At 42.0% G+C, this 72,089-nt stretch overlaps 2 protein-coding genes across 3 annotated transcripts; one reads left to right on the top strand and one right to left on the bottom strand.

Annotated features, from left to right (window-relative positions):
* The first annotated feature begins 48,949 nt into the window (after nucleotides 1–48,949).
* On the top strand, nucleotides 48,950–57,051 carry LOC123097663 (phytochrome B). 2 transcript variants are annotated; one of them, XM_044519470.1, is made up of 4 exons: nucleotides 48,950–51,319; nucleotides 51,645–52,452; nucleotides 52,548–52,657; nucleotides 53,458–53,736. In XM_044519470.1, the coding sequence occupies exons 1-3, from the start codon at nucleotides 49,150–49,152 to the stop codon at nucleotides 52,612–52,614; spliced, it is 3,045 nt and encodes a 1,014-aa protein (XP_044375405.1). In that variant the 5' UTR covers nucleotides 48,950–49,149; the 3' UTR covers nucleotides 52,615–52,657; nucleotides 53,458–53,736. The 2 variants fall into 2 exon arrangements, with proteins under 2 accessions (XP_044375405.1, XP_044375404.1); XM_044519469.1 differs by lacking the exon at nucleotides 52,548–52,657 and adding an exon at nucleotides 56,393–57,051 and having other exon boundaries at nucleotides 48,954–51,319; nucleotides 53,458–53,751.
* A 1,660-nt stretch (nucleotides 57,052–58,711) lies between these two features.
* On the bottom strand, nucleotides 58,712–64,266 carry LOC123096939 (uncharacterized). The gene is made up of 7 exons (XM_044518734.1): nucleotides 63,825–64,266; nucleotides 63,477–63,543; nucleotides 62,001–62,039; nucleotides 61,763–61,842; nucleotides 59,925–60,065; nucleotides 59,757–59,812; nucleotides 58,712–59,395 (listed from the first exon to the last, which is right to left on the bottom strand). The coding sequence occupies exons 1-5, from the start codon at nucleotides 64,264–64,266 to the stop codon at nucleotides 60,010–60,012; spliced, it is 684 nt and encodes a 227-aa protein (XP_044374669.1). The 3' UTR covers nucleotides 58,712–59,395; nucleotides 59,757–59,812; nucleotides 59,925–60,009.
* Nucleotides 64,267–72,089: the final 7,823 nt, after the last annotated feature.

Below are 72,089 nucleotides of genomic sequence, written 5' to 3'. Positions count from 1 at the left end.
GAGAGTCTCCCCCTTGTGCTTCCTCCTCGATGGCCTCCCCCTAGATGGGGAGGGGTTCTCCCCCTGGTCCTTGGCCTCCATGGCGATCATGGCCCCCTCCGAGATCCTCCTCCACGGCCTCTGGTGATGATGGCCCCCTCCGGCAGGGTGCTAGAGAGGGCCTAGATTGGTTTTTCATGGCTACAGAGGCTTAAGGCGGCGGAACTCCCGATCTATGTTTATTTCTGAGGTTTTTGGGATTTATAGGAGGTGTTGGCATCAAGGACAAGTCAAGGGGGCCCATGAGGCAATGACAAGGTAGAGGGGGGGCGCCCTAGGGGTGTGAGGGCGCCCCCACCCTTGTGGTTACCCCGGGACTCCTCTCTGGTATCTTTTTGATGTTGGCTTGAACTATGTCGGTGTTTCCCCAAAGAGGAAGGGATGATGCAGCACAAGAATGGTAGGTATTTCCCTCAGTGATGAGACCAAGGTTATCGAACCAGTTGGAGAATCACGCAACACTACGTGAACAGCACCTGCACACAAATGACAAATATTCGCAACCCGACGTGTTAAAGGGGTTGTCAATCCCTTTCGGGCAATGGCGTCAGAATTGGCAAACAGACATGAGAGAGTTGTAAATATTGATAGATCGAATGCCAAACAAAATAAAGTGCAGCAAGTTATTTTTGTATTTTTGGTGTAATAGATCTGAAAATAAAAGGAAAGGAAAATAGATCGCAAAGGCAAATATAATAAAGAAGAGAACCGTGGGCCGTAGATTTCACTAGTGGCTTCTCTCGAGAAAAATAGCAAACAGTGGGTGAACAAATTACAGTTGGGCAATTGATAGAACTTCAAATAATCATGACGATATCCAGGCAATGATCATTATATAGGCGTCACGTCCAATATTAGTGGACCGACTCCTGCCTGCATCTACTACTATTACTCCACACATCAACCGCTATCCAGCATGCATCTAGTGTATTAAGTTCATGGAGAAACGGAGTAATGCAATAAGAACGATGACATGATGTAGACAAGATCTATTTATGTAGAAATAGACCGCATCTTGTTATCCTTACTAGCAATGATACATACGTGTCGGTCCACCTTCTGTCACTGGGATCAAGCACTGTAAGATTGAACCCATCACAAAGCACCTCTTCCCATTGCAAGATAAATAGATCAAGTTGGCCAAACAAAACCCAAATATCGGAGAAGAAATACGAGGCTATAAGAAATCATGCATATAAGAGATCAAAGAAGACTCAAATAACTTTCATGGATAAATAGATAGATCTGATCACAAACTCAAAGTTCATCGGATCCGAACAAACACACCGCAAGTTACATCATATGGATCTCCAAGAGACCATTGTATTGAGAATCAAACGAGAGAGAGGAAGCCATATAGCTACTAACTACGGACCCGTAGGTCTACAAAGAACTACTCACGCATCATCGGAGAGGCACCAATGGACATGATGCACCCCTCCGTGATGGTGTCTAGATTGTATCTGGTGTTTCTGGAACTTGCGGCGGCTGGGATTGATTTTCGTCGACTCCCCTAGGGTTTCTGGAATATTGGGGTATTTATAGAGCAAAGAGGCGGTTCAGGGGCACCCGAGGTGGGCACAACCCACCAGGGCACGCCTGGCCCACAGGATGTCTTCTGGTCCCAAAAAATCGACAAAAAGTTTCGCTGTGTTTGGACTTTGTTCGGTATTGATTTCCTGCTATGTAAAAAACATGCAAAACAGCAACTGGCACTTGGCACTATGTCAATAGGTTAGTACCAAAAAATGATATAAAATGATTATAAAACATCCAAGAATGATAATATAACAGCATGGAACAATCAAAAGTTATAGATACGTTGGAGACGTATCAGCATCCCCAAGCTTAATTCCTGCTCTTCCTTGAGTAGGTAATGATAAAAATAGAATTTTTTATGCGGAATGCTGCCTAACATGTCATCTCATATTCTTTTCTTTATAGCATGGACATTTGGACTTTTATATGGTTCAAAGCAATAGTCTAGTTTTGACATGATACCTTAAATACTCAAGCATATCAACAAGCAACCATGTCTTTCAAAATATCAACGCTAAAATAAGCTCTCCCTAGCCCATCATGCTCAATCATTGATCCATTCATGAAACACACTCGCATATTAGCTACACCCAATGCTCAAGTACGATCGAAGTGCCTCCTAGTTGGCGCTTTATAAGAGAAGATGGAGACTCAAATTAAAAATAAAAATTGCATAAAGTAAAAGAAAGGCCCTTCGCAGAGGGAAGTAGGGATTTGTAGAGGTGCCAGAGCTCAAAGCGAAAAACTTACAGATAAAAACATTTTGGGAGGCATACTTTTCCCACCAACGAAAACGACTTAGAGTTCCCCACACTTTCCATGATAGATATATCATAGGCGGTTGATGACCCACAAGTATATGGGATCAATTGTAGCTCTTTTCGATAAGTGAGAGTGTCGAACCCAACGAGGAGCAGAAGGAAATGACAAGTGGTTTTCAGTAAGTTAATGTCTGCAAGTGCTGAAATTGTAAGTAACAGATTAGTTTGATAGCAAAATAATTTGTAATGAGCAAGTAACGATAATAGTAGCAAAACTGCAGCAAGGTAGCCCAATCCTTTTGAGGCAAAGGACAGGCCAAAACGGTCTCTTATAATAGGCAAAGCGTTCTTGAGGGTACACGGGAATTTCATCTAGTTACTTTCACCATGTTGGTTCGATTTGTGTTCGCTACTTTGATAATTTGGTATGTGGGTGGACCGGTGCTTAGGTTCTGTTCTTACTTGAAAAAACCTCCTACTTATGGTTAACCCTCCCGCAAGCATCCGCAACTACGAGAAAAGTATTAAGAATAAATTCTAACCGTAGCATTAAACTTTTGGATCCAATCGGTCCCTTACGGAATAGCGCATAAACTGGGGTTTAAGCTTCTGTCACTCTCGCAACCCATCATCTAATTATTACTCCAAAATGCATTCACTTAGGCCCAAATATGGTGAAGTGTCATGTAGTCGACGTTCACATGACACCACTAAGGGAATCACAACATACATACTATCAAAATATCGAACACATATCAAGTTCACATGATTACTTGCAACATGATTTATCCCGTTACCTCAAGAACAAAAGTAACTACTCACAAATGATAAGCATGCTCAAGATCAGAGGGGTATTAAATAGCATATTGGATCTGAACATATAATCTTCCACCAAATAAAACATATAGTAATCAACTACAAGATGTAATCAACACTACTAGTCACCCATAAGCACCAATCTATAGTTCCGGTAACAAGATTGAACACAAGAGATGAACTAGGGTTTGAGATGAGACGGTGTTGTTGAAAATGTTGATGGAGATTACCCTATCCAAGATGGGAGAGTTGTTGGTGATGATGATGACGATGATTTCCCCCTCCGGGAGGGAAGTTCCCCCGGTGGAATCGCTCCGTCGGAGGGCAAAAGTGCTCCTGCCCAAGTGCCGCCTCGAGACGGCGGCGCTCCATCCCGAAAGTCCTCTCCTTATTTTTTCTAGGTCAAAATGACCTATATACCAGAAGATGGACACCGGAGGTGGGCCTGGGTGAGCACAACCGACCAGGGCGCGCCTGGGCTCCCTGGCGCGCCCAGGTGGGTTGTGCCCACCTGGTGGGCCCCCTCGGGTACTTATTTGCTCCAATATTCATCATATATTCCATAAAAAATTCTCCGTGAAGTTTCAGCTTGTTTGGAGTTGTGCAGAATAGGTAGCCTGATGTAGCTTTTTCAGGTCCAGATTTCCAGCTGCCGGAATTCTCCCTCTTTGTGTGTACCTTGCATATTATGAGAGAAAAGGCATTAGTATTACCCCAAAAAGCATTATTATGGATAAAAACATCATAAATAACAGTAGGGAAACATGATGCAAAATGGACGTATCAATTCCCCCAAGCTTAGACCTTGCTTGTCCTCAAGCAAAAACCAAAATCAAGAAACATGTCCAAATGCTTAGAGAGAGAGGGGTGTCGATAAAAACAAAATATGGGCATAGAAGCATCATGTTCATTATTATAACAGCAACAAACTTAAACACAAGACTCTTATCATAGAACTTTTATCATAGACTTCTCATGAATAAGTGACAATTCATCACACAATCGAAGTATAAAGCAAAAACTCTATTAGAAACCAAGAAACTATGTTCTCAGTCAACTTTTGCAACTACAATTCATCATCTTTTCAGGAAGGGTCACGTATCGGAGCCTTTAGGCAAGTCCACATACTCAGCCATCATATAGTCTTCTATGATTGCTAACACTCACCGCATGCACATGAGCAAAACGTTTCAACCGGACACATAGAAAGATAGGGTTTTATAGTTTCGCCTCCCAACGTATTCACCTCAAGGGTGATGTCAACAATAATAACTTATGCCACCCATATTCAACTGGACATATGTGCCTAGATCTTTCCGCACCACATGATGCTTGCCAAATGAGAAAATAAAAAGGAATAGAGAGAAAACTTTGACTCTTTGCATAAATGTAAATACATAAAAGTAAAAGATAGGCCCTTCGCAGAGGGAAGCAGAGGTTGCCATGCGCTTATTTGTTTGTATTCTCAACCCCTTAGTGCAAAAGAACCTGACGTTGCATTGCCCCTTATGATAGCGACCTTTATTATGCAGTCTGTCGCTTTTATTCTTCACCATCACAAGTTCGTGCAACGCTCAATATTCTCTTACACTAAATGATCTCACACTTTTAGAAGAAATTTTTATTGCCTTATTGCACCGATGACAACTTACTTGAGGGATCTTGCTCAATCCCTAGGTAGGTATGGTGGACACTTGAAAATAAGATTTGGGTTTAAGGGTTTTTGGATGCACAAGTAGTATCTCTACTTAGTGCGGAATTTTTGGTTAGCAAAGATAGGGTGCAAGCACCACATGTTAAAGGATCTATGACAATATGACTTCTATGTGAATATGAACAAACATAAATCATTAAGTTGTCTTCCTTGTCCAACGTCAACAATTTTGGCATATAATATTTTGATGGGGGCTCACAATCACAAAAGAATTCTAGGATAGTATATTTATATGTGAATGTTCTCTTCCCTTATTAATTTTCCTTATGTGGTGTCATCACCTACCATAAGATTAGCATATTATCTTTTTCATTTATTTCCTTTCTTCTTATTTATTTCCTTTCTTTTTATTGCAACATGAAAGTAAAGAAAGCAAAAAACTCAAACTAAACTTTATTGTATATCTCACACACGATTACAAGGATAGATCACTAAGCAAACTCTTGAAAACAAATGATAGAACTAAACTTTTATTCATCTAAAGCAAAAGATCGAACTAAAATAGGTAAAGGCAAAAGATAGTGGGGATGATACGATACCGGGGCACCTCCCCCAAGCTTGGTGGAAGCCAAGGGGAGTGCCCATAACCGATACTCAATTTTCTTTTGGTGATGAAGAAGAAGGTGGTGGTGATGAAGAAGAGGGTTTGTCCTTCTTCTTTAGCTTACGCTTGAGGATGGAATTTTCCTCCTTCAATTCACTGACCTCCTGCTCAAGCTCTAGTACCTTTTTGCATAGATCTTGCTTATTTTCCTGCAAAACGCGGAAGGGTATGAACTGAATCTTAGGCCTTTTTGTTTATTTGGGAGACTTGACTTCTTGAATTCCACATGCATGTCCCCAGGTTGAGGCAACGGAGGTCCGTCCTCATCTGAGCTCGTTTCATCATTCTCCCTAGGATAATAGTCTTCCTCTTCCTCCGTGGTCCAGCCATAGTGCTCCACATCCCCATAAGACTTAGGGTTTGCGATGAAATCAACAACATAACTCTCACCCTCGGAGTCTTGGGACGACATATTTTCAGATCTAACAGGAAAATAGCAAGAAAAGAAACAAAGGATTTCTCCGCGATATGGTGGTCAACAGTTCGGGGGTATATAAAGATTTTTTATCTTGGGAGACAAGCAAACTGTAGAAAAACAGAGTCCGGAAGGTGTCGTAGGTAGGCACAACCCACCTGCCAGGCACGCCCTGGTGTCTTGTGCCCACCAGGGTACACTTCATGGAAGTTTCTTATTTTCCTAATTTTCTAAATATTCCAAAACTGACAAAAATATTTTTGCGGATTTTTTGGAGTCCGTTTACTTACCGTATCACGTACCTCCTTATTTTAACGATTCTGGAGTGTTCCGGAAGGACTCTTTTATGTGTTCTTCCGGCGTCAAAGTTTGGATAATGTTACTTTCAACATTAATGGGCGTACCTGAGATATAATGTTTTATTCGTTACCCACTAACAACCTTCGGGTTAGTACCTTCGGCATTATTTATTTTGATGGCTCCAGACCGATAAACCTCCTCGATAACATAGGGTCCTTCCCATTTTGAGAGGAGTTTTCCTGCAAAGAATCTGAAATGAGAGTTGTACAAAAGAACATATTCTCCGACTTTAAACTCACGCTTTTGGATTCTTATATCATGCCATCTTTTAACTTTTTCTTCAAATAACTTGGCATTTTCATAAGCTTGGGTTCTCCATTCATCTAAAGAGCTAATATCAAATAACCTCTTTTCACCGGCAAGTTTGAAATCATAGTTGAGTTCTTCGATTGCCCAATATGCTCTATGTTCTAACTCAAGAGGCAAATAACAAGCTTTTCCATAATCCATTTTATAAGGAGACATACCATAGGATTTTTATATGCTATTCTATAAGCCCAAAGTGCATCATCTAATTTCTTAGACCAATTCTTTCGGGACCTATTGACAGTCTTTTGCAAGATTAATTTTATTTCTCTATTGCTAAGTTCAACTTGACCACTAGACTGAGGATGATAAGGTGATGCAATTCTATGGTTAACATCATCCTTGGCAAGCATTACGGAAAGCACCATGAATAAAGTGTGAACCACCATCTGTCATTAAATATCTAGGGACTCCAAACCTCGGGAAAATATCTTCCTTAAGCATTTTAATAGAGGTGTTGTGATCAGCACTACTGGTTGGAATAGCTTCTACCCATTTAGTAACATAATCAACAACAACCAAAATATGTGTATACCCATTAGAGGAAGGAAAAGGTCCCATGTAATCAAATCCCCAAACATCAAATGGTTCAACAGCAAGTGAATAATTCATAGTCATTTCTTGACGCTTACCGATATTACCTATTCTTTGGCATTAATCACAAGATAAGACAAACTTACAGGCATCCTTGAAGAGAGTAGGCCAATAAAATCCAGATTGCAATACCTTGTGAGCAGTTCTATCTCTAGCATGATGTCCTCCATATGCTTCGGAGTGACATTTCCGTAGGATTTGTCCCTGCTCATACTCAGGTACACAACGCCTAATAATACCATCTACTCCTTCTTTATAAAGATGTGGGTCATCCCAAAAGTAATGTCTTAAATCATAAAAGATTTTTTCTTTTGTTGGTATGTAGAGCTAGGTGGGAAATATTTAGCAACAATGTAATTAGCATAATCAGCATACCAAGGAGTATTATGATCAACATTTATTGCAGCTAACTGCTCATCAGGAAAACTATCATCAATAGGTAGTGGGTCATCAAGCACATTTTCAAGCCTAGACAAGTTATCAGCTACGGGGTTCTCAACTCCTTTTCTATCAGTGATATGTAAATCAAATTCTTGTAGCAAGAGAACCCATCGAATAAGTCTAGGTTTAGCATCTTTCTTTTCCATAAGATATTTAATAGCAACATGATCGGTGTGAACAATTACTTTTGAATCAACAATATAAGATCAAAATTTATCACAAGCAAACACCAATGCTAAGAATTCTTTTTCAATAGTTGCATAATTTTGTTGAGCACTATCTAGAGTTTTACTAGCATAATGAATAACATTCAGTTTCTCAATTGCATCAAAACAATCATCATCAAAACAAAAGGAACATCCTTTTGCAAAAGATCCGTAAGAGGCCTAGAAATTTTAGAGAAGTCTTTGATAAATCTCCTATAGAAACCAGCATGACCTAGGAAACTACGAATACCTTTGATATCTTTAGGACATGGCATTTTCTCAATTGCATCAACCTTAGCTTTGTCCACTTCAATACCTCTTTCAGAAATTTTATGACCCAAGACAATGCCTTCATTAACCATAAAGTGGCACTTCTCCCAATTCAAGACAAGCTTTGTTTGTTAACATCTCGGCAAAACTCAATCAAGATTGCTTAAAAAATCATCAAAAGACTTCCCATAAACAGAGAAGTCATCCATGAAAACCTCAACAATCTTTTCACAAAAGTCAGAGAATATAGCAGTGATACATCTTTGAAAAGTAGCAGGTGCATTGCATAAACCGAAAGGCATATGTCTATAGGCATAAGTTCCAAAGGGGAAAGTAAAAGTGGTCTTTTCTTGATCAGGTTGGGAAACAAGTATTTGTGAAAAACCAGAATATCCATCAAGGAAGCAAAAATGTGTGTGCTTAGATAATCTTTCTAGCATTTGATCAATAAAAGGTAGAGGGTAATGATCTTTTCTAGTTGCTTTATTTAATTTTCTAAAATCAATTACCATTCTATAACCTGTAACAATTCTTTGTGGAATGAGTTCATTCTTATCATTAGGAACAACATCAATACCTCCCTTCCTAGGGACACAATGAACAAGACTTACCCATCTACTATCAGCTATAGGATAGATTATATCTTCTTCGAGAAGTTTTAATGTTACCGTTCTTACCACTTCCTTCATTTTTGGATTTTAACCGACGTTGGTGATCAACAACGGGTTTAGCATCAGGTTCCATATTAATTTTGTGCTGACATAGAGTGGGACTAATGCCCTTTAAATCATCAAGAGTATATCCAATAGCATCTCGGTGCTTCCTTAGAACTTTCAATAATCTTTCTTCTTCATGTTCTGAAAGGTTAGCACTAATAATAATAGGATATATCTTCTTTCATCAAGATAAGCATATTTCAAAGTGTCTGGCAATTGTTTTAATTCAAACACAGGATCACCTTTAGGTGGAGGGGGACCTCCTAGAGTTTCAATAGGCAGATTGTGTTCAAGCAGAGGACGTTGTTCAAAGAAAATCTTATCTATTTATTTTCTTTCATGCATATGTAAATCATTTTCATGGTCTAGCAAATATTGTTCTAAAGGATCAGTAGGTGGTAGAGCAATAGAAGCAAGACCAATTATTTCATCCTCGCTAGGCAATTCTTTTTCATGAAGCTTTCTACTAAACTTGGAAAATTTAAACTCATGAGATTCATCACCGAAACTAACACCGACAGTTTGTTTCTCACAATCTATCTTAGCATTAACGATGTTTAAGAAAGGTCTACCAAAGATAATGGGACAAAAGTCATCTTGTGGGGAAGGAAGAACAAGAAAATCAGTAGGGTATTTTATTTTCCCACACAAGACTTCAACATCTCTAACAATCCCGAGTGGTGTGATGGTATCTTTATTAGCAAGTTTAATAGTGGCATCTATTTCTTCTATTTCAGCAGGTGCTATGTCATCCATAATTTCTTGATAAAGGGTAAAGGGGATGGCACTTACGCTATGTAGCGACCAGACCTCAAACAGTCTGATCTCTGTGCATCAGTGTCATCCGAGGATCGGTAATGCTGACACGCACAATACTTGAAGGATTTATAACAGAGTAGCAATCACACACTTATTACATCGAATGTCTCAAAAGAGAACTTATTACAATAAATATGGCTTAAGGCCATCTAATACGATAACAGCGGAAAGCTTGGAAGATAAAGTGAGTCCATCAACTCCAACAGCATCACTGAGTGAAAGACCACGACCTAAAGCTCCTTACTCGTCGTCTAAAAGTCTGCAACACCTACAATCCCCTACATTTGCTAGCCCATCATGGAAAGGTTTCCCACAACTTACTCAACTATGCCAGAGCCCATAATGGCATGTGGCTGCACACAGAAGTTTCTAGCATGAATAATCTTATGATCCCTTTGAGCCTGGGTGGCAGTCCATAGGAGAATCACACGGAACCCCGGGTTTTCCAAAAAAATACAGGCAACACTGGGTTCCCCAGGTGCCTCAATCCACCCAGATGTGTATTAAAGTTGCCACCTTAAGTTAACCATTAAATATCAATTCTCACATCTGTCATGGATACACTCACCCAATCCACGTCTACAAGCATAGCATAGCAATATAAGCAACGTAGAAGTAACTTCCATAGGTTTGATAATAAACAGGTGAATAGGTACTACCTCATCTACTTCCCAAACCCACAATTTAAGCTGATCCTAACCATGCAATTGTTTGAGGATTGATCTAATGCAATAAAACTGGGTAGTAAAGAGGTATGATCAAAGTGTTACTTGCCTTGCTGATGATCCGCGAAACCTAGAGACTCGTAGTAGCACGCTTCGCACTCCGGGTACTCTATCGCAAACAAACAAGCATATAATAAGCAATCAAGCAAGATGCATGGGAAAACTCAAATAAGATCTAACCAGAAAGTTCAACTTAAGAACTCCGGTTTGCAAAAAGAATCAATTCAAACGAAGCAACGAAACTCAAACTACGAAAGAAACAAGCTTCGTTTACTAATCTGGACTAAAGTCAAATTTTACAGTAGCAAAAACTTGTTTAGGTTGATTAAACAGAAAGAGGGCTTCGAGACGAAACTCTAGGCGCTTGAATCGCCTGATTCTGATAAACGAGCGAAAAGTTAAACTAAAACGAAAATCGGATCAGAAATCGCGATCCAAAATAATCGCGAAAAATCCGAGAAAAAGAAAAACTGATGAACAGACTAACGAACGAACGTTCGCTATCTGCGGTTAACGGGCGAAAACAGTTCGTTAAAACGAACGTACGGACGAACGTCCGCTATAACTAAACCGGAAAAAAACCGATCTAATTAAAAACGCATCTAGGTTTTTACCAAAAAACCGAACCGGTCAAAGAAAACCGGCGGCGGCGGCGGTGAACTCCGGCGGCTCCGGCTAACTCCGGCGACGGCGGCGGCGCGGCTCCGGCGGGTCGGCGGCGGAGCGGCGGCGGCGGCGGGCTGGCGCGGCTAGGGTTTCGGCGGGGCGGCTGGTGGGCTGCGGGGCTGCGGCCTCAGCGGCTTATAAAGCCCCCCCCCCCCGGCGGAGTCCCGGGCGGGTACGGCCCAAAGTCAGTTTCTTTTAAAAAAAATATTCTGGCGTGCAGAAAAAGAAATAAAAGAAATTCTAAACGGACTCCAAAAATCCCGAAATAAATTTTCCCCGTCCTCTAAAAATATGCCGGACAAGGTGAACATTTATTTGGGCCTCTAATGCAATTTTGAAAAACGCATAATTTTCCTAATTCAAATAAAATAGCGATAAAAATCCGAATAAAACTCTTATTTGATTTTGACATTAAATCTCCAATATTTCTTTATTTTGAGGAAGTCATTTTATCCTCTCTCTTTTATTTTTATAAAAGATATATTCGAAGAGAAAATAATTAAAATCAAACGATCCTCTTTTCAAAATTTGAGAAAAACTCAAATATGAAAATAACGAAATTCCCAACTCTCTCCGTGGGTCCTTGAGTTGCGTAGAATCTCTAGGATCAAACCAAAATGCAATAAAATATGATATGCAATGATGATCTAATGTATAACATTCCAAATTGAAAATTTGGGATGTTACAAACCTACCCCCCTTAAGATGAATCTCGCCCTCGAGATTCGGGTTAGCTAGAAAATAGGTGAGGGTGATCCTTCCGTAGGTCTTCCTCGCGTTCCCAGGTGGCTTCATCTTCGGTATGGTGGCTCCACTGAACCTTGCAAAACTTGATAACCTTGCTGCGTGTAACTCGGCTGGCAAACTCAAGAATCTTGACTGGCTTTTCCTCGTAGGTCAAATCGCTATCCAACTGTATCGCTTCCAGTGGCATTGTATCTCTCAGAGGAATATCAGCCATCTCTGCGTGGCACTTCTTCAACTGAGAAACGTGGAACACATCGTGAACTCCTGACAATCCTTCGGGCAATTCCAACTTGTAAGCAACTTCTCCCATCGTTCCAAAACTTTGTATGGTCCCACAAAACGTGGTGCTAACTTTCCCTTAACTCCAAAACGCTTCACTCCTCGAAGTGGGGATACACGAAGATACACTCTGTCTCCAACTTCGTAAACTGTCTCCTTGCGTTTAGAATCCGCATAGCTCTTCTGTCTGGATTGGGCTACCTTGAGTCTATCGCGAATCAGCTTAACCTTCTCTTCAGACTCTTTAATCAAATCTGGTCCAAACAACTGTCGGTCTCCAACTTCATCCCACAACAACGGTGTTCTGCACCTCCTTCCGTACAATGCTTCGAAAGGGGCCATCTTCAAACTGGCTTGATAGCTGTTGTTGTAAGAGAACTCTGCGTAAGGCAAATTATCGTCCCAACTAGATCCATAATCTAGTGCACAAGCTCTCAACATGTCCTCCAGAATCTAATTGACTCTCTCAGTCTATCCATCTGTCTGTGGGTGAAAAGCTGTACTGAACTCTAGCCTGGTTCCCAAAGTTTCATGCAACTGATTCCAAAACTTTGAGGTAAACTGGGTTCCTCTATCTGATACAATGGTCCTCAGAACTCCATGCAAACATATGATCCCGGTCATGTATATCTTTGCCAATTTAGCACTAGTGTAAGTGGTCTTCACTGGGATGAAATGAGCTACTTTCGTCAAACGATCGACTACAACCCATATCGAGTCATAGCCTGAACGAGTCCTGGGTAATCCTGTGATAAAATCCATGCCTAGCATGTCCCACTTCCATTCGGGTATCGGCAATGGTTGTAGCAATCCTGCTGGCTTCTGATGCTCTGCCTTCACTCTCTGACATACATCATATCCTTCTTCATTCCGGTCCACCAAAAACTATCCTTCAAATCCAGATACATCTTGGTATTTCCTGGGTGAATCGAATATGGCGAATCATGGGCCTCTTGCAGAATCAACTTCCTGATCTCCGAATCATTTGGCACATATATGCGGTCCTCAAACCATAAGGTATCGTGCTCATCCTCATGAAATCCTTTAGCCTTTCCTTTGCTCATCCTTTCCTTTATCTCGGCTATCTCCTTGTCCGTCTTCTGAGCTTCTCTGATCTTATCCATCAGAGTAGACTGAATTTCCAATGCTGCTACGTAGCCTCTCGGAACTATTTCGAAACGTAGCTCGCGAAGGTCCTCTGCTAACTCCTTGGGTAATTCTCCGGTCATGAGTGTATTGACATGACTCTTGCGGCTCAACCCATCGGCTACTACGTTAGCCTTTCCGGGATGATAATGCAATCTCATATCATAATCCTTAATGAGTTCCAACCATCTCCTCTGCGTGAAGATATACTTCAAACTCTTGTGATCCGTGTATACCTCACAATGGTTTCCGATGAGAAAATGTCTCCAAGTCTTCAATGCATGCAGTACGGCTGCTAACTCCAAATCATGGGTAGCGTAATTCAACTCATGGGGTTTAAGCTGTCGTGAAGCATATGAAACAACTCTTCCCTCCTGCATAAGTACGGCTCCAAGTCCTCGACGAGAAGCGTCGCAATACACTTCATAATCCTTGCGTTGATCTGGCAGAATCAACACTGGTGATGTAACCAAGCGTTTCTTCAACTCCTGAAAACTGGCCTCACATTCCTTAGTCCATTTGAACTTGGTGTCCTTCTTCAACAACTCCGTCATAGGCTTTGCAATCTTCGAGAAATTTTCAATGAACCTCCGGTAGTATCCTGCGAGTCCAAGAAAACTCCGAATCTCTCCAACTGACGTGGGTGCCTCCCAATTTGTCACAGTGACAACTTTGGTGGGGTCTACCGCTATTCCTTCTCCGGATATAACATGTCCAAGGAATCCCACTTCCTTCAGCCAAAACTCACACTTGCTGAACTTGGCATATAGCTGATGTTCTCTGAGCTTCCCAAGTACTAAACGCAAATGCTCTTTATGTTCCTCTTCATTCTTCGAGTAGACCAGAATATCATCAATGAACACCATGACGAACTTATCCAAAAAATCCATAAACACCTTGTTCATCATGTTCATAAAATAGGCAGGTGCATTAGTCAGGCCAAATGACATAACGGTATACTCATATAGCCCGTACCTTGTGGTAAAAGCTGTCTTAGGTATATCCTGCTCTCGAATCTTCAGCTGGTGGTACCCTGATCGCAGATCGATCTTGGAAAACACCTTAGCTCCTTGCAGCTGGTCAAACAAATCATTGATCATCGGCAGTGGGTACTTGTTCTTGATCTTTACCTCATTCAATCCTCGATAATCAACAACCATCCTTAAAGATCCATCCTTCTTCTCCACTAGAAGCACTGGTGAACCCCAAGGTGACGAACTTGGGCGTATATAACCTTTATCCAGTAGCTCCTTAATCTGCTTCTTAATTTCCTCCAAATCCTTTGCGGGCATTATGTACGGTCTCTTAGATATTGGCCCTGTGCCTGGCAAAAGCTCAATCAAAAACTCAATGTCTCTATCCGGTGGCATGCCTGGCAACTCTTCTAGAAATACATCCGGGAAATCCTTCACCACTGGTACTTCCTCCTGTACAACTCCTGATAAGGAATTTATTTGAGTCCTACTCGGCACATGCCGGGATACATACTTGATCCTTCTTCCTTCTGGGGTGGTGAGCAAAATCGACTTATTGGCGCAATCGATGTTTCCTCCATACATCGATAGCCAATCCATACCCAGAATCACATCCAAACCTTGCGACTCCAAAATTATTAGATATGAGGGGAAAACATGCCTACATATGGTCAATGGCATCTGAAAACATCCTTGGCTTACCATATACTCTACTCCTGGCGAGCTCACTAACATCGGTGTACTAAGAACTTTGGTGGGCAGTTTATACTTATCCACAAATCCCCTTTATATGTATGAATGAGATGCACCAGTATCGAAAAGTACGAATGCAGTAAATGACTTAACCAAAAACTTACCTATTACTGCATCTGGCTGGGCTTCAACCTCCTCCACGTTAACGTGGTTCACTTGTCCCCTGTTGAAAGGGTTGGGCTTCTTCCCAGAGCTTCCATTGCCGTTTCCATTCTTAGCTTCAGGACATTCATTGGCATAGTGTCCAGTCTTCTGGCACTTGTAGAAAGTAACGTGGCTTAGATCTTTCTTGGCAGGCGTTGCCGAGTTGGAACGGTTCTGTCCGTTGCTTCCTCCATTACCATTCCCGTTCTTGGAGCCACTATGGTTGTGCGAACTCCCTCCAGTGTGATTGTGACCTCCATGGTTATGCTGAAGGGGTCCTCCCGAGTTTGGGGTAAAACGGAGTCTCTGCTGAGCTCCAGAATTATACTTCCCTTGTCCATACTTCCTCTTGCGATTGTCAATCTGCTGCTGCTTCCCTTCAATCAAGTGAGCTCTATCTACCAACTCCTGGTAGTTACTGAAATTTGCCACCATCAACTGCATGCTCAGCTCATCATTCAGTCCTTCTAGAAACTTCTCCTGCTTAGCTGCATCTGTAGCGACGTCATCTGGGGCATAACGTGCTAGCTTACTAAAATCATCAACATACTGGCCAACTGTGCGTCCTCCTTGGCGTAAGTTGCGAAACTCGCGCTTCTTCATGGCCATAGCTCCTGTTGATACATGGGCAGTACGAAAAGTCTGCTGGAACTGGTCCCATGTAACAGTGTCGATGGGGTAAGTGACTGTGAAATTCTCCCACCATGATGCTGCGGGTCCATCAAGCTGATGTGCGAAAAAACGCACTCTCTCCGCATCTGTGCATCCTGCAGTGGTCAACTCCCTTCCAATCTTGCGGAGCCAATCATCTGCAACTATCGGCTCGGTGCTACTGGAGAACACCGGCGGATTCAGCCTTAGAAAATGGGCTAAGTGATCAACAGGTGGTGGTGGTGGCGGGTTGTTGTTGTTGTTGTTCCCCTGATTCTGGTTCTGGACTAGTATCTGCATCAATGCATTCTGCTGCTGGATCAACTGAGTGAGCTCCGGTGGGAAAGCAAATCCATTATCGCGTCTCGGAGGCATCTGCTGGGTTTAGAAAAGGTGAGAAAACAGAGTAGAATGAGGTCTAGGGGAAAACACTACCCATATGCACATGATACAAACACAAACATATCACTCAATTAATCAAGCAAGGGCATACAATCGGTTTAGAACTATCGTTACAAAAGTGCTCGGACTATACTATATACATGGTGGAATACTACTACTGTTATGGTGGTCGACTAGAAAAATTGATCGGTCGAAGACTCCATGATATCTGCTCCAGCTTCATCAACATAGCCATCATCGCTATCATCGGGGTCCGAGTCGGTGTCGTCGATGATGATGTAGTTCTCCAGGAAAGTGGAATCGTCATCTTCTCCTCCTGGCGCGGGGTCTCCCATGAATACTCCGATCTTCTTTATTAGGTCGTCATTCTTCTCCACTAGTATGATGATTTCCTCCTCATAATCTTCTCGAGTAGCCTTGAGTTCTTCCTACAGCTCCGCGATCCTTGTCATCGCCTTCTTCAAATCTGTCATGCCTGCGCACATCTGGTTCTCCTGGCGTCGAATGTGCTGGTTTAACTCTTGGATGAAAGCTGCAATCGATCTATCCTTCCTGGTGTTGATCATCTCCCATTGCTCATCTCGGCGCCCACAAATCTGGTAGATAGTATCCTTGAGATCATTGTGGTAAACTTCTCCGATGCGTCCCATGGTAATGTGGGCTGCCATACTCTTTCCTAGACTCCAGGTTGGTGCATCAAAAGAAAACTCTATGGGTTCAGTGACTGGCGTAAATGTCCTTCCTGGAACTTGAACTTGAATCATCCAGCGCTCCTCTTCTGGTAAAGTGGCGTTGTAAGTCCCGGTGAAGCTTGGTATTCCGATGTTCGGGTATCTAGTGACTTCCTTCAAGTGTCGTGCAAAGGGGGTGTCTTCATCCGGTTGTGCAAACTTGTTCCTTGCATCCTCCATCCTAAAGAGTAGAAAAATGGAGAGGAGTCGGAAATGAGAAGAGAGTAGTGATCTAGGTCTTTAGCTTAGTGGTCGTGTCCTACAGTCAGCATGTGCTCTGATACCATCTTGTAGCGACCAGACCTCAAACAGTCTGATCTCTGTGCATCAGTGTCATCCCTGGATCGGTAATGCTGACACGCACAGTACTTGAAGGATTTATAACAGAGTAGCAATCACACACTTATTACATCGAATGTCTCAAAAGAGAACTTATTACAATAAATATGGCTTAAGGCCATCTAATACGATAACAGCGGAAGGCTTGGAAGATAAAGTGAGTCCATCAACTCCAACGACATCACTAAGTGAAAGACCACGACCTAAAGCTCCTTACTCGTCGTCTGAAAAGTCTGCAACATGATACGTTGTAGCCCGAATACGGGTCAGCACATGGAATATGCTGGCAAAGCAACACAAAAGAGTAATGCACAGAATAAAGTTATCACTACATGCATATATGGCTGGTGGAGGCTGTATGGTTAATATGTTTTGCGGAAAGCCAAATTTCCCTACTGCAGAGGAATATATTTTATTTAACTACAAAGTTTGTTGAACAACATTGAGAATGGTAAACCCCATCTCAATCCCAATTAAAAGTAATTAATAACCCAACCAACATTATATTAAGAGTGATGAGATCCACATGATAATCCAAGAACTAGATACTGAAGATGTCCATAACCGGGGACACGGCTAACCATGATTAGTTTGTATACTCTGCAGAGGTTTGTGCACTTTTCCCCACAAGACCCGATCTTCTCCGTTGGATTTCTTGCACTACATAATGTTTGAGAAACGGATGAGCGAGACACAGTCTTTCCGAAGAGGTCCCCTTAACCGATAGATAGGCCTGTACACCTACAATCCCCTACATCTGCTAGCCCATCATGGAAAGGTTTCCCACAACTTACTCAACTATGCCAGAGCCCATAATGGCATGTGGCTGCACACGGAAGTCTAGCATGAATAATCTTATGATCCCTTTGAGCCTGGGTGGCAGTCCATAGGAGAATCGCACAGAACCCTGGGATTTCCAAAAAAATACAGGCAACACTGGGTTCCCCAGGTGCCTTAATCCACCCAGATGTGTATTAAAGTTGCCACCTTAAGTTAACCATTAAATATCAATTCTCACATCTGTCATGGATACACTCACCCAATCCACGTCTACAAACATAGCATAGCAATATAAGCAACGTAGAAGTAACTCCCATAGGTTTGATAATAAACAGGTGAATAGGTACTACCTCATCTACTTCCCAAACCCACAACTTAATCTGATTCTAACCATGCAATTGTTTGAGCATTGATCTAATGCAATAAAATTGGGTAGTAAAGAGGTATGATCAAAGTGTTACTTGCCTTGCTGATGATCCGCGAAACCTAGAGACTCGTAGTAGCACGCTTCGCACTCCGGGTACTCTATCGCAAACAAACAAGCATACAATAAGCAATCAAGCAAGATGCATGGGTAAAACTCAAATAAGAAGACCTAACCAGAAAGTTCAACTTGAGAACTCCGGTTTGCAAAAAGAATCAATTCAAACGAAGCAACGAAACTCAAAATGCGAAAGAAACAAGCTTCGTTTACTAATCTGGACTAAAGTCAATTTTTACAGTAGCAAAAACTTGTTTAAGTTCATTAAACAGAAAGAGGGCTTTGAGACGAAACTCTAGGCGCTTGAATCGCCTGATTCCGATAAACGAGTGAAAAGTTAAACTAAAACGAAAATCGGATCAGAAATCACGATCGAAAATAATCGCGAAAAATCCGAGAAAAAGAAAAATTGATGAACAGACTAACGAACGAACGTTCGCCATCTGCGGTTAACGGGCAAAAACCATTCGTTAAAACGAACATACGGATGAACGTCCGCTATATAACTAAACCGAAAAAACCGATCTAATAAAAAAACGCATCTAGGTTTTTACCAAAAACCGAACCGGTCAAAGAAAACCGGCGGCGGCGGTGAACTCCGGCGACTCCGGCAAACTCCGGCGACGGCGGCGGGGTGGCGAGGCGGCGGCGCGGCTCCGGCGGGTCGGCGGCGGGGCGGCGTCGGCGGCGCGCGGCGGGCTGGCGCGGCTAGGGTTTCGGCGGGCCGGCGGCCTCGGCGGCTTATAAAGCCCCCCCCGGCGGAGTCCCGGGCGGGTACCACCGAAAGTTGGTTTCTTTTAAAAATAATATTCTGACGTGCAAAAAAAATAAATAAAAGAAATACTAAACGGACTCCAAAAATCCCGAAATAAATTTTTCCCGTCCTCTAAAAATATGCCGGACAAGGTGAACATTTATTTGGGCCTCTAATGCAATTTTGAAAAAGGAATATTTTTCCTAATTCAAATAAAATAGCGATAAAAATCCGAATAAAACTCTTATTTGATTTTAACATTAAATCTCCAATATTACTTTATTTTGAGGAAGTCATTTTATCCTCTCTCTCTCTCTTAATTTTATAAAAGAAATATTCGAAGAGAAAATAATTAAAATCAAACGATCCTCTTTTCAAAATTCGAGAAAAACTCAAATATGAAAATAACGAAATTCCCAACTCTCTCCGTGGGTCCTTGAGTTGCGTAGAATCTCTAGGATCAAACCAAAATGCAATAAAATATGATATGCAATGATGATCTAATGTATAACATTTCAAATTGAAAATTTGGGATGTTACACGCTAGCACCTATGTCACATAAAAACCATGATAACAGTGATCTCCTATTTTAACTGAGACAATAGGCATGCCAACAACGGGTCTATGTTTATCCTCTTTATCAGGTTTAGCAACTCTAGTAGCTTCATTACAGAACTAAATAACATGCCCATCTATCTTCTTCCAAGAGATCTTTAACCATAGCAACGCTAGGTTCTACTTTAATTTGTTCATCAGGTTTAGTTGTTCTAATATAGCTTTTGTTAACCACAGTTGAAACTTTACCATGTTCAAGATCAGAGGGGTATTAAATAGCATATTGGATTTGAACATATAATCTTCCACCAAGTAAACCATATAGTAATCAACTACAAGATGTAATCAACACTACTAGTCACCCACAAGCACCAATCTATAGTTCCGGCAATAAGATTGAACACAATAGATGAACTAGGGTTTGAGATGACATGGTGCTGTTCAAGATGTTGATAGAGATTGCCCTCCCCAAGATGGGAGAGTTGTTGGTGATGATGATGACGACGATTTCCCCCTCCGAGAGGGAAGTTCCCCTGGCGGAATCGCTCTGCCGGAGGGCAAAAGTGCTCCTGCCCAAGTTCCGCCTCGAGATGGTGATGTCTACTACACAACCTTCTTCTTGTAGACGTTGTTGGGACTCCAAGTGCAGAGGTTTGTAGGACAGTAGCAAATTTCCCTGACGTGGATGACCTAAGGTTTATCAATCCGTGGGAGGCGTAGGATAAAGATGGTCTCTCTCAAACAACCCTGCAACCAAATAACAAAGAGTCTCTTGTGTCCCCAACACACCCAATACAATGGTAAATTGTATAGTTGCAGTAGTACGGCGAAGAGATGGTGATACAAGTGCAATATGGATGGTAGATATAGGTTTTTGTAATCTGAAATTATAAAAACAGCAAGGTAACAAGCGATAAAAGTGAGCGTAAACGGTATTGCAATGCTAGGAAACAAGGCCTAGGGTTCATACTTTCACTATTGCAAGTTCTTTTAACAAGAATAACATAATTGGATCATATAAATATCCCTCAACATGCAACAAAGATTCACTCCAAAGTCACTAATAGCAGAGAACAAACGAAGAGATTATGGTAGGGTACGAAACCACCTCAAAGTTATCCTTTCTGATCGATCTATTCAAGAGTCCGTAGTAAAATAACACGAAGCTATTCTTTCCATTCGATCTATCATAGAGTTCGTACTAGAATAACACCTTAAGACACAAATCAACCAAAACCCTAATGTCACCTAGATACTCCAATGTCACCTCAAGTATCCGTGGGTATGATTATACGATATGCATCACACATTCTCAGATTCATCTATTCAACCAACACAAAGTACTTCAAAGAGTTCCCCAAAGTTTCTACCGGAGAGTCAAGACGAAAATGTGTGCCAACCCCTATGCATAAGTTCACAAGGTCACTGAACCCGCAACTTGATCACCAAAACATACATCAAGTGAATCAATAGAATACCCCATTGTCACCACGGGTATCCCATGCAAGACATACATCAAGTGTTCTCAAATCCTTAAAGACTCAATCCGATAAGATAACTTCAAAGGGAAAACTCAACCCATTACAAAAGAGTAGAGGGGGAGAAACATCATAAGATCTAACTATAATAGCAAAGCTCACGATACATCAAGATCGTGCCAAATCAAGAACACGAGAGAGAGAGAGAGAGAGATCAAACACATAGCTACTGGTACATACCCTCAGCCCCGAGGGTGAACTACTCCCTCCTCGTCATGGAGAGCGCTGGGATGATGAAGATGGCCACCGGTGAGGGATCCCCCCTCCGACAGGGTGCCGGAACAGGGTCCCGATTGGTTTTTGGTGGCTACAGAGGCTTGCAGTGGCGGAACTCCCGATCTAGGTTTCTTTCTGGAAGTTTGGGTATATATAAGAGGTGTTGGAGTTGGGAACAAGTCAGGGGGGTCTCCGAGGTGGCCACGAGGTAGGGGGCGCGCCCAGGGGGTAGGGCGCGCCCCCACCCTCATGGGTGCCTCGGGACTCTTCTGGCCCATCTCTGATACTCCATGGGCTTCTTCTGGTCCAAAAATAATCTCCATCAATTTTCAGGTCAATTGGACTCCGTTTGGTTTTCCTTTTCTGCGATACTCAAAAACAAGGAAAAAATAGAAACTGGCACTGGGCTCTAGGTTAATAGGTTAGTCCCAAAAATCATGTAAAATAGCATATAAATGCATATAAAACATCCTAGATGGATAATATAATAGCATGGAACAATAAAAAATTATAGATACATTGGAGACGTATCAAGCATCCCAAGCTTAATTCATGCCCATCCTCGAGTAGGTAAATGATAAAAACAGAATTTTTGATGTGGAATGGTACCTAACATATTTATCAATGTAATCTTCTTTATTGTGTCAAGAATATTCAGATCCATAAGATTCAAAACAAAAGTTTAATATTGACATGAAAACAATAATACTTCAAGCATACTAACAAAGCAATCATGTCTTCTCAAAATAACATGGCCAAAGCAAGCTATCCCTACAAAATCATATAGTCTGGCTATGCTCCATCTTCATCACACAAAATATTTAAATCATGCACTACCCCGATGACAAGCCAAGCAATTGTTTCATACTTTTGATGTTCTCAAACTTTTTCAATCTTCGCGCAATACATGAGCGTGAGCCATGGACATAGCACTATAGGTGGAATAGAATGGTGGTTGTGGAGAAGACAAAAAGGAGAAGATAGTCTCACATCAACTAGGCGTATCAATGGGCTATGAAGTTGCCCATCAATATATATCAATGTGAGTGAGTAGGGATTGCCATGCAACGGATGCACTAGAGCTATAAGTGTATGAAAGCTCAAAAAGAAACTAAGTGGGTGTGCATCCAACTCGCTTGCTCACGAAGACCTAGGGCATTTTGAGGAAGCCCATCATTGGAATATACAAGCCAAGTTCTATAATGAAAGATTCCCACTAGTATATGAAAGTGGCAACATAGGAGACTCTCTATCATGAAGATCATGGTGCTACTTTGAAGCACAAGTGTGGTAAAAGGATAGTAGCATTGCCCCTTCTCTCTTTTTCTCTCATTTTTTTGTTTTTTGGGCCTTCTCTTTTTTATGGCCTCTTTTTTTCCTCCCTTTTTATTATTTTTTGTCCGGAGTCTCTTCTCGACTTATGGGGGAATCATAGTCTCCATCATCCTTTCCTCACTGGGACAATGCTCTAATAATGATGATCATCACACTTTTATTTACTTACAACTCAAGAATTACAACTCAATACTTAGAACAAAATATGACTCTATGTGAATGCCTCCGGCGGTGTACCGGGAGGTGCAATGAATCAAGAGTGACATGTATGAAAGAATTATGAAGGTGGCTTTGCCACAATACGATGTCAACTACATGATCATGCAAAGCAATATGACAACGATGGAGCGTGTCATAATAAACGGACGGTGGAAAGTTGCATGGCAATATATCTTGGAATGGCTATGGAAATGCCATAATAGGTAGGTATGGTGGCTGTTTTTAGGAAGGTATATGGTAGGTGTATGATACCAGTGAAAGGTGCGCGGTATTAGAGAGGCTAGCAATGGTGGAAGGGTGAGAGTGTGTATAATCCATGGACTCAACTTTAGTCATAAAGAACTCACATACTTATTGCAAAAATCTATTAGTTATTGAAACGAAGTACTACGCGCATGCTCCTAGGGGGATAGATTGGTAGGAAAAGACCATCGCTCGTCCCCGACCGCCACTCATAAGGAAGACAATCAAAAAATAAATCATGCTCCGACTTCATCACATAACGGCTCACCATACGTGCATGCTACGGGAATCACAAACTTTAACACAAGTATCTCTCAAATTCGCAACTACTCCACTAGCATGACTCTAATACCACCATCTTCATATCTCAAAACAATCATAAAGAATCAAACTTCTCATAGTATTCAATGCACTTTATATGAAAGTTTTTATTATATCTCTCTTGGATGTCTATCATATTAGGACTAAATTTATAACCAAAGCAAATTACCATGCTGTTATAAAAGACTCTCAAAATAATATAAGTTAAGCATGAGAGTTCATTAATTTCTTCAAAATAAAACCACCGCCGTGCTCTAAAAGGATATAAGTGAAGCACTAGAGCAAATGACAAACTACTCCGAAAGATATAAGTGAAGATCAATGAGTAGTCGAATAATTATGCAACTATGTGAAGACTCTCTAACATTAATAATTTCAGATCTTCGGATTTTATTCAAACAGCAAGCAAAACAAAAGAAAATAAAATGACGCTCCAAGCAAAACACATATCATGTGGTGAGTAAAAATATAGCTCCAAGTAAAGTTACCGATGAACGAAGACGAAAGAGAGGATGCCATCCGGGGCATCCCCAAGCTTAGGCTCTTGGTTGTCCCTGAATATTACCTTGGGGTGCCTTGGGCATCCCCAAGCTTAGGCTCTTGCCACTCCTTATTCCATAGTCCATCGAATCTTTACCCAAAACTTGAAAACTTCACAACACAAAACTTAACAGAAAACTCATAAGCTCCGTTAGTATAAGAAAATAAATCACCACTTAGGTACTGTTGTGAACTCATTCTAAATTTATATTGGTGTAATATCTACTGTATTCCAACTTCTCTATGGTTAATACCCTCCGATACTACTCATAGATTCATGAAAATAAGCAAACAACACAATGAAAACAGAATCTGTCAAAAACAGAACAGTCTGTAGTAATCTGTATCATTAGAATAATTATGTAACTCCAAAAATTCTGAAATAAATTGGTGGACCTGAGGAATTTGTCTATTAATAATCTTCAAAAAGAATCAACCTAAAAGCACTCTCCAGTAAAAAATGGCAGCTAATCTTGTGAGCGTAGAAGTTTCTGTTTTTTTACAGCAAGATCGCATAGAATTCGCCCAAGTGTTCCCAAAGGTTCTACATGGCACAAACAGTAATTAAAACATAAAACCATATCTAAATATAGGCTAGATGAATTATTTATTACTAAACAGGAGCAAAAACAAAGAACAAAAATAAAATTGGGTTGCCTCCCAACAAGCGCTAACGTTTAACGCCCCTAGCTAGGCATGATGATTTCAATGATGCTCACATAAAAGATAAGAATTGAAACATAAAGAGAGTATCATGAAGAATATGACTAGCACATTTAAGTATAACCCACTTACTATGAATAGGGATTTTGTGGGCAAACAACTTATGGGAACAATTAGCAACTAGCATAGGAAGGCAAAACAAGCATAACTTTAAAACTTTAAGCACATAGAGAGGGAACTTGATATTATTGCAATTCCTACAAGCATATGTTCCTCCCTCATAATAATTTTCAGTAGCATCATGAATGAATTCAACAATAGAACCATCACATGAAGCATTCTTTTCATGATCTACAAGCATAGAATTTTTATTACTATCCACATAAGCAAAATTCTTCTCATTCAAAATAGTGGGAGTATCATAAGAAACTCGAATACTATAAATTGTTTCCACATTAAAAGAGTAATGTTTAGAAAAGGGGTAATAATAATCATGACAATTTTTGATATAATCATCACTACTTTTTATAGCATAAGTGTCATCACAATAATCATCATAAGTAGCAACTTTGTTCTCATCATAATCAATTGAAACCTCTTCCAAGATAGTGGAATCATTACTAAATAAAGTCATGACCTCTCCAAATCCACTTTCATAATTGTCACGATAAGATTCAACACCCTCAAAAATAGTGGGATCATTACTTCCTAAAGTTGACACTCTTCCAAACCCACTTTCATCAATATAACCATCATAATAGGAGGCATGCTATCATCATAATAAATTTGCATATCAAAACTTGGGAGGTTAAACATATCATCTTCATAAAACATAGCATCGCCAAGCTTGGGACAATCATTAATTGCAGCAAATAAATTCTCAAACTTGTCATTCTCATCAAACATGGCATCCCCAAGCTTGGGCCTTTTCATATCATAAGCATAATCACTCTCATCATTAATAGTATGGATAGCACCAATAGTATAGCAATTATCATCATCACAATGTGTAGCGACCAGACCTCAAATGGTCTGTGCTGCTGTGCACCAGTGTCATCCCTGGATCAGTAATGCTGACACGCACAGTACAAATGGAGGATTTATAACAGAGTAGCAATCACACACTTATTACATCGAATATCTCCAAAGAGAATAAGCATGATAAACATGGCTTAAGGCCATCTAAAAACGATAACAGCGGAAGACTTGGAAGATAAGTGAGTCCATCAACTCCAGCGGCATCACTGAGTATAAGACCACGACCTAAGGCACCTTAATCGTCGTCTGAAAAGTCTGCAACATGAAACGTTGCAGCCCGAAAACGGGTCAGCACATGGAATATGCTGGCAAAGTAGCACATAGAGAATATTGAACAATAATAATACTATACTACATGCATATATGGCTGGTGGAAAGCTCTATGGTTACAGTTTTTGCGAAAAGCCAATTTCTCCCTACTGCAAAGGAATAAATTTATTTAACTATCATGGTGGTTGTTAAACATTGAGATGGTTGACATCATCTCAATCCCAATTAAGTGTCATCAATAACCCAACAAAATTAATTAAAAGTAACATGGTGATGAGATTCACATGATAATCCAAGTACTAGATACTCAAGTTGTCCATAACCGGGGACACGGCTAACCATGATTAGTTTGTACACTCTGCAGAGGTTTGTGCACTTTTCCCCACAAGACTCGATCGCCTCCGCTTGATTCTCGCACTACATGATGTTTGAGAAACGGATGACCAAGACACAGTCTTTCAGAAGTGTTTGCACCTTACGTATGGGTAGACAGTTACATCTACTTTCCCCTACATCTGCTAGTCTACCACTGTAAGAGTTCACACAACTTAGTCAACTATGCTAGAGCCCATAATAGCTTGCGGCTGCACACGGAAGTTTCTAGCATGAATAATCTCATGATCCCTTTGAGCCTGGGTGGCGGTCCAAAAGAAAAACAGGCAATCCTGGAATACCCAGGTAACTCAATCCACCCAGATGTGAGTTTTAGTTGCCACCTTAAGTAAACCATTATTAACAATCTCACATCTGTCATGAATATCACTCAAACCCAATCCACGTCTACGAGCATAGCATGGCAATATAATAGCAACGTAGAAGTAACTCCCAAGGTTTGAATGCAGGGTAATAGGTTCCTACCTCATCAACTACTTCCCAATACCCACATGTTATCAATCCTACTCATGCAATGTTTGAGGATTGAAATCTAATGCATAAAAACTGGGTATAAAAGGGATATGATCAAAGTGTTACTTGCCTTGCTGATGATCCGCGAAACCTAGCGATTCGAAGTAACAAGCGACACACTCCGGGTACTCTATCGCAAACAAACAAGCAAACAATAAGTACTCATCTAATGCACAGGTAAAACTCGAATGAAAGATCTAACCAGAAAGTTCAACGTAAGAACTCCGGTTTGCAAAAAGAATCAACTCGAACGAAGCAACGAAAGTCAAACTGCGAAAGAAACAAGCTTCGTTTACTAATCTGGATCTAGGTCAAATTTTACAGTAGCAAAAACTTGTTTGAGTAGGTTAAACGGAAAGAGAATTTCGAGACGAAACTCTAGGCGCTTGAATCGCCTGATTTCGATAAACGAGCGAAAAGTTAAACAGAAACGAAGATTCGATCAGAAATCGAATCTGAGATAATCGCGGAAAAATCCGACGAAAAAGAAAAAACGGACGAACGGTTAAAGAACGGACATTCGTTAACAGAGAAAAACCGACGAACGCGTTCGTTAAAACGAACGAGTCGGTGAACGCTCACAAAATAACAAAACCGAAAAAAACCGATCTAGGTTTTTTTTTAAACGAACGGTTTTTTTAAACAAAAACCGGCAACGAACGGCGGCGAGGTACCTCGTCGGGGGCGGGGCTCCGGCGGGCTCCGGCTGCTCCGGCGAGGGTGGCGGGGTGCGGCGGGGGTGCGGGGTGCTCGGGGGTGGCGAGGGGGCGGCGTGCAGCGACGAACGGCGGCGGCCTTCGGGCGTCGGGGCTCCGGCTCCGGCGGCTCGGGGCGGGGCAAGTGCGGGCGGCGGCGGGGTGAGAAGAGGGGGGGGCGGCGGTATATATATGGGAGGGGGGCGGTGGCTTGGAGGAGGGGCAGAGGCGGCGGGGTCCCGTGCGGGTGCCGGACTCGGCGTGGCGGCGGCTTCGTGCTGGGGAAGGAGACGGGGCGCGGTGTGGGCCGGCGCTCGGCTGGGCCTCGGCCCGGTCGGGCGGCGCGCAGTTTTTTTTTAAATACGTTCCACGAAAAAAAATCACAGAAAAATAAATAAAAGTCCAAAAAAGATAAAATAAATTTTCCCCGTCTAGTTAGAAAATCTAGAATAGGGTGAACATTTGTTTGACTCAAAAATAATTTTTTGAAAACATGCAATATTTTTAATGCAATTAAAATTGCAAATAAAATCCAAATAAATTCCAATAAATGATTTTAGCAATTTTCCTCCAATATTTCAATTGTTTTGGAGAAGTCACATTTTCTCCTCTCGTTTATTTTTAAAATGAAATATTTTTCCGAAGAGAAAATAATTAAAACCAAAATCCTCGTTTTATTATTTGATGGAAATCAAATATGAAAATTCAAGAAAATCCCCAACTCTCTCCGAGGGTCCTTGAGTTGCTTAGGATTTATCGAGGATTTGACAAAATGCAATAAAATATGATCTGCAATGATGATCTATGTATAACATACCAAATTGAAAATTTGGGATGTTACACAATGAGTAATAGGAGCAACATCATTTGGGAGGGATACCTTTTTACCTTTGCTTCTCCGTCTTTTCTTTTTCTTCTTCACATCATGTGTGGGTTTAATCCTCTTTTTGGAGTTCCTTATTAATGAGATTGGTTGAATAGAAGGCTCCTCCTCGTTACCTGATTCATCATAAGAAAGAATAGGAGGATATTGGGAAATCTCTTCCCTTTCATTAGTATTCTCTTCATCTTCTATTTGTTTTCTTGTCTTTATGTAATTGGCAATATCACGATTTTCAATGCAATTCACCGCACAATACATATAAATTTCCTCTAGATCAAAATCAAGAACTTTATCAAGGACAAATTCTGGCATATCCTTATTTATACGTTTCATTTCTTCATAACCCACAAGCAAACTAAGTTAATTATGATGCGCAAGGGAAATGAAGTCATCACAATTTTTGGACACGATACGATCATGAAACAATTTGCATTGGATATTTAAATGACCACGTTCATTGCAAAGTTCACAAGGATGACTAAGAAAATTTAAATTTTCAACACAAACATCTAGCCTTTCTTGCAACCATTTGGTTTCTAAATACTTATGCCTCTTGCAAAATCTATCTTCCCTATTTGGTGTGTACTTGCAAACTCTATGCACTCCACAAAAATTGACATGCTTATAAGAGACATTTTCATCATGACTAGTGAAATCATCATTAGTACTATGGATATTCAAACAGTTCGTACTAACAACATTGCAATCATGCTCATCATTCAAAGATTTAGTGCCAAACATTTTAATGCATTCTTCTTCTAATATTTTGGCACAATTATCGGAATCCTTATTTTCACGAAACATATTAAAAAGATGAAGCATATGAGGCACCCTCAATTCCATTTTTTTGTAGTTTTCTTTTATAGACTAAACTAGTGATAAAACAAGAAACAAAAAGATTTGATTGCAAGATCTGAAGATATACCTTCAAGAACTCACCTCCCAGCAACGGCGCCAGAAACTGCTTGATGTCTACTACACAACCTTCTTCTTATAGACGTTGTTGGGCCTCCAAGTGCAGAGGTTTGTAGGACAGTAGCAAATTTCCCTCAAGTGGATGACCTAAGGTTTATCAATCCGTGGGAGGCGTAGGATGAAGATGGTCTCTCTCAAACAACCCTGCAACCAAATAACAAAGAGTCTCTTGTGTCCGCAACACACCCAATACAATGGTAAATTGTATAGGTGCACTAGTTCGGCGAAGAGATGGTGATACAAGTGCAATATGGTGGTAGATATAATCTGAAATTATAAAAATAGCAAGGTAACAAGCGATAAAAGTGAGCGTAAACGGTATTGCAATGCTAGGAAACAAGGCCTAGGGTTCATACTTTCACTAGTGCAAGTTCTCTCAGCAATAATAACATAATTGGATCATATAAATATCCCTCAACATGCAACAAAGATTCACTCCAAAGTCAGTAATAGCAGAGAACAAACGAAGAGATTATGGTAGGGTATGAAACCACCTCAAAGTTATCCTTTCTGATCGATCTATTCAAGAGTCCGTAGTAAAATAACATGAAGCTATTCTTTCCGTTCGATCTATCATAGAGTTCGTACTAGAATAACACCTTAAGACACAAATCAACCAAAACCCTAATGTCACCTAGATACTCCAATGTCACCTCAAGTATCCGTGGGTATGATTATACGATATGCATCACACATTCTCAGATTCATCTATTCAACCAACACAAAGTACTTCAAAGAGTTCCCCAAAGTTTCTACCGAAGAGTCAAGACGAAAATGTGTGTCAACCCCTATGCATAAGTTCACAAGGTCAATGAACCCGCAAGTTGATCACCAAAACATACATCAAGTGAATCAATAGAATACCCCATTGTCACCATGGGTATCCCACGCAAGACATACATCAAGTGTTCTCAAATCCTTAAAGACTCAATCCGATAAGATAACTTCAAGGGGAAAACTCAATCCATTACAAGAGAGTAGAGGGGGAGAAAAATCATAAGATCCAACTATAATAGAAAAGCTCGCGATACATCAAGATCGTGCCAAATCAAGAACACGAGAGAGAGAGATCAAACACATAGCTACTGGTACATACCCTCAGCCCCGAGGGTGAACTACTCCCTCCTCGTCATGGAGAGCGCCGGGATGATGAAGATGGCCACCGGTGAGGGATCCTCCCTCCGGCAGGGTGCCAGAACAGGGTCCCGATTGGTTTTTGGTGGCTACAGAGGCTTGCGGCGGCGGAACTCCCGATCTAGGTTTCTTTCTAGAAGTTTGGGTATATATAAAAGGTGTTGGAGTCGGGAACAAGTCAGGGGGGTCTCCGAGGCGGCCACGAGGTAGGGGGCGCGCCTAGGGGGGTAGGGCGCGCCCCCACCCTCGTGGGTGCCTCGGGACTCTTCTGGCCCATCATCGATACTCCGTGGGCTTCTTCTGGTCCAAAAATAATCTCCGTCAATTTTCAGGTCAATTGGACTCCGTTTGGTTTTCCTTTTCTGCGATACTCATAAACAAGGAAAAAACAGAAACTGGCAGTGGGCTCTAGGTTAATAGATTAGTCCCAAATCATATAAAATAGCATATAAATGCATATAAAACATCCTAGATGGATAGTATAATAGCATGGAACAATAAAAAATTATAGATACGTTGGAGACGTATCAGACGGCGGCGCTCCGTCCCGAAAGTCCTCTCCTTATTTTTCTAGGTCAAAATGACCTATATACCAGAAGATGGGCACCGGAGGTGGGCCTGGGTGAGCACAACCCACCAGGGCGCGCCTGGGCTCCCTGGCTCGCCCAAGTGGGTTGTGCCCACCTGGTGGGCCCCCTCTGGTACTTATTTGCTCCAATATTCACCATATATTCCATAAAAATTCTCTGTGAAGTTTCAGCTTGTTTGGAGTTGTGTAGAATAGGTAGCCTGATGTAGCTTTTTCACGTCCATATTTCCAGGTGCCGGAATTCTCCCTCTTTGTGTGTACCTTGCATATTATGAGAGAAAAGGCATTAGAATTACTCCAAAAAGCATTATTATGGATAAAAACATCATAAATAACAGTGGGAAAACATGATGCAAAATGGACGTATCAGCGGTTCCCAAACAGAAAATAAAGTTTATTCCTTTTCCCACTAAAATTTCACTTTCCATGGCTAACCGTATCCACGGGTGCCTTCCATACCAACACTTTCTGAGGAATTTATTATTTGACAACATAAAGTAAATTCATTTTTCATTTTAGGACTGGGCATCCCTAATACCTTTGTCTTACTCTCGTGCAATGACAAGTGAATAAACACTCATCGTGAGAATAACACATCTAGCATGGAAAATATCGGCCACCCCTCACCTCCTCATGAGAGGTACGAGCACACAAAAGAGAAATTTATTTTGAAAATTAGAGATGGCACATACAAATTTGCTTAGAACGGCAAAAGAATACCGCATATAGGCAGATATAGTGGACTCATGTGGCAAAACTGGTTTAAAGGTTTTTAGATGCACAAGTAGTGATCATACTTAGTGCAAAATGAAGGCTAGCAAAAGATTGAGAAGCGACCAACCAAGAAACGTATAGTCTCATAAGCGAGCATTAAGCATAATTAACATCGAATAATGCACCGCAAGTAGGATATAATTTCATTGCATGACTATTGACTTTCATGCTTGCATAGGGAATCACAAACCTTAACACCAATATTCTTACTAAAGCATAATTACTCATCAACATGACTGACATATCACATCATCATATCTCAAAACTATTACAATGAATCAAGTTTATTTTGTCCAATGATCTTCATGGAAGTTTTTATTATATCCTTCTTGGATATCTATCACTTTGGAACTAATTTTCATATGTTGCTTTTGATAAGCTCAAACTAATATAAGTGAAGATCATGAGCATAATATTTCTTTCCCTCAGATTTATTTAAGTGAAGCAAGAGAGAATTTCTTGAAAATTTTACTAACTCTCAAACAAATCTAAGTGAAGCAAGAGAGCATTTCTTCAAAAATACTAAAGCACACCGTGCTCAAAAAATATAAGTGAAGCACTAGAGCAATTCCATAGCTCATAAAAATTTAAGTGAAGCGTAGAGAGCAATTCTAACAAGTAATGGCATAATTTTGGCTCTCTCAAATAGGTGTGTCCAGCAATAATTCAAGACTTAAAATGAAAAGCAAAACAAGCAAAGACTCATATCATACAAGACGCTCCAAGCAAAACTCATGATATGTGACGAATAAAAATATAGCTCCAAGTAAAATAGCGATGGTCATTAGAAGAAAGAGGGGATGCCACTCGGGGCATCCCCAAGCTTAGTGATAACCCACAAGTATAGGGGATCAATTGTAGCCTCTTTCGATAAGTAAGAGTGTCAAACCCAACGAGGAGCTAAAGGTAGAACAAATATTCCCTCAAGTTCTATCGACCACCGATACAACTCTACGCACGCTTAACGTTCGCTTTACCTAGAACAAGTATGAAACTAGAAGTACTTTGTAGGTGTTTTTGGATAGGTTTGCAAGAATATAAAGAGTACATAAATAAAAACTAGGGGCTGTTTAGATAAATACACAATAAAGTTAGTATAGCGAGTGAAAAGTGATGGTAGGCGTTGCGAAATTGTCCCTAAGCAATTGACTACTTTACTAGACCGACAGCAAGTTTTATGTGGGAGAGGCCACTGCTAGCATGTCATCCCTGGCTTGGAATTCTATGCACTTATGATTGGAACTATTAGCAAGCATCCGCAACTACTAACGTTCATTAAGGTAAAACCCAACCATAGCATTAAGATATATTGGTCCCCCTTCAATCCCGTATGCATCAATTTCTATGCTAGGTTGAAGCTTCTGTCACTCTTGCCCTCCAATACATAGTCCTATCAACATACAACTAACCCTATGGTGTGATCCACGCGCGCGCTCATATGATGGGCACCAAAGGACAACAACGTAACCACAAGCAAATTAAACCAATCATAGCAATTCACCAATTACCGATAGGACAACGAAAATCTACTCAAACATCATAGGATGGCAACACATCATTGGATAATAATATGAAGCATAAAGCACCATGTTCAAGTAGAGGGTACAGCGGGTTGCGGGAGAGTGGACCGCTGTAGATAGATGGGGGAAGGTGATGAAGATGTTGGTGAAGATGATGGAGGTGTTGCTGTAGATTGCAGTGATGATGATGGCCCCGGCGGCGTTCCGGCGCCACCGGAAGCGAGGGGGAGAGAGCCCCCCTCCTTCTTCTTCTTCCTTGGCCTTCTACCTAGGTGGGAGAAGGGTTTCCCCTCTGGTCCATGGTCTCCATGGCGTGAGCCCCTCCGAGATTGGATCTGTCTCTCTGTCTCTCTCTGTTTTTGTGCTCTGGATTCTACCCTTTCACCATTTCTTTTATAATCAGAGATCCGTACTCCGATTGGGCTGAATTTTGGACACGATCTCTATCCGGAAATTAGCTTTCTTGCGGCGAAAGAAGGGCTCCAACCGCCTTACGGGGTGGCCACGAGAGTCCAGGGCGCGCCCCCTGCCTCGTGGCCCCCTCGGGCATCGTATCGCGTTGATTCTTCTTCCCAAAAATCACAAATATTCCAAAAAAATCTCCGTCAGTTTTTATTCCGTTTGGACTCCGTTTGGACTCCGTTTGATATGAGTTTTCTGCGAAACAAAAAACATGCAACAAACAGGAACTGGCACTGGGCACTGGATCAATATGTTAGTCCCAAAAGTAGTATAAAAAGTTGCCAAAAGTATGTAAAAGTTGTAGAATATTGGCATGGAACAATAAAAAATTATAGATACGACGGAGACGTATCACTTAGTTGCTTGCTTCTCCTTGGATAATAGCTTGGTATGCCATGGGCATCCCCAAGCTTAGGCTCTTCTTACTCCTTATTCCTTCATCCATCATAACATCACCCAAAACTTGAAAACTTCAATCACACAAAACTCAACAAAACCTTCGTGAGATCCGTTAGTATAAGAAAGCAAATCACTACTATAAGTACTTTAGCAAACCAATTCATATTTTATTCTTGCATTATATCTACTGTATTCCAACTTTTCTATGGCAAAAACTCATCAAAGAAAACCATAGAATCATCAAAACAAGCACACAACGCAAAGAACGCAGAATCTGTCAAAAACAGAACAGTCTATAGCAATCTGAATATTTCGAATAGTTCTGTAGCTCCAAAAATTCTGAAACATTAGGAAATCCTGAGAAATTTGTATATCAATTTACTGTAAACAAATCAGAATTTTTCATTGCTTCTGTGATTTTTAACAATTGTAACTCTGGACGCAAAAGTTTCTGTTTTTCAGCAAGATCAAACAACTATCACCCAAGAAGATCCTAAAGGCTTTACTTGGAATAAACACTAATTAAAACACAAACAACACAATCATAATAGTAGCTTAATTGTGCAAACACTTAAGAACAGAAATCAAAAGGCAAAAAAAAATTTATTCATTGGGTTGCCTCCCAACAAGCGCTATCGTTTTATGCCCCTAGCTAGGCATAAGATTTCAATGATGCTCACATGAAAGATAGTAATTGAAACACGAAGAGAGCATCATGTAGCATGTGAAAACACATTTAAGTCTAACATACTTACTATGCATAGGCATTTTATAAGAAAACAAGTTATCAAAACAAGCAAAGACTAGCATATGCAAGGAAGAAGAATAACACATAGACAATCTCAACATGAAGAGAGGTAATTTAGTAGCATGAAAATATCTACAACCGTATTTCCCTCTCTCATAATAATTATATGTGTGATCATATTCAAATTCAACCATATAGCTATCACATAACATATTCTCTATATGATCCACATGCATGCAACGTTGACACTCTCCCAAAATAGTGGGATTATCATCAAATAAAGTCATGACCTCTCCAAGTCCACTTTCATAAAAATATTCATAAGATTGAACACTCTCCAAATATGTGGGATTATTTTTACCTAAATTTGACTCTCTTCCAAACCCACTTTTAATATTATCGCAAGCATATTCATCATAAGGTTTAAATAAATTTTTAAGATCATAAGAATCATTATCACCCCAATCATGATCATTGCAATAAGTAGCGGACATAGCAATATTAGCACCCCAAGCTTGGGGTTTTGCATATTATTAGCACAACTGTATTAATGGAATTTGTAATAACATCATTGCAATCATGCTTTTCATCTAAGGAGCTATCATGAATCACTTTATAAATTCCTTCTTTTAACACTTCATCACAATTTTCAGATTCATGAATCTCAAGCAAAACTTCATAAAGATAATCTAGTGAACTCAATTCACTTGCAATGGGTTCATCACAATTGGATCTCTTAACAAGATTAGCAAGTGGATGCGGATCCATATCAATTGATTTTTAGCAAGCGAAGATGCAAGCAAATAGAACACACATAGCAACACAAGCAAACATGAGATCTGACAAGAAAATGGCGAAAGAATAGGAGGGCGAATAAAACGGCAATTTTTTGTGAAGTGGGGGAGATGAAAACGAGAGGCAAATGGCAAATCATGTAAATTGCAAGGGTAGATTTTGGTGATGTCTTCCCAGCAACGGCGCCAGAAATTCCTTTTGATGTTGGCTTGAACTACGTCGGCATTTCCCCAAAGAGGAAGGGATGATGCAGCACAACAACGGTAGGTATTTCCCTCAGTGATGAGACCAAGGTTATCGAACCAGTAGGAGAATCACGGAACACTACATGAACAACACCTGCACACAAATAACAAATACTTGCAACCCGATGTGTTAAAGGGGTTGTCAATCCCTTTCGGGCAACGGCGCCAGTAATTGGCAAACGGACGTGAGAGAGTTGTAAATATTGATAGATCGAACGCCAAATAAAATAAAGTGCAGCAAGGTATTTTTGTATTTTTGGTTTAATAGATATGAAAATAAAAGCAAAGGAAAATAGATCGCAAAGGCAAATATAATAAAGAAGAGACCCGGGGGCCGTAGATTTCACTAGTGGCTTCTCTCGAGAAAAATAGCAAACGGTGGGCGAACAAATTACTGTTGAGCAATTGATAGAACTTCAAATAATCATGATGATATCCAAGCAATGATCATTATATAGGCATCACGTCCAAGATTAGTAGACCGACTCCTGCCTGCATCTACTACTATTACTCCACACATCGACCGCTATCCAACATGCATCTAGTGTATTAAGTTCATGGAGAAACGCAGTAATGCAATGAGAACGATGACATGATGTAGACAAGATCTATTTATGTAGAAATAGACCCCATCTTGTTACCCCTAATAGCAATGATACATACGTGTCGGTTCCCCTTCTGTCACTGGGATCAAGCACCGTAAGATCGAACCCATCACAAAGCACCTCTTCCCATTGCAAGATAAATAGATCAAGTTGGCCAAACAAAACCCAAATATCGGAGAAGAAATATGAGGCTATAAGCAATCATGCATATAAGAGATCAAAGAAGATTCAAATAACTTTCATGGTTAAAAAGATAGATCTGATCATAAACTCAAAGTTCATCGGATCCCAACAAACACACCGCAAAAATATTTACATCATATGGATCTCTAAGAGACCGTTGCATTGAGAATAAAATGAGAGAGAGGAAGCCATCTAGCTACTAACTACGGACCCGTATCTCTACAAAGAACTACTCACGCATCATCGAAGAGGCACCAATGGACATGATGCACCCCTCCGTGATGGTGTCTAGATTGGATCTGGTGTTTCTGGAACTTGCGGCGCCTGGAATTGATTTTTCGTCGACTCCCCTAGGGTTTCTAGAATATTAGGGTATTTATAGAGCAAAGAGGCGGTTCAGGGGGCACCCGAGGTGGGCACAACCCACCATTGCGCGCCTGGCCCACTAGATGTCTTCTGGTCAAAAAAATCCACAAACAGTTTCGTTGCGTTTGGACTCCGTTTGGTATTGACTTCCTACGATGTAAAAACATGCAAAAAATAGCAACTGGCACTCGGCACTATGTCAATAGGTTAGTACCAAAAAATGATATAAAATGATTATAAAACATTCAAGAATGATAATATAACAGCATGGAACAATAAAAAATTATAGATACGCTGGAGACATATCACTTTTCACTCCAGTATTTTTTGTATTTTCCAACAATATTCTCCGTAAATTTTCAACCCATTCTGAGAACTTCTATTTCTGCACAAAAAATGACACCACAGTAGTTCTGCTGAAAACAGCGTCAGTCCGAGTTAGTTCTAATCAAATCATACCAAAACCATATAAAATTGTTATAAACATGGCATGAACACTCCATAAATTGTAGATACGTCGGAGACGTATCACACATCGACCGCTATCCAGCATGCATCTAAATTCATGGAGAAACGGAGTAATGCAATAAGAACGATGACATGATGTAGACAAGATCTATTTATGTAGAAATAGACCTCATCTTGTTTTCCTTAATAGCAATGATACATACATGTCGGTTCCGCTTCTGTCACTGGGATCAAGCACCATAAGATCGAACCCATCACAAAGCACCTCTTCCAACGACAAGAAAAACCGATCTAGTTGGCCTAACTAAACCAAAGATTCGAAGAAGAAATACGAGGGTATAAGTAATCATGAATATAAGAGATCAAAAGACTCATATAACTTTCATGGATAAAAACATAGATCTGATCATAAACTCAAAGTTCATCGGATCCCAACAAACACACCGCAAAAAGAGTTACATCAAATAGATCTCCAAGGGACCATTGTATTGAGAATCAAAAGAGAGAGAGGAAGCCATCAAGCTACTAACTACGGACCCGTAGGTCTACAATGAACTACTCACGCATCATCGAAGAGGCACCAATGAGGATGATGAGCCCTCCGTGATGGTGTCTAGATTGGATCTGGTGGTTCTGGAACTTGCGGCGGCTGGAATTGATTTTCGTCGACTCCCCTAGGGTTTCTGGAATATTGGGTATTTATAGAGCAAAGAGGCGGTGCGGGGGACCACCGAGGTGGGCACAACCCACCAGGGCGTGCCTGGGCCGCCAGGCGCGCCCAGGTGGGTTGTGCCCCCCTCGGGGCACCCCTCTGGTACTTCTTCGGCCCATCTTGTGTCTTCTGGTCTAGAAAAATTCTCCAAAAAGTTTCACTGCGTTTGGACTCCATTTGGTATTGATTTTCTGCGAAGTAAAAAACAAGCAAAAAGAACAACTGGCAGTGGGCACTATGTCAATATGTTAGTCCCAAAAAATGATATAAAGTTGCTATAAAATGATTGTAAAACATCCAAGAATGATAACATACAGCATGGAACAATAAAAAATTATAGATATGTTGGAGACATATCAGCAACCCCAAGCTTAATTCATGCTCGTCCTCGAGTAGGTAAATGATAAAAACAGAATTTTTGATGTGGAATGTTGCCTAACATGTTCATCACATATTCTTTTCTTTGTAGCATGGACATTTGACTTTTATATGATTCAAAGCAATAGTCTAGTTTTGACATGAAGATTTCAATACTCAGGCATATCAACAAGCAACAAAGTCTTTCAAAATATCAATACTAAAGCAAGTTATCCCTAGCCCATTATGCTCAATCATTGATCCATTCATGAAACACACTCGCGTATTAGCTACACCCAATGCTCAAGTACGATCATAGTGCCCCTTAGTTGGTGATTTATAAGAGAAGATGGATACTTAAAATAAAAACTGCATAAAGTAAATAGAAAGGCCCTTGGCGGAGGGAAGTAGGGATTTGTAGAGGTGCCAGAGCCCAAAGCGAAAAAGGTAGAGATAAAAACATTTTGGGTGGCATGCTCTTCCTGTCAAGGAAAACGATCGATTAGTTCCCAATACTTTCCATGCTAGATACATCATAGGCGTTTCCCAAACAGAAAATAAAGTTTATTCCTTTTTCAACCATACTTTCACTTTCCATGCTAGCCGTATTCATGGGTGTCTTCCATACCAACACTTTCCAAGGAATTTATTATTTGACAACATAAAGTAAATTCATTTTTCATTTCGGGACTAGGCATCCCTAATACCTTTGTCATACTCTCGTGCAATGACAAGTGAATAAACACTCATCTTGAGAATAACACATCTAGCATGGAAAAATATCAGCCACCCCCTACCATTTCATGGGCGGTACGAGCACACAAAAGAGAAATTTATTTTGAAAATTAGAGATGGCACATACAAATTTGCTTAGAACGGCAAAAGAATACCACATATAGGTAGGTATAGTGGACTCATATGGCAAAACTGGTTTAAGGATTTTGGATGCACAAGTCGTGATCATACTTAGTGCAAATGAAGGCTAGCAAAAGATTGAGAAGCATCCAACCAAGAAACAAAAAATCTCATAAGCGAGCATTAAGCATAAATAACGCCGAATAATGCACCACAAGTAGGATGTAATTTCATTGCATAACTATTGACTTCCGTGCTTGCATAGGGAATCACAAACCTTAACACCAATATTCTTACTAAAGCATAATTACTCATCAACATGACTCACATATTATATCATCATATCGCAAAACTATTACAAGGAATCAAGTTTATTTTGTCCAATGATCTTCATGAAAGTTTTTATTATATCCCTCTTGAATATCTGTCACTTTGGGACTAGTTTCATATGTTGCTTTTGATAGCTCAAACAAATCTAAGTGAAGAACATGAGCATAAAAAATTTCTTCTCTCAAAATAATATAAGTGAAGCATGAGAGAATTTCTTAAAAAATTTAATAACTCTCAAAAAAATCTTAGTGAAGCAAGAGAGCATTTATTCAAAAATACTAAAGAACATCATGCGCAAAAAGATATAAGTTAAGCACTAGAGCAATTCCATAGCTCAAAAAGATTTAAGTGAAGCATAGAGAGCAATTCTAACAAGTCATAGCATAATTTTGGCTCTCTCAAATAGGTGTGTCCAGCAAGGATACATGACACAAAATAAAAAGCAAAACAAGCAAAGACTTATATCATACAACACGCTCCAATCAAAACTCATGATATGTGATGAATAAAAATATAGCTCCAAGTAAAATAGCGATGGTCGTTAGAAGAAAGAGGGGATGCCACTCGGGCATCCCCAAGCTTAGTTGCTTGCCTCTCTTTTAGATAATAGCTTGGGATGCCATGGGCATCCCCAAGCTTAGGCTCTTATTACTCCTTATTCCTTCATCCATCGTGATCTCACGCAAAACTTGAAAACTTCAATCACACAAAACGTAACAAAACCTTCGTGAGATCCGTTAGTATAAGAAAGCAAATCACTACTATAAGTACTGTGGCAAACCCATTCATATTTTATTTTTGCATTATATCTACTGTATTCCAACCGTGGTATGGCTCAAACCCCCCGAAAGAGTCCATAGATCAATCAAAATAAGCACACAACGCAAAGAAAACAGAATCTGTCAAAATCAGAACAATATGTAGCAATCTGAAAACTTTCAATACTTCTGTAACTCCAATTTTTTTGAAAAATTAGGACAACGTGGGAAATTGTTATATCAATCTTTTGTAAAAAAATCATAATTTTTCATTGCTTCTGTGTTTTTTAAAAATTATTTTACTGGACGCAAAAGTTTCTGTTTTCCAACAAGATCAAAGCAACTATCACCCAACATGATCCCAAAGGCTTTGCTTGGCACAAACACTAATTAAAACACAAAAAACACAATCATAACAGTAGCATAATTGTGCAAACACTCAAGAACAAAAATAAAAACACAAAAACAATTTATTCATTGGGTTGCCTCCCAACAAGCGCTATTGTTTTATGCCCCGAGCTAGGCATAACGCAAAGATCTAAGTGTTGTCATATTTATTTCTAGATCCATAAGATGCCCTCATGATTGATTCATATGGTGGCCTAATTCTTGTTCTAGGGAAGTGTTCCATACCCTTACTTAGTGGAAATTGAAACTTAATATTGCCTTCTTTCATATCAATCACGACACCAATAGTACGTAAAAACGGTCTACCAAGAATAGTTGGACAAGACGGATTGCAATTAATATCAAGAACAATAAAATCTGTGGGCACATAATTCCTATTTGCAAGAATAAGGACATCATTACTTCTTCCCATAGGCTTTTTAATAGTGGAATCCTCCAAGTGCAAATATAAAGAACATTCTTCAATATCGGTAAGACCAAGCACATCACATAAAGATTTCGGAATTGTAGAAACACTAGCACCCAAGTCACATAAAGAAAAACACTTATAATTTTTAATCTTGACTTTGATAGTAGGTTCCCATTCATCATGTAATTTTCTAGGAATTGAAATCTCTAATTCCAACTTTTCTTATAAAGCTTTCATCATAGCATCAACAATATGTTTAGTAAAAGCTTTATTTTGTTCATAAGGATGGGTTGAATTTATCATGGATTGCGACAAAGAAATACAATCAATCAAAGAGCAATTATCATAATTAAAGTCTTTGTAATCCAAAAGAGTGGGCACATCACTAGTTAAAAGTTTTGACCTCTCCAAACCCACTTTTATTATTTTTCTCAACAAGATTTTGACCCTCCAAATTATCGGGACACCTTCTAACTAAAGTTGACTCTTCTTCGACCCCTTTTTTATCAATCTTAATTTTACTAAACAAGGAATCAATAGAAGAAACACCAATCATTTTTAGATCTTCATCGTTTTTATCTTCCAACGAGATTGGTTTAGCGGCCATCGGGCCATTTGATTTACTCGGGTAGCTTGTGCATCGGATATTTTGCCTAGCAAACTTTCAGCAAAAGCATACTTAGATTGGAGATTACAAACTTCTCTACTAATATCATCAAGTTGCTTTGTTATAGCATCAAGCACAACAGAGTGCTCCTTAAGTTCTTCGATAAAATATTTATTGTGCCCAAATTGTGTAGTCATATATTCCTTAGTACTTTTCTCAATTTCAAACAAAAAATTGGGGTAAGGAACACCATAATATTTTCTTTGAGGCATCATGACTATGCAAACAAGATTGCACTCAAAAACATATATGACGGGAAAAGCGATGAACGGAAAAGAGGGGGAATGAAACGACAAATTTTTGTGAAGGGGGAAATGAAAACGAGAGGCAAATGGTAAAGTAATGTAAATTGCAAGGAGATGAGATTTGTGATTAGGAACCTGGTAGATGCTGATGATGTCTCCCCAGCAATGGCGCCAGAAATTCCTTTTGATGCGGCTTGAACTACGTCGGTATTTCCTCAAAGAGGAAGGGATAATGCAGCACAGCTACGGTAGGTATTTCCCTTAGTGATGAGACCAAGGTTATCGAACCAGTAGGAGAACCACGCAACACCATGTGAATGGCACCTGCACACAAAGAACAAATACTTGCAACCCAACGTAAGAGAGGGGTTGTCAATCCCTCGCGGGTAAAAAGATAGGTAAAATTGTAGTAGATTGGATAAATAGATCTCGCGGAAATGCGAGATAAAATAAATAACAACGAATTGCACCAAGGAATTTTTGTGTTTTTGGACTAATAGATCTAAAAATATAAGCAAATAAAAATAGATCTCAAAGGCAAATATGATAAAGAGGAGACCCCGGGGCCGTAGATTTCACTATTGGCTTCTCTCGAGAAAGATAGCATACGGCGGGTAAACAAATTACTATTGGGGAATTGATAGAACTTCAAATAATCATGATGATATCCAGGCAATGATCATTATATAGGCATCACGTCCAAGATTAGTAGACCGACTCCTGCCTGCATCTACTACTATTACTCCACACATCGACCGCTATCCAGCATGCATCTAGTGTATTAAGTTCATGGAGAAATGGAGTAATGCAATAAGAACGATGACATGATGTAGACAACATCTATTTATGTAGAAATATACCTCATCTTGTTATCCTTAATAGCAAAGATACATACGTGTCGGTTCCCCTTCTATCACTGGGATCAAGCACCGTAAGATCGAACCCATAACAAAGCACCTCTTCCCATGGCAAGAAAAATCGATCTAGTTGGCCTAACTAAAGCAAAAATTCGAAGAAGAAATACGAGGCTATAAGTCATCATGCATATAAGAGATCAAAAGGCTCAAATAACTTTCATGGATAAAAACATAGATCTGATCATAAACTCAAAGTTCATTGGATCCCAACAAACACACCGCAAAAAGAGTTACATCAAATAGATCTCCAAGAGACCATTGTATTGAGAATCAAAAGAGAGAGAGGAAGCCATCTAGCTACTAACTACGAACCCGTAGGTCTACAATGAACTACTCACGCATCGTCGGAGAGGCACCGATGAGGATGATGAACCCCTCCGTGATGGTGTCTACATTGGATATGGTGGTTCTGGAACTTGCGGCGGCTCGAATTGATTTTGGTCGACTCCCATAGGGTTTCTAGAATGTTGGGGTATTTATAGAACAAAGAGGCGGTGCGGGAGGCCACCGAGGTGGGCACAACCGACCAGGGCGCGCTTGGGCCCTTAGGCGCGACCAGCTGGGTTGTGCCCCCCTCGGGGCACCCCTATGGTACTTATTCGGCCCATCTTGTGTCTTCTGGTCAAGAAAAATTCTCCAAAAAGTTTTGCTACGTTTGGACTCCATTTGGTATTGATTTTCTGCAAAGTAAAAAACAAGCAAAAAATAGCAATTGGCACTGGGCACTATGTCAATAGGTTAGTCCCAAAAAATGATATAAAGTTGCTATAAAATGATTGTAAAACATCCAAGAATGATAATATAACAGCATAGAACAATAAAAAATTATAGATACGTTGGAGACGTATCAATCCTCTTGAGTCATCACTGTGCTCGCTATACCGAAACCCTCATTACCGGTTTTGTTCTTCTTTCTCGTTATTGTGTGCCGGCATCCTCGAGATGAAGTCATGTGTGTCTGGCCAGACAATGATTGATATTGTCACACCGAGAGGGCCCTAAGAATATCTCTCCATCGTCGGAGGAGCAAATGCCACTCTCGAGCTATCCGGTCACTTGTCAAACTTTTCGATGAACCCGTAAGTTGTCGTTATGATCATCGTGTTACAAGTGACATTTGAGCAACCCCAAAGCCCATCATACAATAAGAAGTGACCATGATACACTCATGGTCTAAGGAGCAGTATCACACGTTAACACTCTGTGTTATTACAATTGAATGCAGACGATATTAACTCAATTCATGACAAACAAGATTGGGTCGATTCAATGTGATCGTTCTTCTAATGTCATAATGATACGTCCCCAACGTATCTATAATTTATGAAGTATTCATGCCATGTTTACAACAATTTTATATGGCTTTGGTATGATTTGAATGGAACTAACCCGGATTGACGATGTTTTCAGTGGAACTACCGTGATGTAGTTTTTTGTGCAGAAATCAAAGTTCTCCAAATGCAGTGAAACTTTTTGGCAATTTTTGTTGGAATAAAAGATGCACTAGAAGCTTTGTAGGAGGGCCAGAAGAGCCACGAGGGCCCCACAAGACACCAGGGCGCGCCCGGGGGCCTGGCTAGTCCTGGTGGGTTGTGGTCACCTCGAGGCCCATCTTAGCGTGAGACAGACGCCAAAAAATCTGATAAATACAGAAACCCCCAGAAATAACACTAAATCAGAAGTTCTGCCACCGCAAGCCTCTGTAGCCATGGAAAACCAATCTGGACCCTGTTTTGGCACTCTGTCAGAGGGGGAAATCATCACCGGAGGCCATCTTCATCATCCCGGTGGCCACCATGATGAGGAGGGAGTAGTCCACCCTCAGGGCTGAGGGTTTCTACCAGTAGCTATGTGTTTAATCTCTCTCTCTCTCTCGTGTTCTTGATTTGGCACAATCTTAATGTATCACGAGCTTTGTTAATATAGTTGGACCATATGGTGTTTTCCCCTCTCTATCTTGTTGTGATGAATTGAGTTTTCCCTTTGAGATTTCATTCTTATCGGATTGTATACTTTTATGTATTTGAGAACACTTCATGTATGTCTTGCTATGTATACCCGTTGTGACAATGGGGTATCATATTGATTTACTTGATGTGTGTTTTGGCACTCAACTCACGGATTCCCGAGGTGACATTGGGGTAATCTATGCATAGGGGTTTATGCACGTTTTCGTCCTTATTTCTCCGGTAGAAATCTTGGGGCACTCTTTGAGGTTCTTTGTGTTGGATTGAGTATTATGAATCTGAAATTGTTTGATGCATATCGTATAATCAACTCACGAATACTCGCGGTGACATTGGAGTATCTAGGTGACATTAGAGTTGGTTGATGTGTATCATATGGTGTTATTTTAGTACTAACTCATAGATAGATCGATCGGAAAGGATAACGTGGTGTTATTTTAGTATGAACTCTTGGGTAGATCGATTGGAAAGGATAACTTTGAGGTGGTTTTTTTACCCTACAAACAATTTCTTCTTATGTTCTCCGCTAGATAAGAACTTTGGAGTGATTCTTCATCGCGCGTTGAGGGATGGTTATATGATCCAATTATATTAGCATTCTTGAGATATTGTACTAGCGAAAGTACGGACCCTAGGCCTCATTTTCAAGCATTGCAATACCATTTGTGCTCACTTTTGTTACTTGCTACCTTGCTGTTTTTTATTGTTCCTACTATCAAAATCAATATCTACTATCATTACTACACTTGTATCACCATCTCTTCGCCGAACTAGTGCACCTATACAATTTACCATTGTATTTGGTGTGTTGGGGACACAATAGACTCTTTGTTATTTGGTTGCAGGGTTGTTTGAGAGAGACCATCTTCATCCTACGCCTCCCACGGATTGATAAACCTTAGGTCATCCACTTGAGAGAAAATTGCTACTGTCCTACAAAACTCTGCGCCTGGAGGTCCAACACGAGTCTACAAGAATAAAGTTGCGTAGTAGACATCACATAGTCTCAATGTTGTTTTAGGATCATCGTTACACTTGACGATATCCTAAGATCCGGAAACGTGATCACCAACAACACTTGAGATAGTCTTAGAGGTGAGACTAGGAACCTTTTATTTACCATTTATCGTTCCACACGTGCATACGAGTTTTCCACTGAATCACATATTCCAGGATCATAGCAGTTATAGCACAGATTATAAACTCTTAATTATGAATATGGAAATATAATAGTACAAATATTATTGCCTCCAGGGCATATTTCCAACACTTTGCTAGTGAAGCCGAACCTGGATTCGAGCCATTTTTAGTGCAACTGCGTGCAGCACCTAGAAGTGTACTTCAGTGGCGAAGCAACTTTGGCAATGAAGGAAATCCACACGTGATTTAAATGAGTAAATAGCATAAAACTACGACATTTGGGGCTAGGGTTCCAAAAAACTACGACTTTCTTTAATTTCTCAAAAAGCTACCATAGAATTGGTTGTCTGTTCCAAAAAACACTAATGACTAGATGATTAAGATTTAATCCGAATTATGACAGATAGGACCCGCTCCTATACAAACCATTTGTTGATTGTTTGTTTGACCATTATATGACTTGTGGGTCATGTGTCAGCTCTCTCTTCCTTCCTCTCCTCTTTCTTCTCTCCTTGACCTTTCCTTATCTCTCCCTCTCGTGGGCGACCTGCAGCCAGCGGCGCCTCCGCCGTAGGCCGCTGCCCGAGGCCTCCTCCTCTCTGTCGACCCTTCTTCGTCTCTCAACCAGTGCCACCGTCCGGCGTGGCGCATTTGCAGCCTGACCGCCAACGCCGTGGGCCACTGCTGCCTGAGGCCTCCTATCTTCGCCGACCCGTGGCAGCATGCAACAGGAGCAGCAGCAGTAGAACATCGGGAGCGGCGACGACAGAACAACGGGAACAGCAGCTCCAGGCGCGTGCAACGGCCGGCACGAGTAGCTCCCTCTGGCTGCTCCCCGTGGCGATGTTCAGCAGGAGCAGGAGCTCCGGCCGCGTGTAGGAGCCGGTACGACGGGCTCCCTCCGGCCACTCTCCGTGCCCGGAGCCCAAGAGTGGAGATGGTCGTGAGGTGGAGCTGCATCGATGGCTACCTACCGCGGGAGAGGTTGCATTGCAGTGGCGCCAGAGAGCAGGAAATAACTTCGATGGGAAGGGGTGCAAGGCACTGGGGCTCATAGCGGGCATCAGGGAGGTCGGGCGATGGGTGGGGCAACTGTGCTCGGATGAGGACATGGGCTACATCGGCGACGTTGAGCAGCTAGGGCGGCAATGGAGGCGGGATGTCAAGAGCATGCCCGACCACCTTCAGCCGCTCCATAGCCATGGCCGGCCACCCCCAATAGGGAACCGATTGCTTTTTATTTTTTTCGCCCGATTACTTTTATAAAGAAGTACATGGACCCAATTGCTTTTAGTTTTTTTGTAGGGACTAGATTGCCTTTTAAAAATATGTGGGCCCACCTGTCATAACCTGTCAACGATCAACTTAACGGTCAAAGCTAACTGACTAAGGGCTAACCTGAAGAGTGAACCCGAGCTGTCATAATCACAGTTAAAGTTAACCAACATAGTTTTCATTGAGTCATTAGTGTTTTTTGGAACAACGAACCAATTTTGTGGTAGCTTTTTAGAAAATTAGAGAAAGTGGTAGTTTTCCGGAACCCTGGCATCAAATATGATAGTTTTATGTTGTTTACTCGATTTAAATCCATTCAAAGCTAAAACGGCTGGAAAATTAGATTTTCTAGAAAACGCGAATCCATAAATAATCCGAATCCAATCAAAATAGAGCTCCTTATCCTGATGCATATGTTTATTTTGTTGATCGAGTATGAGCGCACATGTTTATTTTAACACAATACATGCACATGTCACCTTTAAATTTTACGAAGTTATTGTAAACGCCTTGTTATCAACTGGAACGTCTCCTTTCATTGAGCGTGTAACGTCGGAAATCCTAAAATAAATTCAGGATAAACGCGAGCATCAGGATTTAAATCCTGATGGGTTGGGATACCACTGTCCTCCTAAACATTCAACTACATGTTGGTTCGCTAAGCGCACATGTGTTGGTGGTAGTATCTCATCTGTACTTCTCGCAAAAAAAAGTTCTCACATGTACTTGATGTTTTAAATAAATAATATACAAGGACAGTGCAGTTTCAGAAACAGAGTACAACCAGTGAAGATATATCTAACTTCACACCAGTTGGTCGTCATCTTCACCGCGAGAGGAGGACGGGGCGTCGACCCGTTGGCTGGGCAGCTGAGGTTGCTGCCAGCCCACCCGAGTTCGAGTCCCGCACGGACACATGGTGCTCACGGAGTTTCTCCTATAAAGAAAAGCCAACGTGGGTTAGCCCTTGGGTTGGTCTCATTTTTTTCACCGGGAGAGACAGCACACTCTCTTCTATCCCCTGAGTCCCTGACCTTCCCTTTCGAGCCATCGCATCGTCATCGTCTCAGCGCCTCGCTCAAGTATCCTCCTCTGTAAATCGAGCCGCTCCCATCTTTTTATCCTCCCACCCCCAAAGTCGGAAACAATGTCTCCATTAACCCCATAGCCGCGAGGCTAGCTATCGGACGAGCTGCCCAAACGGACGCGGCCGCCTAATCCAGGCCTGTCTCCGACCACCGCGCCGTCGCCATGGCCTCGGGAAGCCGCGCCACGCCCACGCGCTCCCCCTCCTCCGCGCGGCCCGCCGCGCCGCACCAGAATCACACGCAGTCCTCGGGCGGGAGCACCTCCCGCGCGGGAGGGGGAGGCGCGGCCGGGAGCGCGGCCGCCACGGAGTCGGTCTCCAAGGCCGTGGCACAGTACACCCTGGACGCCGGCCTCCACGCGGTGTTCGAGCAGTCGGGCGCGTCGGGGCGCAGCTTCGACTACTCCCAGTCGCTGCTCGCGCCGCCCACTCCCTCCTCCGAGCAGCAGATCGCTGCCTACCTCTCTCGCATCCAGCGCGGCGGCCACATCCAGCCCTTCGGCTGCACGCTCGCCGTCGCCGACGACTCCTCCTTCCGCCTCCTCGCCTTCTCCGAGAACGCCGCCGACCTGCTCGACCTATCGCCTCACCACTCCGTCCCGTCGCTCGACTCCTCCGCGGCGCCTCCCCCCGTTTCTCTCGGCGCCGACGCGCGCCTCCTCTTCTCTCCCTCCTCCGGCGTCCTCCTTGAGCGCGCCTTTGCCGCACGGGAGATCTCGCTGCTCAACCCGCTCTGGATCCACTCCAGGGTCTCATCCAAGCCCTTCTACGCCATCCTCCACCGCATCGACGTCGGCGTCGTCATCGACCTCGAGCCCGCCCGCACCGAGGACCCCGCCCTCTCCATCGCTGGCGCAGTCCAGTCCCAGAAGCTCGCCGTCCGCGCCATCTCCCGTCTCCAGGCGCTCCCTGGCGGGGACGTCAAGCTCCTCTGCGACACCGTCGTGGAGCACGTCCGTGAGCTCACGGGCTATGACCGCGTCATGGTGTACAAATTCCACGATGACGAGCACGGGGAAGTCCTCGCCGAGAGCCGGCGTGGTGACCTCGAGCCCTACCTCGGTTTGCATTATCCTGCCACTGATATCCCGCAGGCATCACGCTTCCTGTTCCGGCAAAACCGTGTGCGGATGATTGCTGATTGCCACGCAGCTGCGGTGAGGGTCATCCAGGACCCTGCAATGCCACAGCCGCTGTGCTTAGTTGGGTCGACTCTTCGCTCCCCACATGGGTGCCATGCGCAGTACATGGCAAACATGGGGTCGATTGCATCTCTCGTCATGGCAGTGATCATCAGTAGCGGTGGGGAGGATGAGCACAACATGACGCGGGGCGTCATCCCGTCGGCGATGAAGTTGTGGGGGTTAGTGGTGTGCCACCACACATCTCCACGGTGCATCCCTTTCCCACTGCGGTATGCATGTGAGTTCCTCATGCAGGCCTTTGGGCTGCAGCTCAACATGGAGCTGCAGCTTGCGCACCAACTATCAGAGAAACATATTCTCAGAACACAGACGTTACTGTGCGACATGCTACTCCGGGATTCACCTACTGGCATTGTCACACAGAGCCCAAGCATAATGGACCTTGTGAAGTGTGATGGTGCTGCACTGTTTTACCACGGGAAGTACTACCCACTTGGTGTCACCCCCACAGAGGCTCAGATTAAGGATATCATCGAGTGGTTGACGGTGTGCCATGGTGACTCCACAGGGCTCAGCACAGATAGCCTGGCTGATGCAGGCTACCCCGGTGCTACTGCATTAGGGGATGCAGTGTGCGGAATGGCAGTAGCTTATATCACGCCGAGTGATTATTTGTTTTGGTTCCGGTCACACACAGCCAAGGAGATAAAATGGGGTGGTGCAAAGCATCATCCGGAGGATAAGGATGATGGGCAACGGATGCACCCACGATCATCATTCAAGGCATTTCTTGAAGTGGTGAAGAGTAGGAGCTTACCTTGGGAGAATGCTGAGATGGATGCAATACATTCCTTGCAGCTCATATTGCGGGACTCCTTCAGAGATGCAGGAGAGGGCACTAGTAAGTCAAAAGCCATTGTCAATGGTCAGGTTCAGCTTGGGGAACTAGAGTTGCGGGGAATAGATGAGCTGAGTTCAGTAGCAAGGGAGATGGTTCGGTTGATCGAGACGGCTACAGTACCCATCTTTGCAGTTGATACTTATGGATGTATAAATGGGTGGAATGCAAAGGTTGCTGAGTTGACTGGCCTCACAGTTGAAGAAGCTATGGGCAAATCATTAGTTAAAGATCTTATCTTCAAGGAATCTGAAGAAATAGTTGAGAAGCTACTCTCGCAAGCTTTAAAAGGTATTCCTGACTACAAGTCCTGCTAATTTGGTTGTTCTTTCCTCGATTTATGTTTCTGGACGAATCATTTACACACTATTGCTTACCAGATAATTTCAGGCATTCACATGAAAGTATCTTACAATTAGTATATAAGTATGCTCAAATTGAAAATATGTCAAATTTATCATCAAAGATTGGAGTAGTTAACCCGAAGTAAATGTCATTATTCATACTGTTTATAGTATTATAAATTACCTGGTCTATACACAGTTAAGCTGCCTTATAATTAATGGAAAACGGTGGGATTGGATAGTGATGGTTTATGGACTTGTTTCTCATCCAGGTGAAGAAGGCACAAATGTAGAGATAAAGTTGAAGACATTTGGGTCAGAGCAATCTAAAGGACCAATTTTTGTTATTGTCAACGCCTGCTCTAGTAGGGATTACACCAAAAGTATTGTTGGTGTTTGTTTTGTCGGCCAAGATATCACAGGGCAAAAGGTGGTCATGGATAAATTTGTCAACATACAAGGGGATTACAAGGCTATTGTACACAATCCCAATCCTCTAATACCGCCAATATTTGCTTCAGATGAGAACATATGTTGCTCCGAATGGAATACGGCAATGGAAAAACTCACAGGATGGTCGAGAGGAGAAGTTGTTGGTAAGCTTCTGGTTGGGGAGGTATTTGGAAATTGTTGCCGACTTAAGGGCCCAGATGCACTGACAAAGTTCATGATTGTCCTTCACAATGCTATAGGAGGGCAGGATTCTGAGAAGTCCCCCTTTTCATTCTTTGACAAGAATGGTAAATATGTACAGGCCTTATTGACTGCAAACACAAGGAGCAAAATGGATGGTGAGACCATAGGTGCTTTCTGCTTCTTGCAGATTGCAAGCCCCGAATTACAGCAAGCCTTTGAGATTCAGAGACAACAAGAAAAGAAGTGTTATGCCAGGATGAAGGAGTTGGCTTACATTTGCCAGGAGATAAAAAACCCTCTCAGTGGTATACGGTTTACAAACTCCCTGTTAGAGATGACTGATTTAAAGGATGACCAGAGGCAGTTTCTTGAAACTAGCGCTGCTTGTGAGAAGCAGATGTCCAAGATTGTAAAGGATGCCAGCCTCCAAAGTATTGAGGACGGGTCAGTATTCTGATATTAGCCCATTTTAACTTCACTTGTGCATAATCATAATCATAATCATGGACAACTTGTGCATAATCATTATTATTTACCAGTGTGATGCCTTTTCCTTCCACAACTTGTGCTTGGACTCTGAACAGTTTCAACGTCAGCTGGCACTAATTTTGTTTGATTAAGCATGTAAGAAAGACAAGGGATTAGAGAAGTAAGTACATCAGACACTGATAGTTCCAATCCCTGTCTTGGCACCTCTCTAGAGTGTAATTCTTTCTGTGCACTTCAACCCTTCATGACAGTTGCATTATTTCCATCCTTGCCTCCTTGGCATCTATCTCACTGTACACTCGCTTTGTCTGGGCAACATTCAAAACACGTTGGTGGTACTGCCTGGATTCTCAACATTGCTACATCAAATACCACACTAGGAATCTAGGATCATGTCAAAACTAAAGGAATATCCTTGTGCATTTATCACATCCTACAAAACCTTAAAGTAAACTTCACAGCCCACGTAACTCCAACCTGTGCAAGAAGTTTGTGCCAAGCATATATCCGTGGTAGTATAATACTAGCATCCTAGTATAAACTTGGTAACCATGTTTGCAGATGTTGCAGTTCATCTGCTTGCTTAAAATTTCAGATACTTTTGGTTGCCTTGCACAGCTGGTCAATCATCTCAGCTTTTATTGATGGACAATAAATCTGTACCACTTTTACCCCAAGGACGCTCCGACTCATGTTATGCAAAATCTCCCATATCATTTTGCGAAGTTTAAACATAAAGGAATCTGAATATCCTTTCGAATACGAATTCACAGCTTTGTGCAGACTATCTTTTTTTCATGTGTTATTATGTACTCTGTGATTTCATATGGATTCACTGGTGTGTAGACAGAAACATTATCTCACCTTTTCCATTATCTATGACAGTTTTACCTCTCTGTTAAGTACTTTAGCAATTTATTGTCCAAAAATTTATCTGTTCTGTTTTGGCTTATTTTACAGCTCTTTGGTGCTTGAGAAAGGTGAATTTTCACTTGGAAATGTTATGAACGCTGTTGTCAGCCAAGTGATGATATTGCTAAGAGAAAGAGATTTGCAACTTATTCGAGATATCCCTGATGAAATCAAAGAAGCCTCGGCATATGGTGACCAATATAGAATCCAGCAAGTTCTGTCTGACTTTTTGCTTAGCATGGTGCGGTTTGCTCCAACTGAAAATGGCTGGGTGGAGATACAAGTCAGACCAAACGTAAAACAAAATTCTGATGGAACAGAAACAATGCTCTTCCTCTTCAGGTTAGCTGCTTTCCAGTCTCTTTGCAATATACACGAAGATGATATATTACATTACTTTAGAGGAATGCCTTTGCTTGAACTTGATTGAAAGCAAGATAATGATTGTTTAAATTTTTATTGGTCATGTGTGTGGTATACCCGTGCCTTATTATATGTGGTTATCATGACCTATTCATGATTTATACTAGGAAAGTATGAATACTATCACAATCATTGCAATTGTTGTTTGTTATACAATAATTGCCATGGCATGAATATGCTAGTTTTTAATAGTGCAACCTGGCTGGATGTACACCTGACGCTGATCACATTGCTTCTATTTTTCTCATGAAGACATAAAATACAAATGAAGCTCCCAACTAACACAAAAGTAACAACAGTATTTGGCAGAATGTCTTTAGAGAAGGGGAAAAGGTTAAATGTAAGGAATAAGATGTGGCATCACTGTAGCGTTATGGCCGTCGGTGAACTAGCCAGTAGGAGATAGGCGAAGGTATTGGATAGGTTATGTTAGAGGTAGGAAGTTTAAGAGAAGGAATAAATCAAGTATTAAGTATCCTTGTTGGATACCACTGGGTCTGTTATAAAGAGTCTGGCTAAATTAGGAATAGTCCAGTTGAACTAGGAAGGTAGATTTATGGTCTGGTCTAGAGTTTGAATTGAGATCTGACTTGTAGATCAAGTTAGTCGTTCTATATAATTATAAAGTACCAGTGTCTCTCAATCTGTTATCTCCCGTGTCCGTCATCTCTAACCAGTGTTTTACTCCCCAATCCCCTACGCCGTGCCATCCTGCTATCTTTAAGGGGGAGACAGGGAGTAGTTATCAATCTATTATCTCCCTCGATCATCCTCCCTAACCAGTGTTCTACTCCCCGATCCCCTACGCTGTGCTGTCCAGCCAGCCATCTTCATGGCGGTAGACCGGTACTGAGCCAGCTTATGCCACGTAGACGCAAGCGTATTCAGCTTTTCAGGAGACATACTGTACATAATTTGTAGCCAGTGTGCATGTGAATTCAGGTCACCTGGAAGTCACACAATTTCATGGTGCAGTGGACTCTTATTCAATGACTCAGTAGTGCAAAAGATGGTGTTGAACATTTAATCAGAATCAACCCAGTGCATTTTGTAATAGCAGTCACGGGGATTGGTTTTCCTAACAAATGGATGCAAATACAGTGTGATTTAAGGTTAAGGGTGCAACTGCAAATTTGAGCCTTCTGATTAGAAAGATGAGGGCCAGGGTGTTATGGATCTGTGAAACTCATGTTTCTAGGCATCCATACATCAGCTGTGTGTTTGTTTCTTCACGTATTTGTTGTTTGGTTGCATATGTGATAAAAGAGATGTATCAAGCTGGCATGCGTAAATACCGCTGTTTGCGTCCAGGAGTGTAAAGATTTGGAGAGCTATTTAACAGATTAGAAGGATTCAGATTTGAGTTTCTGTCATTATATATTTTTTAACTTGTTCATGCATTATTTTGTTTCTAGTGACAGCAAAAGAGATAAAGGGAAGGCAAAATGAGTCTTAATACTGCACGATTCACATCCATCCGCAGGTCACATGATGTCAAGCCACATCATATCTTTTTGGCACTTCTGGTGCCTCATGTCACAAATAGCGTCATATTTTAGGAAGACGGCTTCATTATATTATACTCCCTCCATCCCACAATATTAGACGTTTTTGCAAGCTATGTTAGCTTGCAATCCTCCGTCCCACAATGTAAGATGTTTTTGCAAGCTAACTTGCAAAAGCGTCTTACATTGTGGGACGGAGGGATTATTAGGAAGATTACAAAACTATATACGAGCTAACAAATAGCGCCATAGTTTAGAAAGGTAGCTCCATTACATTATATTAGAAAGGTTATTAAGTTATATATACGTGGCCATGGATTTAGCATGGGTCTATGAGTCACGCGATCAATGTTTGTTGATTCCATCCAGTGCCCATGGTTGGTTAATCATAGCAAGGGTTGATCAACGGCTGGGTGTTTTGCTTGTTTATAGGAATTTTTAGCATGTTTTCGTGTTTGTCATTGGATTTATTATGTACTCCCTCCGTAAATAAATATAAGAGCATTTAGATCACTAAAGTAGTGATCTAAATGCTCTTATATTTCTTTACAGAGGGAGTATAATATAAGATGTCATTACAACCAATGGATTCATATATTGGTTATAATAACATCTTATATTACGGGACGGAGGGAGTAGTGCATATATCTCTTAGTTCTCCTGGCATAGCATGCATCTTTGTTGTATTCACTGCCACATGCTGTTCTCGTTTGGTTTTATCAGCTTCAGTGTTGTCTTTGTTGACTCTAGTATGAGCAGTAGGATCAAAGGATCATCTTCTGTAAATCATGTTGTTACAAAATTCTATTTCTGTTGCAATATACTCAGTGTCAAAAAACGTCTTATATTTTGATATAGGGGGAGTAGTTGTGAATAAATAAATGAACAAACATTCTACTTGATGGTTTGGGGGAGATTTTATTGTAAATGGTGGTTATAATGGGCTTGGTGACACAGATAGTGCTTAAAAGTTCAATCTCTTGTGTTGGTACAAATTTCAATAGAGTAACTCCTGCTGAACCTTGATTGCCTTTCATCTATGTATGTTTCTCCAGATTCGCCTGTCCTGGTGAGGGCCTCCCCCCTGACATTGTCCAAGATATGTTCAGTAACGCCCGTTGGACGACCCAAGAAGGCATTGGACTAAGCGTATGCAGGAAAATCCTCAAATTGATGGGTGGTGAGGTGCAGTACATCAGAGAGTCAGAGCGGAGTTTCTTCCTCATTGTGCTTGAGCTACCCCAGCCTCTGCGATCAGAAAGTAGGGAACGGAGCTGATATGGCAAGCTCAAAGCTGACCTCGCCTAACTGTTCGGTCAGCCAGGTGACCTGAGATTCCCGGATAGGACGGAGCCTAGTTCGTGAGAAGCCCGCAAAATCAATATGAGCACGCCGGGAGCTGCAAATGTGATTCCCGGCCATTCCTGGCACGCCGACTGTACGCGAAGTGTTATTCGATTAGAGTTTCATGGCGGCGAGCACTGAACATGAACACTGACGGTAATGTAGCTGGTAGCATAGGCCCATGACTACTTGGATAAAGTAAATACGATGTTCTTAGCCGCTATGTATATATACATGAGAATATCTCTTGTATTATGGATAAGGAGAGCTGTACAGCTCCCACGATTGTATTCTGATACGTACACTTTTGTCGCAGTCTCTTGCCATGAACTATTTCTGTTCATCCGAGCCAGGCATATTTCAGTCTGAATCAGGCTTCCTGGTGTTGATTCCTGATGCTTGAGGTGTCTGTCCAACAACTGGATGAAATTACTGCCTTTCTTCATTCAAGGACTAAATAGTGGCCTTACATTATTAACTCTAAAGTGTTAGTCCACACGGATCACCGTGCCTTGCATTATCTTCTTACAACTAAGGACGCCAAGCCTCATTTGATTCGATGGATATTGTTGCTCCAAGAGTTAGATTTGTAGATAGTAGATCGAAGGGGCGAAGACAACCCAGTGGCAGATCACCCTGTTCTAATAAATGAGTATCCATCACGTATGGAGAGGATACCTTATGACCCTGTTCTAATAAACTAGATAAGTGGCCCGCCTTGCCGCGCGTTGCCCGCCTCAGGGCGAGCAACTCACATGGAAAAATCATTTGCACCAGAACATAACCAAAACAAAACAATCACAAGGAAACATGTTTGTACACTTGGTTCTACAGCCAACGTATCCACAAGGTAGCCCTGTAGTCCTAAGCTATACTACACTACCTCTGATTCTCAGAAATTTCGTCATTCTGCTCCACCAAAAAAGCCTACATGGTGAATCACATTGGTTTGGTTCACCTTTTTGCTGCCAAGCAGGTCCATGGTGTAAGTATGCATGCAGAACAACACAGATTAAGCATGACAAACAATATTGAAAAAACAAATTTGAACAGATGAGATAACATTTGAATATATGAATATGAATAGGCATCTTGCCTTTTCGAGACTAACTTCAGAAAACATATGGCAATAAAGAGACTCTGAGCAACTGCTGACCAAAGGAGAAACATGCTTTCAAAGTCCAAAAATCACAATTACCTTTCATGGCAATAAAAAACAGTACCATAGGCATCCACACTGGGTCACATTTTTTAGTGCATACCAACAAAAAACCAGAAAATAGATCATACTGAATTTTTTATTTCTGGCTTTGGATGGCCTAAGAACATATATACTAAACACAAATAGTCCAATAGACCATACTTGTTTGGGGAACCTTTACCATGAAACATCCTAATCGGAAAATTTTTATTAGCTCCACACTGATAAACTTTGTAGGAATAGAACTGAAGAATGAAAATGAATCTAGGTCAACACTAAAATATAGGGAAAATAGAACTGAAGAATGTAGCCTGTTCCGGGATCGCGCCTTGGCGCGAGGGTGCCGGTCCCAACGTTAGGTCAGGCAGGTAATGCTAAGTCAGTAGTAATTCAGGTTTAGCATACACATTCATACAACATAACAATAGAGTGAAGAAGAAAATTCAATTGTGATAGGAGCAAGACACAATGGTGATCAACATCGGCATGAGACTATAAGACAGAATCAATTTCAGTGTGTTCGTTAACAGAGGGAATTAAAGTGATTGCTCATAATGGATTAGACCAATACAGTAAGTTTACATAAAGAAAACAGGGCATTGCCAAAGGGCAAGACAACGTATATACCAAAAGTATGACAAACATGACACATTTAGTCATTACAACAATATATCTAAAGGAGTGATCCAATAATCCAGCGTTTGGTATTTATCAAGGGAGGATGTAACCAATACAAATCATCAAAGTGCAGTACAAAGTAGGATATGGTTCAATAAAACCATCAAAGTTCTTGATGGATCAGGATTACAGCAAGTCATTTATATAGAAATGAATGCATCCCACAAGTCGAAATACCATTATTAATAATTAGAGCAAGTTGGTTACATAGCAAGGGACCGAAGACTAAGTAGCACATTACCGGACAGCCGAACATCACAAAATACTACAAGCAAGGTGTTTATCATTGCAAAGGCGGAATTAGGTGTTCCAGCTAGCCACTACAATTTTGCAACCACCAGAGCACAGTTTCCAAGCCAATTAACCAACAGAGGCCATGATAAGCCACATGCTAAACCTACAACATCTCCATAACCAACAACAAACCAGTAGCCTGGTGACCACCACCACAAAAACTATCCACACTCAGTCATCCACAAGATGATCAGCTAGGAATCAAGCATGGCATAGCCAGGGCTCGACGGTCACGACTCAGAGCAACCAGAGGCGTAATCCAGAGGTGAAGATGAGCTCACCATAGCGGGTTTGTAGTCGATGCCAAACTCAGCAAAGCGTCGGGGTTGTGGCGTTTCACCGACCCGCCGGCGAGTTGGGCCACCAGCCTTCGACCGTGCACGCACGGGAGGCCAGTGGAGTTCTCGAGGAGTAGGTGGACGAAGTAGGGGTGAGCACGGCCGACGGCCAACTGTGGCCATTGCCCATGATCACATCGAGTCGCCCGCTTGCTGAGGAAAGAACCGGCAAGCAGCAGTCAAGACACCCCACCCTTGTATTCCTACAGCAACAAGAGCAGGTCAGCAAAAGGCAGATAACTTAGCAAACATGCACAAGAGTTAAAATCGATAACGACTATAATGAGTAGCTTAGATTGTTCTATGTCAGACATGGAAGAACTTCACAATACAAAACATCACTATGTAACTGTTGAATCCCTTTGGTGACCAGAGAGCACAAACACTGGTCAGCATTTGCATGATGCAACAGGCAAGATTCTGTTAAAGGGGGCAGCAAACTACATATACAATAGTGAAGCCTCTGTTATCTATCGATGTCAAGAAAAGAAAATACTTTCAGAAACATAAGAGCATGTATTTATTTAATTTTTGACATAAATATGGGATCTGAATGAGAGCTACCTCTTTTTGCGGCTTGCCTGTATCATGTAACGGAGGCATCTTTGTAGAAAAGCTGGCTGCAATGCAAAAGAAAGCCAATCATCATTGCATTGTTGTTGTTGTATGAAATGAAATAAAAAGCAAGGCAAGCAGTAAGGATTCAGGGAGGGAGATTACATATATACATACATTATCAATGGCTCGTTTTTGGATAACAATGCAGAGCTCAACTGGCTTGCAGTGCAACTTGAAGGTTTCTTCAGCAGCAAGCTGCTCATTTGGAGACAGCTGAATTGTCGACGGTTGACGACACATGTTGTCTGCCCTGCCCTGCATATTATATTATGTATAAGTAGGAAGGAAACAAAAAGGAAGATACATTTATATACAGAGACATGGTTGTGTATAACAGACTACAATTTACTCAAAAAAGATTCCAGATGCCATATAACAATGATAAGCAAGCAGCCTGAAAAGAGGGAGACATTTTGCTGAATGAATGAATGCCTCAACATTAATTATTGTTTTCTTTTCTTGGAATTATTTATATTTATATTCGTGGTTCCCCTGCCCTACCCTTGATACACACATACAACAAAATAGGTAAGTAACTACTGCAGATCTAATCCAATCTAAAACTCGCCCCTGCCCCAATCCTTGGTTCGATGAAGAAGCAAGCATAGAGTATATTTAGATGCCCCTGCTTTTTTCCATGACCTCGTCATTAACCGCAGTATACAATAATGATAAGAATTAGAATTAGACTGCATTGCATATGTAGGTAAATACATCAGACTGATTCAACTATCTCTAAAACTCCATAGGAACTGCAGCATGAGTAACGACTTGATATACATCGTTGACGATGAAGGTATATATTTGTTAGTCTGTTATGATGGCTTCTCATGGGGTAGAATGAATTGTTTTTTAGGTAGAATGTATTGGGTTCATACAGAATGTAGATTACCATTGCTTTGTTAATGGACATGTTTCTATAAGTACCTCAAAGCTATACAAGTAATCCTTGCATGCTATGTTCTTTGATGACTCAAAATAACATATTTTTAGTGACTCACTGAAACTGCCATGATCCTAAAAATAAATAATTAGATGCCATGTTGGGCTAGATGCTTGATGTTTCTCTTTAATTGGAAAATAGCATATAAGACATTTCTAAGAAATTCTTATCAATGAGAAAGCTAAGGGATATACTAAACCTTGATATCTATTCTGGATAGGGGTGGGCAGAAAAACAGAGAACCGAAGACCGGAGCCCAAAAAATAGCGTGGTATTTTCAACTCAAAAAAGAAAATAAATAGCATGGTATTCTAACCTGCAGTTCTATAGTGAAAAATATTTTGTGTCACCAGTTCATTCATGTTAAACATTTAAATAGCTTCATCTATGTGCTAGACATTTATTTGTTTGGTGCATTCTTTCCGAGATTTTGCTGTTAATAATAATGATAGAAAGCTTTATCCCATTCTTTTCATTTATATATGCAAGGCTCGCCCTATCTATTAGTTGCTTCTTTCGAATCCCTTCCTATCAAGTGCTTTCTCTGAATAAAAACTACTATAGTGTTCTCTGCATCATATTGTACGGCACTGAACCAAGCAGCTGGAATTAATTAACAATGTAATGAGCCATTACCCTTTTAGTAAGGTAAATATCATCCCTATGATTATGACCAATAGCAGGCACCAAAGTAAACATCTATGAAGTACTGTACAAACACTAAGAAAGGTACTAACTTCCTAAATAAAAGAAATTGCTAATACAAAAACCAAAATACTGATCTGACCTTGATCTCTAATTACAGTTGCAGCACACATTTGACAATATATTTCTACCGAGCATTATCTTTGTTTTGCATAATAAAGTAATTCTACACTTGGAATGTGTCGATACATCACCATCAATTTTTTATGCCAGTACAACTGTTCTGAATCCATTCGACAACAAACTATACCTAGAATGTATCGGACCTAAGTAAAATAAATGGGGGAGGGGTAAAATCAGGTACCTGAACACTGAGAGAACCTGCAGCAAACCGAACCACTGCCGGCTAGAAAGGTGAGGCAGAATTGACACCCAGATTTGTACCTACAAAAAAAATTAGGAAGCACACAAACAACAAATAAAGTTTTGATCCCCTGTGACATGCTAAAACTTTCTAAGATAGTAGCAACATCTATTTATTGGTGCACCAAATCACTACTAAAAAAAGCAAGAATAACAATGATTCAACCATGTGTGAGTACCTAAGAGTAGGCTGCTTTATCATGGAAGGAGGCATTTCACTGATAGACATGGCAGGAGCAGCCTAATTTCAGCCGGAGAACACGTGATATAGGACACGACAACAACAATAAAAGAGGGAACAAGTTAGCCATAGCGTACTTGTACTTCCACACACCTACAAAAAGAACACATGAGAGTAATAAGGTCCGGGAACTGTACTCTAAATAATTCTATAGCTGCACGAAAACTTCCAGGCGAAATATTTGAACCCAAGCACAATGCAAGCAGCAGGACTACTGTGGGGAGTTTCGGCTGTTTGATGTGCCCTGCCTTCTATCGTGACCGTCTATTTTCATCTATGGGTTTGACCCTAGAAACCTAGTGGGGAGCTAGCAAGACGTGTACACTTTCAGATAAGCCTGGTGCACAGCCTGCAAGGCTACCATCTGCAAAACCTAGAAAACAGAGCAGAAATAAGTACTAACAACACATCGACTGAGATTGGAAAAAAGGCCCATTTCATAGTCGAATACACCATACATACGAAATCTATTTGTTAATAAATATGATTATAGGGCCCATGCAGTGTACAGCCTACCAGACTCCTAAACCTAATAACCAATAAGTTAACTATAGATGATTCGACAATACAAATAAAAAGGAAAAGCATGCATGAGGCAGAAAGAAAATAAAGCAACAGCCTGTAAGGCTCATAGAACTAATAAGGAATCCATAAACCACAAATGACCTGATAGTACAAATAAAAATAAGAAGAAATGCATGAACCAAATAGGAAATAAGGAATCCGTCTAACTGGTCCTTGTCTACGGATGAAAATTTGCTCATGTTCCACATTGGCACCTAATTTGTTAGACACTTCAGCATGAATCTGAGGCTAAAAATGGAGCCAGAGCTTGCAATGACACTAACGCTAAGATCTCTGCAACTATTTTATCCTTAATCATGGACCAGGCCCACTTAGTTTATCCAAAAAAACAATCAATACCATACTAACCATCATATCACAGACTCGACATTCATTCCTTACACTCGAAGACAAGGAAAAACGAACACCAACCAAAGAACATAGGTTAGAAAAATCCTTCCTTGACAGAGAACAAAACGAGGCATGGGAGTAAACAAGGAAGACAACAAAAAACTACTTTGGATGAATTTAGCTACATCCAAGGCTCTACTCACCAGTTAGGTATCCAACAAAGCCAGATAGAGAACAAAAAAATCCCTCTGTTGGAATGTAGCTAGACATGAGAATATTCTTGACACGAACAAACAAATAAACCTAGCTAACCGTGACCATTTCCTGAACAATAAGAAGGCTACCAAGCAGTATCAACTAAGGTACACATCACACATACCCACGGGGACAACATACAAAAACCAGTAACATAAGAGAAGAATCTGCAAGAACTTAACCGGCACGTTCGCTGGAATCAGGTGGGGCGTCATAGGTGTTTGGCAATCTGTGTGCTACTTACCTATAAATCCATGAATGGACAAGCGAGAGGGGCAGATCGAAGGAGGCACTGGTGAAAATGGACGAATCTGCAAGGAAAGGAAGACGAAAATCAGAGACGAGCAACGTCTAGAATAGAGACATACCTAGCAAATCAACTGCGGGAATCCCACAAGCATCTCAACCAGCGCCGATACGCTAGGAAGCCATCGCAGAAGACCTAGGAGGAGCATTAGATCAAGGACGGTTGACACCTTGAGGAGGAGAACTCTTGCAGTTCGGGAGAAGCAACGGCCAGAGAGAGAGAGAATCGGGGGAGTGGAGAGGGCGCTCACCGTTGCCTCCGCAAGATGGATCAGAGGCGGCTCACCTTGGGTTGTCTTCTTCCTGGAGGAGCACGAACACAAGGACAACGGTCCGGTGCTCCCGCTGTGTGGTCGAACAGGAGGTGTCGACGGCCGGCGACGGATGGCGGCTCGACCTCCCCTGGTCGTTCTCCTCCTTCCCGCCGTGCTCCTGCTCCTGCTGCGGCCCTCACCGTCGATGGTGGCCACGCCAGCTTGGAAGACGGGGGGGGGGGGGGTTGGGGTCAGCGCGAAGGGGCTCAAGCCGGACCAGACCAGCGAGAGGTTGCCGCGGAGCACCGCGCCACGGCGGAGAAGGAGGAGGGGGTGGACCGCCCGCCGAGGGTAGGCGGCGGCGATGGTGTGGCGGCGGCGGATGGGGAGGATGGGAGAGAGATGTGCGGGAGAGGGAAGTGGAGGAGAGATCGACCGATTGGGGAGGAGGCAGCGAATAGGAGAAGGGCACATGTTGACCTAAGATGTGAAAAGACGAAAATACCCTCTGCGGGGCATGGGAATAATGGCGGTGGCACGAGATCTTTACAGCGGGGGGGGGGGGGGGTGAAACTGTTAATTGTAGCAGTGTCATGAGCTCGATCCGACGACCGATGTCAACCAGTGGCTTGATCCGACGGTGCAAAACGCATCAAAAAATCGATCGAACGGCCAGAATGATCAAAACTCTGAAAACGCTCGGGAGCTCCCAACTAACATATTTCTGGATGAGTCCTTTCCAGGTGAGTGTTTAGCTATGATTAAAAAATCGAACCTTGGTTTGCAGATTATACTAACTGTCTTGTAAGGAAGTATATGCCACCGGATATGAACTATCATCAAAGAAAGAAATTATTTAGTGAGTTGAAGTACTACTTCTAGGATGATCCTTTTCTCTACCGGCATGGGCCGGATAACATGATTAGGCAGTGTGTTCTACAGCACAAGATGAATGCCATTCTCGAGAAGTGCCACAACAACCTGTATGCAGGACATCATGTTGGGGACCAAATCGCCGCCAAAGTACTCCAATAAGGTTTTTATTGGCCCACACTCTTCAAGGATGCGCACAGATTCGTTCCTACGAATTATAATCTAGTCTGTGAACCTTTTGATGTTTGGGGTTTAGATCATTTGGGACCGTTTTGGACTCAGATGGGCACACTCATATTCTTGTGGTTGTAGATTATGTTACCAAGTGGGTTGAAGCAATCCCTACACACCACGCCTACGCCTCTACCTCACTAAAGATGATAAAGGGCATCATCCTTCCCAGGTTTGGAGTACCTAAAGTGCTTATTACTGATGGTGGATCCCATTTTGTACAAGGAATTTTCAGGAGGGTCCTTCGTAAGTATGGAGTTATTCACAAAATAGCTTCTCCATATCATCCTCAAACAAGTGGACAAGTCAAGCTCTCAAACTGAGAGGTAAAGACAATATTATAGAAGACGGTGTAAAAATCCAGAAGGGATTGGGCAAGGAAGTTAAATGAGACCCTTTGGGCCTATCGCCCAACCTATAAAAATCCTATGGGTATGAGGCCGTACAAGATATGGTCTATGTTAAGGCATTCCAATTACCCTTAGAGTTAGAGCACAAAGCTTATTGGGTGGTCAAGAATATAAACTTTAATCTTAAGGAAGCAGGAGAGAAGAGACTACTAGACATGCATGCCTTAGGGAAGCTCCAGATCAGTGCCGATGAGAGTGCCGTTTGTTTAAAGAAAAGGTTAAGATGTGGCATGATCGAAAGATCTTGAAATGGACTTTTACTGTTGGGGACAAAGTCCTCCTATTTAACTCTCGCCTTATGTTGTTTCCAAGAAAGCTTAGGCCTCGATGGGAAGGGCCATACGCAATCAAAGAGGTTTACAATTCCGGAGTTGTTCGCATGAAAGGAGGAAAAGATGCGCCATGGATCGTAAACGGTCAGTGCTTAAAGCTATACCTCGCTAATGAACAAAAGGAAGGGCGAGAAGTAGAAGAGGTAAGTTCATCACGATTGAGGAAGGTGAAGTTTTCAGAAGAAAAAGAGAAGGTCTAACAGAGTAATAGTGTGTTATAGATGTAAGTATGAGTTTTGGTTATAGGTTTAATTTTTCTTCAGTTAGACCTGTTTAGACTTCACGTTGGTTCGCTAAGTTTTCGCTTGGAGTTGGATGTTCTCGTTACTAACTTTTCATGGAAAGAATTTTTCTTAATGAAAAATTTGACGAGGAAGCCAACAGAGCGAAAGACGGCAGATCATACGATCGGACTCAGTCATATGCATGCTCATATGCAGGGAAAACGTGAACAACAACAAAGACACATCAAAAGACAGCCAATCATATGCCCACGGACGGTCGTATGGGTGCTCATACGCTTGTTCGATGACAGAAGATTCGACAAAAGAGTCAGAGATGGTGTACCATGCGAGCACTTATGTTTGTATGAATGCTCGCATGGATCAATCGGAGCAGTGTGTATTATTAAAAAAAGAGAAAAAGGGCTCAGCAACAAGGTCATATGACCATCCATACGAGCAACCCCGCTCGTAAGGAAGGCCATCAATTGATTTGTCACTGCGATTCTTTCCCGATTTTGTTTTCATCTCTTTCTAACTAACTCTCTGTGCCTAATCTCAAGATTATCAGGGTTCCAAACCTTTATAAAAGGCTGAGGGACACGTCCCTTGGCCAAAAACCAATGTAATCTCAAGCCTCTCTTGCTTGCCATTTCCTCCAAAACTTTTAGCTCCAAGTGAAGAACATAGACGCTGCCATGAGCAACAAGCCTTCTTCACCTCCATCTGCATCATCCCATTTCCTAACTTGGATGAGGTGGTGCCGGCTCGATGGGAGGACTTGAGAAAGATGAGTCTCGAGGACGAACCATGCTTAGAGGAGGAGGAGGCTAATAACAAGGTGAAGGTATTAGAGATCAAAGAGGAGGAACCGGAACAAGATGGGGAAGATGGGCCCACTCTAGATGAGTATCCTCCAAACCCTTACTAGTTCAATATTCAAGGATCTATTTTGTTATTTCCCCTTGGGCCTCCCCAAAAGGAACGGAGAAAGGAACCACCTTCCCCAGAGGAGATAAAGGAAAAGATCAAGAATCTGGAACAAGTCTTGTTGGGGATATAACTCCAAGGTATGACCCACCCAGGAGGGGCCAGGTCACACCATGGGCCTAGCTTTACATCGACGACGCTGGCTGGGGTCTCGAGGCCGACTCAATCGAGTACGGGTACCGGGTCCCCTTCGGAGGGATTCACGTATTCATCGGCAAGATTGGAGAGTCAGGGCCTGAGCCGGACATCTGCACCAACACGATCGAGACGGCTCAGCGCCCATGACCCGCCAAGATCCAACCCGCCAAGAAGCCTGTCTTCGTTGGTTTTGTTCATGGGGCGGATCTCGAAGAAGGTTCTATGTCAGGTGGAGAGACAACCATCTACTCAGGTGATGAGTCCTCAATCGGCGCAACTGAATCGATCTATCAATTGCAAGATGGCGGACTTGGGGGCTGTTCCGATGGCGACAGTATTCCGGACTCCTACGGGCCGCCGAGCAGGGCTGCTATTTTCATGGCAGGTACGCAACAGATGTTGAATTCATCAACTGCCACGGCTATGCCCTCTAGTTCAACAGCGGCCGCGACGGTCGGTGCGAGTGCGCCCGCTGGCTCAGGTCCTATCCGAGCTCTTGGATGCTTTCGCGGCTTTGTTAGCTGTGGAGGTAACCCCGGCGACTCAAGCGTAGCATAAGTTAGAAGTTGCGAAGCTGAGGGATGAGATAGCTCAAGCTAAGGAGGAGCTCAATGCGGAGAATGCTAGGATGGAAAGCGAGCGAGCCGCGTTGGAGGATGAGTCCCAACGGATCCAAGCAGAAACTTTCCGGTTAAATCTCGACTAGAACGCCTCAAACGCTATTATGCGAAGAAGGCACCAAAGCCGGCTACCTCCGGAGTTTGAGGCAAGGAATCTTTTCAATACGCCTGGGGCAGGAACGAGCAACCCACCCGGCGTGACCCGGGCTGCTGAGGCGCCCGTGGCCAGGGCGGTGGCTCAACCGCGTGTGGCAAACCCGCCTCATTTGAACTTAAACCCGCCTCAGCAGGTGTTAACACCGCCGGGTCACTTTTCCAACCCCTTGGATAACATGATTGTCGCGGCTTCCCGACTGGCGGCTCTCCCAGTAGAAGGAGAGTCTCCCGCGGCGATCGAACCTCGGAAGGCTATAGAGCTTCTTCAGACAGCGGTGGCTCAGTAGGCGGCTTACTCATACAGTCGTGAGCGGATTCATTCAACCCCTCGTCAGAGCCGAAGTTACAGCTGGTGCATTGAGTCGCTGGCAGTTTCCAGCAGCGAGCGGCGCCGTAACCCGGCCCATGGGCATAATCCGCCGCATGATGATAACAATGCTCAGGTCCTAATGGATCAAGCCAGGGCACGTCAAGAGGCCGAGCTGGCGGCTCAATTAGCGGCTCAACAACAGCTCCAGCGTAACCCTTCAGCGTCCGTCGAAGCCGGGATGACTTCTAGGACAGTGGGGGTACCTTGCCTAGCACCGTCTCTTCGCAATGAGCGGTTGCCTAAAGATTTCAAAGGTCCTCGAAAGGTGGCCAATTACACAGCTGATCAACCTCCTGAGGCTTGGATTGAGAGCTATGAGCTGGCTATGGAGATGTTAGATGTCAATGATGCTGTGTGCGCCAAGTACTTCACCATGATGTTAGATTGGCCGGCTCGTACCTGGTTGAAGGGATTGCCCCCCAATTCTGTCAATTCATGGGCAGAGTTGAAAGCGCGTTTTATTCAGAATTTCAAAGACACGTGCAAACAGCCGCTGTCGATCATCGACCTGGACGCTTGTGTCCAACGCGAGGATGAGTCAACCAACCACCGGGTCCGCCGGGTCTCGGCTATTATCCACTCATCAGATAGCATCAATGCTGGTTCTGCTGTCCTAATTTTGGAGAAAAACTGCCGATTCATTCCCCTCAAACAGAAGTTAGGGCGGCTTAAGCGTCACTACAATGACATGGGAGAGCTCATGGCGGCTCTCACCAAATACGCCGACTCTGATAATACTAAAGAACCGGGGTCTGATGAGGAGAAGTCCAACAAGGGAAGAAGAACGACAACGGAAAAGGACAACAGCAAAACATGACGGGGCAGAATCAAGGTAACAATGGTAAGCGCAAGCAAACCGATGTCGGGTTAGATTTTGTGGCCAACACCAATACGCAGGATAGCAATCAACGTCGTATGGGGAGGCCACAACCACGGATTGGAGGGCCAAGGTTTAACCTTGAGGCGATGTTGAACCAGCCTTGCCCAAAGCACAATCATCCAGATAGGCCGTCAACGCACATGTGGAAGGATTGTTTCATCATGAAGGAATATAAGAGCTCCCGCTTTCAGCAGGACCACAACCGCAATAATGGCCCACACGGGCCCGGCTCTCACGGGCCCACCTCCAAAACATCATGCTTTATTTGGGCGGCCGGCTTACGCCAAATTTATGGCACGACCTTGTTATGTATATCTGCAACTCAAGATGCCGGGTCATAAGGGTACCATCACAGTCCATGGTAGCAGGAAGATAGCTCTTGAATGTGAAGAAGGTGATGCTGCTTATGCTGAGTCCACCTGTGCTGCAGAGGAACTGAAGTTTTACAAGGATAATGTTGACCCGACAGATATGACCCCCTTGAAGAAACCTACCATAGAGCATGACCCTTTGCTGAAATTCAAGTCGACAGATGACACCAAACAGGTTGACTTTACCCCTGGCGACTCATCTCAGCAGTTTGTTATCAGTGCCAATTTGGATCCAAAATAGGAAAGCACGCTCATCGAGTTCATCCGTGAGAACCGGGACATCTTTGCATGGAAGCCTTGAGACATGCCGTGTGTACCGAGAGAACTCGCTAAGCACACTCTTAATATTGATCCTATGTTTAAGCCGGTCAAGCAATTTCTTCGTTGTTTTAATGAGGAGAGGCGCAGGGCCATTGGAGAAGAGGTGGCCCGGCTCTTAGCGGCCAGGTTCATTGTTGAAGTTTTTCATCCTGAGTGGTCGGCTAATCCGGTGCTGGTACTTAAGAAAAATGGCACTTCGCGTATGTGTGTGGATTACACAGACCTTAATAAGGCTTGCCCAACTGATCCTTTTGCTCTTCCCCATATTGATCAGATCATTGATGCTACGGCGGGCTGTGAACGTTTGAGCTTTTTGGATGCTGATACGTCTCCAACGTATCTATAATTTATGAAGTACTCATGCTGTTATTTTATCATTCTTGGTTGTTTTACAATCATTTTATAGCAACTTTATATCAGTTTTTGGGACTACCCTATTGACCCAGTGCCCAGTGCCAGTTGCTGTTTTTTGATTTTTTTTACATCGCAGGAAATCAATACCAAACGGAATCCAAGCGCAACGAATCACCACGGGGATTTTTTATGGACCAGAAGGAACCCAATGGGCCAGAGCTGCACCTGGGGGGTGCCCCGAGGGGGGCACAACCCACCAGGGCGCGCCAGGTCCCCCTAGCGCGCCCAGGTGGGTTGTGCCCACCTCGGTGGCCTCCCGCACCCCTTCTTTGCACTATAGATTCCCAAATATTACGAAACCCTTCGGGGTTACCCTAGATCAGAAGTTCCGTTGCCGCAAGGTCTATGTATCCTTGAAAACCAATCCAGACCCCTGTAGCGACCCGACCTCAGACGGTCAAGTCTCTGTGCTTAAGTGTCATCCCTGGATCGGTATGCCGACACACACAGTACTCGAGGATTTATAACAGAGGTAAATCACATGTATAAAGTAACGTAAATGCTATTACCTCAATCCAAATAGCGGAAGTAACAACAAGGTTGTGGATTCCCATCAACACCAACGGCAAAGTTGAGTGTAGAAATCGTAACCCTAACGTATCACTTACTCGTCGTAAGATATCCTGCAACATGAGACGTTGCAGCCATAAAGGGTCAGTACATTGAATGTACTGGCAAATTCACACCATAGGATAATGATGAATAATAACTATCACTACATGCATATATGGCTGGTGGAAAGGCTTTATGGTTATAAAGTTTTTGCGAAAAGCCAAATTTTCCCTACTACAAAGGAATATATTTTATTTAACTACAAAGTTGGTTGATAAAATATTGAGAAGGTTCCTCCAACTCAATCCCAAAATAATAATCATTAACCCAATCAAGTTAATTAAATAAAGTGTTGAGATCAACATGATAATCCAAGAACCAGATACTCAAGATGTCTATAATCGGGGACACGGCTAATCATGATTAGTCTGTACACTCTGCAGAGGTTTGTGCACTTTTCCCCACAAGACTCGATCGCCTCCGCTTGATTTCTCGCACTACATGGTGTTTGAGAAACGGATGACCGAGACACAGTCTTTCAGAAACACTACTCTTTACTCCAGGTGGACAGTTACACCTATTTTCCCCTACATCTGCTAGCCCACCTCTTCAAGAGGTCATGTAACCTACTCAAATATGCTAGAGCCCATAATAGCTTGTGGCTGCACACGGAAGTTTCTAGCATGAATAATCTCATGATCCCTTTGAGTCTGGGTGGCGGTCCATAGGATGATCACACGGGTACTCCGGGATATCCAAAAATACAGGCAACACTGGTTTCTCCAGGTGCCTCAGTCCACCCAGATGTAAATTAAAGTAGCCACCTTAAGTTGAACCATAAATTAATAATCTCACATCTGTCCTGAAGAATTCACTCAAACCCAATCCACGTCTACGAGCATAGTATAGCAATATAAGCAAACGTAGAAGTAACTCCCAAAGGTTTGATAGTAAACAGGACAATAGGTACTACCTTATCTATTTCCCAAAACCCACATATTAATCAGATCCTAATCATGCAGCTGTTTGAGGATTGATCTAATGCAATAAAACTGGATGATGAAAAGTATGATCAAAGTGTTACTTGCCTGATGAAGATGATTCGCACTGAAAACTCTTGATAATTTCTACTCGTCACACTCCAGTCAATCTATCGTAGGCAAGCAATAGTAACCACACATAAGCAATCACTCAAAAGATCGGGAAGAACGAAGAAGACAGTTCGGAAAACATCAAAACCAAGCAAATAACTCTTGCAATATAAAACAATTTCTAACAGTACCAAAATTATGTGAATTTGGCCTTATCAGAAAGTTTAGGTCAAGAGCTTCGATTTGCAAAAAGAATCAACTAAATCGGAGTTACGAAACACAAGTTATGTTCAGAAGAAGTTTGAATATGAATCTGAACAAAATTCG

The sequence above is a fragment of the Triticum aestivum genome, chromosome 4D, assembly GCF_018294505.1.
Source record: "Triticum aestivum cultivar Chinese Spring chromosome 4D, IWGSC CS RefSeq v2.1, whole genome shotgun sequence".
Lineage (NCBI taxonomy): Eukaryota > Viridiplantae > Streptophyta > Magnoliopsida > Poales > Poaceae > Triticum > Triticum aestivum.
This window is presented reverse-complemented; position numbering and strand designations above follow the sequence as displayed.

Coding starts and splice junctions, on each gene's coding strand:
- LOC123097663 (XM_044519469.1), top strand. CDS start 49,150: ATGGCCTCGGGAAGCCGCGCCACGCCCACGCGCTCCCCCTCCTCCGCG. Junction 52,453..53,457: donor CTCCAAAGTATTGAGGACGG/GTCAGTATTCTG, acceptor CTTATTTTACAG/CTCTTTGGTGCTTGAGAAAG. Junction 53,752..56,392: donor ACAATGCTCTTCCTCTTCAG/GTTAGCTGCTTT, acceptor ATGTTTCTCCAG/ATTCGCCTGTCCTGGTGAGG.
- LOC123096939 (XM_044518734.1), bottom strand. CDS start 64,266: ATGTGCCCTTCTCCTATTCGCTGCCTCCTCCCCAATCGGTCGATCTCT. Junction 61,843..62,000: donor ATAAAGCAGCCTACTCTTAG/GTACTCACACAT, acceptor TTTTTTTTGTAG/GTACAAATCTGGGTGTCAAT. Junction 60,066..61,762: donor CAGGTTCTCTCAGTGTTCAG/GTACCTGATTTT, acceptor TATAATATGCAG/GGCAGGGCAGACAACATGTG.